The 71736-nt window shown below is 46.5% G+C and overlaps 1 protein-coding gene across 1 annotated transcript; it reads right to left on the reverse strand.

Annotated features, from left to right (window-relative positions):
* Nucleotides 1–14862: 14862 nt before the first annotated feature.
* On the reverse strand, nucleotides 14863–30344 carry LOC308352705 (aldo-keto reductase family 1 member B1). The gene is made up of 10 exons (XM_080819029.1): nucleotides 30029–30344; nucleotides 21798–21965; nucleotides 21055–21171; nucleotides 20270–20347; nucleotides 19868–19990; nucleotides 19288–19394; nucleotides 18895–18976; nucleotides 18267–18350; nucleotides 17316–17398; nucleotides 14863–15276 (listed from the first exon to the last, which is right to left on the reverse strand). Exons 1-10 carry the CDS (start codon nucleotides 30092–30094, stop codon nucleotides 15234–15236), a joined length of 951 nt encoding a protein of 316 aa, XP_080675155.1. The 5' UTR covers nucleotides 30095–30344; the 3' UTR covers nucleotides 14863–15233.
* Nucleotides 30345–71736: the final 41392 nt, after the last annotated feature.

Here is a 71736-nt window from a genome sequence, read left to right on the forward strand (position 1 = left end):
CAGAATAATAAGGAGCGCGGCGTCTGGGGATATCAATCAATTGGAGACTTAGAAAATGATAATAATAATAATCATGACTAGGTATTCTGTCTATTTTCTGGGCTCATTGACTCTTCACCATCACCTGTAAGGTTTATTATTATTTGCATTCTGCAGGTGAACACATGTCAGTCTCAGGAGGCGATGTGACCTGCCCACGTCCTGGTTACTCAGCAGGTGGGTGCCTGGGACTTGACTTTCAGACCCGCGCCCCTAATCACTGCCCCATGCCGTGTCTCATAGCAGAGCCGGGGGCTTGTGGTCAGAGAAGAGGTGAATGCCTGGGGACAGTTACTTAAAATTTTGGAGTCTCAGAGGAATGCTTCTGTTGCTCTATGGGAACCGTCCAGATTTCCCCTTCCTCTCCGGGGAATTTTTTTCACATCACTGGAGCTAGTCACCGAGATTAAAGCAGCGGCTCGCCTGTGCAGTGCTGGAGAGACCCAGACCCATGTTCTGCATTTGTTGCTGGACTCCATTCCCAACATGAACATTCCTAACGTTACAAGGGCTCAGAGGCTGTGGAGCCCATAGCCCCGGGCGCAGGTGTGGCTGTGTGACTCCGCTCAGCCTCCCCACTTATAAGATGGGAATAATCATAGTACACTCCTATGACTGCAAACAGCACCTGATCCAATGGAAGTGATTCATTAGTGATATTATTATTATCTAACAGAGGTATTTCTTCGAAGCCAGTGAACAGGTATCCCCCACTTTTCAAAAGTCCTCATTACACCACTTTCCTTTTATAAAAGACCTGCGTTAGTACCTGTTTTTAACGGGAAAAAAAAAGCCAAAGAGGATTTTCGCTTTTACGAAAAAAGGCTAAGAGCAGCAACAGTGTTCAGTGAGCCTTTATAGAGGTAGGGTGAACCCCGCACAGTGTGGGGGGCTCCCTGAGCCCCTCCCAGGGAAGGATACCCAGCCTCTGGGCATCAAGCTGTGAATTCTTTGAGCACCTGCTTTGTCTCAGTTGATTTTGTCCATCCGCTAGCAAGGTGTGTCCTCAAGTACCAAAAAAAGCTTGGCAGAGGTTATTTTTGGGGTCTGGGAATGCTCAAGAAAATTTCCATGTAAATTGATGATAATCTTTCCTTTGATTTACACACTTTCAGCTTAGGAAGGTTTTCATAGGAAGGACCAGTCTACTTTTGGATAGCAGGGGAAGCCCATGCTTTATCTTAGTTATACTTCATTTTCACTGGACTTTAGGAGGTAATCTAGTTTTATTGGCAGCATAATTATAGGGTCTTTATGTTGATGTTTGTAAGTTACATTTAATTACCTGGCATTTTCCTGTCTTAATCTTCCGGCTGCAGGGTACATGCTGTTTGGGTCGGGTGAGGCTTACACTTGCTGTCCCAGTGTAATTACTAATAGTGCCTCCTTTCGATTCAAAAACCTCCTGGTTTGGAAGAGAAACCATGTGGTCATCATTTTTGGAGAACTGCAAACACTCCTATCCCTGGTCCCTGCAGCTTGTATGACCTGGGTCCAGAAGACCAAAGCCTGCCCTGGAATCAAGGGCAGTGGCTCTCATTTTTCATGCCAAGACCCCTTCGACTGGCTGCAGAATCTTCTGAACCCCTTTTAAGCATAATCTTTTTTTGTTTTGCTTGGTTTTTTGGTTTTGGGTTTTTTTTAAAAATTTAAATCCAATTAGTTAACATATACTGTATTATTAGTTTTAGAAGTAGAATTCAGTGATTTGTCAGTTGCATATAACACCCAGTGCTCATTACATCACGTGCCCTTCTTAATGCCCCTCACCCAGTGGCCCCACCCCCCATCCCCCTCCCTGTCAGCAACCCTCAGTTTGTTCCCTATGATTAAGACTCTCTTATGGTTTGTCTCCCTCTCTGATTTTGTCTTGTTTTATTATTCCTCCCTTCCCCTATGATCCTCTATTTTCTTTCGTAAATTCCACATATGAGTGAGATCGTACGATAATTGTCTTTCTCTGATTGACTTCTTTCTTTTTTTTTTAATATTTTATTTATTTATTTGGGAGACAGAGATCAGGAGTAGGCAGAGAGGCAGGCAGAGAGAGAGGAGGAAGCAGGCTCCCTGCTGAGCAGAGAGCCCAATGCAGGGCTCGATCCCAGGACCCTGGGATCATGACCTGAGCCAAAGGCAGAGGCTTTAACCCACTGAGCCACCCAGGCACCCCGTGATTGACTTATTTCTAAGCATAGCTTTTTAATACATTAAAAATGTACAGGATTATGGAGGAATTCCATAATTTTCAGAGAATGCTGAAATATTTCAATATTTCAAAATATTGGAAAAAATGAATTTGTGATGTGATATACATATTTTTATCGGTGATTAACAGATCTGTGACTGGTTTGCTAGCTATTGTAAATTTTAAAGCAGTGATGAGCATAAGTGATATTTTGAGATCTCTGTAACAATGGCTACATGATACAGAACGCCTATGATTTCCATTAGTGACAGAGTCACAGTATTTCTACTTGGTTTCCGTATTCTGTTATAGAATACAATTCTTTCCCTGTCCAGGTTCACAGACCTCGTGATTCCATTCAGGCCTCTTGTGGACTCCACTTTCAAAACCCCTGCACCAGGGGGAATGTTTGCCCCACCCGGAAGGAGGCAAATTGCACAAAGATCAAAAGAAAAGAAGAGGACCGCAATGGTTGTAGGTTTGGTGATGGGCACACGAGGTGGAGGAGAAAGGGAATGTGAGAGGTTGCCAGGTTGCGGACAGTTGGAACAAAAAGGCCCCGTGGGTCTGTCACTGCCTCTGTCGACAGAGTAGGCTGAGTATAGCCCATCCAGGATGCAGCCTGCCAGAAACATGAATTTGCACGGTGGCTCCAAATGCGGACTCTGAATTCTGACACACCTGGGTCTCAACCGCAGCCCTGCCATTTGCCAGCATGGACTTTGTACAACCATATAACAGACTCAATTTCTCCTGTTTAGTGGGAGTAATAATTCCCATGGCACAAAACTGCTCCGAGGATTAAACAAGATGATGTGTGTACAAAGCTTGGCGCGGTGTCTGGTATGTTTTTATAAGCCCTCCACCGAGGGTTCTAGCAAGAGTCTTATTGCTGTCACGATGAAGACCCATTTCCCAGCAGTCAGCTAGGGCTCCGTGCAAGTCAGGAAAGCACTGGGGTTGACTCACATGTGGCCCGTAGGAGGCAGCAAACACCATACTACTGGCTGAGGAGGACCGGGCAGTGGTGTGTGTGGATGGAGAGACTGCCTTCTGCTCCCACAGGATGAACTCAATGAGCCAGGTTCCTTCTGCCACCTTTGCTTGGCCCCAGTGCTCAGAAGGCTGCCCAGTCCCCGTTGTAGACCACGAGGTGCCGTCAGGATGTTCTGAGGAGGCTGCAGGCCAGGGCCAGAGACCAGTTGTTTGTACACACCCCATCCTAGCCAAGCAGCGACTGGAGAGAGCCATATAATTGGGTCCTGGGAATGCTTCTGCGTACAATGGGGGCCTCCCAGTCTACCCTCACTTACTCCCTCTTTAAACTTATCTTGTTATATACCTGTTCACCTGCCCTCCAGGTAGTCCCAGGAACCAACAGTGTTTACACCGGCTGTGCCCAGCTGAGGAACATCCAACCTGGGACATCCTGTTCTGTCCTCTCTCCTTCCATGAAGAGGAACTAATTGTCTTGTGTTAGCCCGTACTGAATTCCCTCCAGAATAATCTGGAGGGCTTTTGAACTAGGGTGACCTGCGCACATGTAGAGAGAAATCATCCCGTTTTATAGGGGCAGAGAGTTAGCAAGTTGTTGGAGTCATGACCATAGTGCCCTATCCTTCATCAATCCTCTTCCAGAACATTCCAGAAATGAGATTAATTCAGTAGGATGGCAGGAACACTGCATGAGACAGGCAAGTCAAACAAGTATTCATTAAGCTGTTGTTGAGGGAAAGTGCTTCCCTCTGCCAAGTGACTGGTGAACCTAGGAATCATTCACGGATCTCCACCTTGAGGATGGAGTGATCTCCTTTTTGGTGGCCCTTAGCCATGGAACTGAGTGGAACTCAGTCTTCAAGAATGCTTACTGAAAGATACTAAATCTTGGGAGACGAGCAGATAGAGAGAGAGCCCCCAAGAGATCCCACTTGATCTCCATTAAACGATTTTAGTTTTTCTGCAACTTTTCTTTTAAGGGCCAGAACCTTCTTCACAAATGAAATCTTACACAATTTCAACACACAAAGCAGATGAAAAGGAATTTACTCTGGTTGAGGCAGGAAGAGGAAGGAAAGAGGAGACCTGTGCCAACCATCCTGACCGTGAGCCCTAACCCACAAATCCAAACTTCCTCAAAAATGCAGTTTGAAATCCTTGGATGACAAACCAGTGTAGTCTCGTGTTCAGATGAGGCCACGCACTGCGGGGCTGAGGTTTTCAAACTGATGTGTCCAGCCTAAGACGACACCAGCGTAAGGGGACCTGTAGGAAGAGAACAGTGGATAAAACATCCAAAGACGTTAAGTTCTGATCCTGGCTGTCCCACTAATTGGCTGGCTGGTCTTGACAGAGCCCCTTGGACTGTCCTACACGATGAAACTGAAACCGTATGACCTCAGAGAGCACTTCCAGAGCCAGTGCTCTTGTCCAAATTGGCTGATTTATGGTGACGGGGAGGGACGCCTACTCAATTCCCTCAGTGCCCAGGTCCAGGCTGGGAGCCTCACAGCAGGCTCAGGTGGAAATGTGCAGCAGGAATGTGTTCCTAGGGGCACCTGAGTGGCTCAGTCGGCTCTTGGTTAGGCATCTCCTTCGGCTCAGGTCATGATCTCAGGGTCCTGGGATGGAGCCCCACACTGGGCTCCCTGCTTGGCGGAGAGCCTGTTTCTCCCTCTGTCCTTCACCCTACTTGGGCTCTCTCTCTCTCAAATAAATAATCTTAAAAAAATAAAAAAGGAATGTGTTTATAACCATCCTCTCCTCTGCCTTCTCTCCCTGTCCTGGTCCTATGCTGGGTCCTTGTGGCCTCCCCACTACACTGGAACCTGCCCCCTACGGTCAGTGCCCCCTGCTCTGGTCCCTGTGATCCTGTGTTCCAGTTCCACGAAAACCTATCTGACTTCTATCCTGAGTCTTCAGGCTGACCCTTCCTTCCTGAGTACCAATTACCTAACATGTACATGAAAGGCACTGAGAATTCTCTTGCAAAACCTGCTGTCTCATGTCTGACCACCCCTCTCACTCCTAATGCCACTATTCCTGGTTTGCAAATCAGCGTACCTCGCTTATCACTACTGAACTACTGAACAACCATCTTACTACACAGCATAGCAAACCAGGAACAGTAGGAGAGAACAGAGGTCTTCAAAACACAATTCTGGAGGTGCCTGGGTGGCTCATTTGGTGAAGTGTCTGCCTTTGGTTCAGGTCATGATCCCAGGGTCCCGGAATCGAGTCCCAAGTCAGGCTCCCTGTTCGGTAGGAGTTCTGCTTCTCCCTGTCCCTCTGCTGCTGCTCCTGCTTGTGCTCTCTTTCAAATAAACAAACAAACAAACAAAATAAAATCTTTAAAAAAAAGAAAAGACAATTTTGTTTTAAACAAACAAGCAAGCAAACAACCCTTTTATTTTGCTCAATATCATGCAGTTGGGTGCTCAGAGTTTTCTGTGTCTAGAGTTAAGATAGTCATAAAGAGGTGCCTGACTAGCTCAGTTGGTAGAGTGCATGACTCTTGATATCTGGGTTATGAGTTCGAGCCCCATATTGGGTGTAGAGTTACTTAAATAAATAGAACTTAAAAAAAAAATAAAAGAAGTAGTCATACAAGTTAGTTTCAGTGTGATTGAGTAGGACAGTCCCAGAATGAGAAGAGAGAACCATGGACTAGCTGTGGGATATTTTGCATAGCAAAGAACTTTTCTCGATTTAAGTTCATCGAAGTTCATCATCTGTAAAATGAGAATTATGATACATGGGTCTCACGGAAGTGTTGCAAGGATCAAATAAGATCCTTCATTTTTTTCAGCATTTATGTTTTCTTATGAAATATATATACAAAAAATGTGTAAGATCTCTGTATCCCGTTTAAAGGACTAAAATAAAACAAACACACATATTCCCAGAACGCAGGGTAAGCAATAAGTAGTAACTTAGAAATGTTTTCATGTTCCTTTCTGATATCAAACCTCACCTGACCTCCACCTTTTTTTTTTTTTTTTTTTTTTTGGTGGTAACTTCAGTCAGTTCCGGGGTCTTTGTTTTTCCAGCTTTACAGCGATATCATGGACAGGTTGCATTGTATAAGTTTAAGCTGTACAGTGTGAAGATTTGTTGCAGGTATATATTGGGAAATGTTTTGTTTTGTTTTGTTTTTTAAAGATTTTATTTATAGATTTGACAGACAGAGATCACAAGTAGGCAGAGAGGCAGACAGAGAGAGAGGAGGAAGCAGGCTCCCTGCTGAGCTGAGAGCCCGACGCGGGACTCAATCCCAAGACCCTGAGATCATGACCCGAGCGGAAGGCAGAGGCTTAACCCACTGAGCCAAATGTTAACCACTATAAGGTTAGTTTACACATAATTACTATTTTGCTGTTGTTACAGTGAGAACATTAAAGCCCTATTCTCATTGCAACTTTCAAGAACACAATACAATATTGTTAACTAAAGTTGCCATGCTGTACATGAGATGCCCGGAACTTACTCATCTTATCACCGGAAGTTTGTGTAGCTTTGACCAACATCTCCCCATTTCCCTCTCCCTCTCCCCCACCACCCCCGGATTCTGACAACCACCACTCTGATCTCTCTTTCTATGAGTTCGATGTTCTTAGTTGCACACTTAGGTGAGATTATATAGAATTTGTTTTCCTCTGACTTATCTCACTTAGCATAATGCCTCAAGGTCCATCCAAATTGTTGCAAGTGGCAAGATTTTCTTCTTTCTCATGGCTGAATAATTCCATTATGTATATATCACATCTTCTTTATCCATTTATGCATTAATGGACACCGACATTGTTCCATGTCTCGGCTATCATGAATAACACTGCAATGATGTAGGCATCTCTTCAAGACAGTGATTTCGTCTCCTTTAGAGAGATACCCAAAAGTAGGATGGCTAGACCATGCCATAGTTCTGTTTTTAATTTTTTGAGGAATGTTTATACTGTTTTCCATAATGGCTGCACCAATTTACATTCTCACCAACAGCCCATGCAGATTTCCCTTTCTCTATACCCTCACCAACACATTCTCTCTTGTCTTGTCTATAATAACCATTCCAATAGGTATAAGGTGCTATCTCATTGTGATTTTTTAAAATTAATTAATTTATTTATTTCAGGGAGAGACAGAGTGTGTGAGCAGAGGGGCAGGGGAGAGAAAGACTCCTTGAGCCAGGCTTCCCGCTGAGCATGGAGACCTATGCGAGGCTTGATCCCACAATCCTGAGATCATGACCTGAGGAAAACCAAGAATGGGACACTTAACTGACTGTGCCCCTGTAGTAGTAGACTCTTACTGTATGTATTTCTCTGTGACTGACTTTTCTTGCCTCGATATTCTGTTGTTGAGATTTGTTCATGTGAAAGTGAACAGTGGTAGATCATATACCAGAAGGATACATCATAGTAGGTCTATGAGATGGCTGTGGAGATGCTTTTACCGAGTTTAAAGACATTTTCTTCTATTGTGAGTCTGACCAAAGATTTTACCATAAAATTATTTTAAAGTATCAAACATTTTTTATTTGAATACTACATATACCTTTAATTCATTAATATGGTAGATGACGTTAATGATTTTCTAATATAAAATCAACATGGCATTCCTGTGATAAAATTGCATTGATCATTTATACATTATTGGATGTGATTAAGTCTATGTTGTTTAGGATTTTTACCTATTTGTTCTTCAGTGAGATTAGCCTGTAATTTCCCTTTCTTGAACTGTGCTAGTAATTTGAGTATCAGATTTGTGCTGGCTGCATAAAACGATTTTGGAAGTATTCCCTCTTGTTCTGCTTTCTGGAACTGGTTATGTCAGATTGACATTGTACCTAGAATGTTATGATACCCAACAACACCTCTATAAAACCATCTTTATCTTGTATTTGTGGAAATATCTGTAATAGTTATTCTACTTCAGCATTAGTTTTTAAGACTTCCTAAATTATAAGACTTCTAAGCATGCTTTAGCTGCGTCCCCGAGTTTTGATATGTCTCATTTTTACCATTCCACAGGTGTTTTCTACTTTATATTAAGCGGCAGCCTAACAGAACCAGAATACAGACCCTGGAGCCAGATTGCCGCACGCAGACCCTGTGCTGCCATTTTCCATTTGTCTGATTTGAGCGCATTGTTCATCCTGTATGAGTCCCTGGTTTCTTCGTCTGCAAATGAAATGATAACAGGACCAGCCTCAAAGGGTTGATTGGAGGATTAAAAAATATATCAAACTCATAAAATACTACACGGGACATAATTCATTAGTAAATGCCATATGGAGTGTTTACTATTATTTTTTCTTCTTTAACACTTGAGTTGATTGTGTGTCTGTTTTCAAATTTCCATGTGTGACTATGGGCATGGACAGTTCCTAGTTCATGCTTTTTTGTTAATGTTTTATATTTTTATTAAATTGTGGTCAGACAGTGTGATCCATAGGATATCAATTTGTTGAAATTCATTGAGGCCAGCACTCTGTCCCAGCACATTACTGATTTTCATAAATGTCCCACATGTGCTTGGAAATATGTGCCCTCCAAGAGCAAGGTTAGCAATCATGTCATTCAAATCTGTACCCTTACTAGTTATGGTGTTTGCTTGATCTAAGAGAGATGGGAGCATTTTTAAAGCAAGTGAATAACCTAGGCTTGTTATATTTTATTTAGAAAAGCAGCTCTTTCTGAGCATTCTATAAAGTTTTTTAATGGACATTTTATTTTTGAATAGTTTTACAGAAAATTCCACAGATAGTACAGACTTTCCATATACTTCACACCTTGTTGCCCATTATTAACAGATTACATTAATATGGTACATTTGGCAGAATTAGTGACCCGATATTAATAAATTTTTCTTAGCTAAAGTCTGATTTCCTTAGTTTTTACCTAAATGTCTTTATTCCTGTCCCAGGATCCCACACAATTTGTCGTCATGTCTCCTTAGGCTCCTCTTGGTTGTGATAGCTTCTTAGACTTTTCTAAGGTTTTTCAAGGTTTTGACGATCTTGACAGTTTTGAGTGGTATTGGTATTGGTCAGATATTTTGTAAAATGTCCCTCAAATACAATTTGTTTCATGTTTTCTCCTGATTAGACTGGGGTTATAGGGTTGCGGGAAGAAGATTGTGGAGGTAAAGGGCCGTTCTCATCACACCATGTCGAGATCACATATTATGAATATGACCTACAGCTGATGTTAACCTGATGTTAACTTTGATTCCCTGGTGATCAGGCTATACACGTGTGTGAGTTTCCGCAATTTTTATTTAAATGGAATGTCATGATGTAATGCAATAGACTCAATCCAGACACCTGGATTCCAGGTCCATTTCTGTCACTAAATTGCTCTGTGAGTTTTGGCTGCTCACTTGACCTCTTTGACTGTCAGGGTTTGTGGTTGTAAAACCATTCCTTGGCTGGGCATGACGATTGGAACATACATTCTTTTGAAATATTGTTTGCACATTTGTAATTACTTCTGAAATGCTTCCTAAATATATGTAGTTCTAGGTTTGCAAATTGTGGTGGCCAGCCTCCAAGGTGTACCCAGTGGATAGGGCTGATCTTTCTGTGGAAATGATGGTGTGTGACTTCTGAGGTTAGATAATGAAAGACATTATGGCTTCCACTTTGTAATTGCTTGGATCACCCATCAGGGAGAGTCAGCCACCGTGTCACGAGCTCTCCAGCAGTCTTGTGGAAAGGTACACGAGGGGAGAGCATTGGGGCCTCCTGCCAATAGCAGGTACTGTCTTGCTTGTGAGGGGATGCATCACCTTGGAATCAGATCCTCTAGGTCCAGTCAAGCCTACAGATGATGCAATCCCAACCGCCATATTTGCTGCTCCCTCAAGAAAGGCCCCCATCCACAACGAGTTAAGCCACTCTGGAATTCTTGAATTCTAACAACTGTGTGAAAGAAATCTTTATAGCTCTTAAAAATAAACAACAAAGGTTGGATCCCAAGGCTTTGCAACGGTGTTCAGGCCCTCATGGTTAGGGGGTTGTGAGGGTGTCAACTGGCTTGGTTCCCAGACTCCTCCCCGACTTAAACCACAGCAGACTGGCCATCTGGTTTAAATATTGAGGATCCATATGGGATTCTTTCAAAGAGAGAAGTCTGCAGCCAAAAATAAATCAGATTAGATGACCTCCAACACTCGATGATTTCATCTATCCATATAAAAAAATACTTCTTACAAACACATACACAGCATTTTCTTTTCTTTCTTTCTTTTTTTTTTTTTTTGCGGGGCTGGAGGAGGGGAGAGGGCCCCATGCCCAACACAAGCCAGATTCGGGGCTCGATCTCACAGTCCTGAGATCATGACCTGAGCCAAAATCAAGAGTCAAATGCTTAACTGATTGAGCCACACAGGCGCCCGTCAGCATTCTTTTCAGGGTCTGCTCTTCTTGAAGGACGTACTGTCCCTGAGATTAGAAACAAGGGCCCACAGTGTACTGCCCCCCTGAGAAGTGTATCAAGGGTTGCCCTTTCTGTGTGTGATGTGGCCAGAGTGAAGGCCATGGAGAAAGTGCTGCGCTCTGGGCAGAGCTCCATCGCCCAGCACCAGCTGCAGGCTGTAAAGGAAAGGGCGGATTTGCCCCTGTTGCCAATGTTCTGTTGGAAGAATAAGGGCAAGCAGGTACTGAGTGGTGTGGGCAAAGCCCAGGATAATGGGTTTTACATTCCATATACCTCACTCAATCCCCATGACCACTAGGAGGTAGGCATCTTGTAGGTTGGGGAAATCAAGGCCAGAAAGCTAACCGGTTTGCCAGAGTCGCAGATTAGGAGGAAGAGAGCTGGGGCGCCTGGGTGGTTCAGTGGATTAAAGCCTCTGCCTTCGGTTTAGGTCGTGATCCCAGTGTTCTGGGATCGAGCCCTGCATCGCGCTCTCTGCTCGGCGGTGAGCCTGCCCCCCCGCCCCCCGCCTCTCTGCCTACTTGTGATCTCGGTCTGTCAAATAAATAAATAAAATCTTTAAAAAAAAAAAAAAAAAAAAAGGAGGAAGAGAGCTGCAAGGAAGTCTGGGTCCGTCTGCATCTGTAGAACCCTTTGCATCTTTCATGGATTCCAGGCCACGGTTTCAGCCCCTCTTTGGGTCGGAAATGCACTGATTTTACACAAGGAGTTTGTCATAATTCGTCGATCTAAGAAAAGCTGGTCATTCGGGGCGCCTGGGTGGCTCAGTGGGTTAAAGCCTCTGCCTTCGGCTCAGGTCATGATCCCAGGGTCCTGGGATCGAGCCCCGTATCGGGCTCCCTGCTCCGTGGAGAGCCTGCTTTCTCCTCTCTCTCTGCCTGCCTCTCTGCCTATTTGTGATCTCGGTCAAATAAATAAATAAAATCTTTAAAAAAAAAAAAAAAAGCTCGTCATTCATTTGGTTACTCGTTCACACAGAGCCCACTCTGCGCCCTGACCCGTTGCAGGCCCTGTGGACAGAAAGGGAAGGAAAGCAGAGATTTCTGCTCCCTCTGGCCCAGCTTGAGCGTTGGGTCGAAGAGGACATGAGAAGCCATCATCTGCTTCCCCCTCTTGTAGCCAAACTCCATAGAGGGAAGGGGAGAGGGAAGGCGAGTTTCCTTTAGGATCCTGAAGACCTAGGTGTTCTTGGAACACAGCTAGAAAATGCCTTCAAGGGACAGAAAGACGAGGTGGGTCCCAGGGAGCCATGAACCCCCAAAGGTAGTCCCTGTTGCCCCCCGAGGTAGCCTTCCAGGGTTGGACCCAGCACGGACGATGCTGCTTCTGGCTGGCCACCTCCCGGGGTCCCTCCGGGGAGCACCCCGGACATTGCACAAAGCAGCTCGTTCGACAACTGTACCGATGCAAAGCAGGACAGTGTTGAGAAACTGTGCTCTGTGAAACTGGCCCTTGAGAAACTGCCCTGTTTGAAATCAAGTGTGCATTGTTCAGAGAGATTTTCAAGTGCAGGTCTTAATCGCCTATGATTCAGTTAAATTTAGTTCCGTCCTTCAGTGGATCTCATTATCTTCTTAACAATTCTACTCCTTGGCTGGAACTTCGTTTTGGTAAAAGTCTAACTACTTTGTGAATATGTTTGGAGGCCCTGGCGAAGGTCCTCAGAGATGGGACCGGCACTGTTGTTCTAGAACTCCCACAGCCTTGGCCCCCTGGAGAGTCACTTCATTGGTGACAAGTCCACCCGAGTGCTAAGGCGGGATTGGAAACCTGCCCCTCCTACCCCACCACCCCCCAGGAATGAGCAAAACTGTCGGGGGTTTTAGTTGCACGATGGGAAGGGAGAAGAGGGCTCCGCACTGGGAAGGCAGCACCCCTCTCTAGGACCCCCACCCCGAGTCTGTCTGCTCCGCAGCACCTATGCTCCTTCACACCACATTCCAGCACCAGCAAGCCGGGACACTCGCCTGCATCGGGTCACTGACGGCCCCCCACACCCCTTTTGAATCTTCAAAAGGCAGAAGGAGTTCTTTAATCAAGAAGCTTTCATTCTCCTCCCCATCCCCCCACCTCCCCCCAGCCAAGACTCCTTCTCCTTCTCAGGGACATGTTCTTAGATAGGAACCAAGTCTCTGCTACGAAGTAGGGACCAAGGCCAGAACAGGGCCTTTTTTTTAACTTGTTTGTGCTTCTTGCTGACCTTCAAATTATCTTTTTTTTTTTTTTTAAGATTTGATTTATTATTATTTTTTTTTTTTTTTTTTTTTTTTAAGGTTTTGTTTATTTATTTGACAGAGATCACAAGTAGGCAGAGAGGCAGGCGGGGGAGGGGGTAGGAGGCAAGCTCCCCACTGAGCAGAGAGCCCGATGCGGGGCTCGATCCCAGGACCCTGGGATCATGACCTGAGCCGAAGGCAGGGGCTTAACCCACTGAGCCACCCAGGCGCCCCTTGATTTATTATTTGACAGACAGAGATCACAAGCAGGCAGAGAGGCAGGCGGGGGTGGGGCGGGGGGAGAAGCAGCAGGCTCCTTGCTGAGCAGAGAACCCGATGTGGGGCTCGACCCCAGGACCCTGAGATCATGACCTGAGCGGAAGGCAAAGGCTTAACCCACTGACTTTCAAATTATCTTATTTTGATCGTGTTCTTAAAGCAGGGATCCAGCACACTGGCATCAGGTACGAACGCTTACTAGTGATCACCCAGAAGTTTTTCCAAAGCCTGTTAAAACCAGCTCTGGGGTAACTGGAGAAATAGGGTGGGTATGAGGTCAGAGATAATTTGACTCAATTTACAGGAAAACGACAGTGTGCTCTTGTTGAGAGGGTGACTGCGGAGGTCTGCAGCTTGACCCGGGGTAAGGTGGGACCTGCTGACCTCACAGGGCTGGACCGCTGTGAGGAACAGGTGCCTGGAAGAGGGGCAGCCTGTGGGTGGCAGGGAGCGGGTGGGGCTCTGAGTCCCCCATCTGGCCCAAACCCTGCCATGCAGGGGCCTGGCTCTCTCCTGCATCCCTGGGGGAGGCCCAGCAACCACTGTTGTTGCCCAATTCCCTAAAGCCCTGGGGGTACGTTTCACTGGTGGGTCACCTGCACAGCAGTGAACGTCACCTGTAGGAGCTACCGTCATCCAGTAAGAAGTCAGCAACCAAGCCATTAACTCCATGAAACCCGAAGTCAACTCTTACCTAGCTCATGCCTTTCCCAGCCTTTGTCTATTTAATTCCAGGAAAGGAAATGTAATAAAAAAATAAGCGACAGCATTCGTAAACGTTAAAAACAGATCTTTACGGGGCGCCTGGGTGGCTCAGTGGGTTAAAGCCTCTGCCTTCGGCTCAGGTCATGATCCCAGGGTCCTGGGATTGAGCCCCGCATCGGGCTCTCTGCTCAGCGGGGAGCCTGCTTCCTCCCTTCCCTCTCTCTGCCTACTTGTGATCTGTCAAATAAATAAATAAAATCTTTTAAAAAAACAAACAAACAGATCTTTACTTGCGTAATTCCTCCTTCACGGTCTTGTGAAGATACGGCGAGAAGGGGACCGCCTACAACCCAGGGAGAAGGTTCTCACCAGAACCAGACCCGGCTGGCCCCCTGATCGGACTTCCAGCCTCCAGAACTGGGAGGGACAAATGTCTGTTTGGCCCACTCAGTCTACAGCATCTGTTTCGGTGGCCAGAGCGCACCAGACGCCATTCGCTGATGCTTCCCTTCTTCCCTCTCATCTAGATCATGAGCTCCATGAAAGCGGTTCTTTAAGAGCGCTGCTTAGAAGACACAGGACTTTGGGCTTCGCACGCAGGAGGAAAAACAAAGTAACTTGTGAAGTGACAAATGGATTCCCGTCCCCTCTCAGCCCTAAAGCGGTGGCTCTCAGCCTTGGCTGCGCAGTAGGAACCCCTGGGGAGCCTGCAAACTCTCGGGGGCCTGGTGACACCCGGGGCCATCAGACGGGTCCCCAGGGATCCAGGCATCACTAGCATTGAAGGCTCCCCGGGTGACTGAAATGTGCACCCAGGTAAGACCAACCTCCCTAAAGCTAAAGGAGCAAGGTACTGGGGCGAGGGTCCCCGACCAGAGGGACGGCTGTCACGCACGCCTTTGTGTTGCTCAGCGGAGTAGCTGCTTTACAGTTACAGAGCGGATGAAGGCTGAGCGAGATGGAGGGTGGTGCACTGTCTCGATAAATCAAAATAAAACAAACAGCAACAAGTTCACAAAAGAACTTTTTATTTGAGGCAGGAAGTCTGGATGAAAGGGTTACAACAGTTCCCAGCAGCTGAAATCCAGTTGTTAGTGGCACTATTTCAACTTCGTAGATTCAACTTAGTCAAGAAAGAGTACTAAGGTCCTACTTTCCCAGCTGGACAGGAAGAAGGGCAAAGAGAACTGGAAGAAGTTTCTAATCTACTGATACTGCTCTTCAGACCCGACACCAAGCGGGCCAAGCCCTCACTGGCCTGGCCGGAGGTCACTGACCCACCAGGAAAGGCAGAGGCCACACTACACTACATACAGGGAAAGTGACCCAGGGAACACAGCGGCAGGTCACCTGGAGGGGGAAGAGGCACCAGGAGCTTCAAAACTCTGTGTTGAAGGGATAGTCCTTGTGGGAGGCACAGCTGTCAGGAGAAAAGGAGGAACATGTTAGCTTTACAAGGGAAGGGATTTCAACCATAAGAGGTGACCGAAAGCAATGGTGAGGGTCTCATTACAGGGAGAAATACAGGCCTCAGAAACGAGCCTGTGTCCAGACCGCAGGTCATGGGTCTGTGCTGGGGGCCCCGGAGCCACCCTCCAGGCTCCTCTACCATGGGCTGTCATCAGTTGGCACCTGTGTGACGGACCCCACCCTCCCTGTGCCTGAGGCAAGCGGGGCACCAAGACACGCTTCCTGCTTCCTGGTCACTCAGGCTGGCAGGACCAGAGTATCCCATAGTCTGGAACAGTAAGAGGGTGACCAGAGAGGAGTCAGGAGTGTGCATGTGACAGAGCCAGTGCTTGAGGACACAGAAGCTGCCTGGGGTCGGTGGGGGCTGAAGGGAGCCCCACAGAGCAGTGCAGAGTGGGACACGGGAGACAGAGGGGAGGAGAGAGGCCGGGTGAGTATGTATGAACATGGCCAACGGCTCGTGCTGAAACAAGTTCTGGCACTCACGATGCAAAGGCTGGCTGGGCATAGTGTGAAAGGCCCAGGGAGAACCCAGCACAGGGCCCAGAACGCTCAAAGATTTGGAGTCATTCAAAACATCCCCATAGTCTGCCCCTTTTTTGGCCTCCCATCAAGCCTGAGTAACAGGACCCTGCCCTCAGCAACAGAGGCTCACTAGAGCAATAACTGCCAAAAAGAGGCAATGGACGTGTATGTCTAGTGAGAAAGCGGCCTAGGGGAGCTGGGAATGTGGGAGCCAGCCTCTCCCTCCCTACGCCAGCCCCAACCCGTCCCCATTAAGCATCAGCAGCCCCCAGATTCATCCGACAGCTATTTCTGGAGTGGCACTGGAAAGTGGAGGGAGTATAAGGGAAAAGGGACGTCGGAAAACCACTGTGGTCTGTCAGCCCCGAGAGCTCCAATATGCTGTGTCAGCAGCGGGAAGGGCAGTGGGAAGTGAATGAATGATACTGAGACTCTCACAGGAGAACAGACATCACCTGGTGAATGATTCACTTCTCTCCCTTACCCACTTGGTTCAAAAGGGATCTTATCTTAGTGCCTAAAGGTTAAGCATTAACACAACCAGGGACATAGGAAATGGCCTGGTGTGCCAGTGCCCGTGATATGCCGTTAGTGGCCTGTGATGTCTGTGATGGCCACGTGCTCACAGGCACTGTCACACCCAAGGGCAGGAGAGAGTCTTGCCCAGGACGCAGAGCCCGTGGACAGGTGCAGGGGGGGGGGGGCCACCAGCGCTGCCAACGGCACTGAAAGAGAGCAGAGGCATGAGAGAGGAGGCTGGCACACCCGACCCCACCTCAGGGCAAGTCCAAGTCTTGCTCAGAGGACTAACTGCTGGGAAATGGGGAAGAAAGAGAGGCCATACACATAGTGAGGAAGGAAGCTCTTGGCCCCCACTGTAAAACGGAGGTTTCTTCTTAAAACGCAGAGAGAATGAGTTTTAAACTTTGGTTACTGTACTGTAGGAGAAGCGGGGGTAGGGGGTGGGGGAGAGAGACACAACAACCTTCCTTGTCACCTCCCTCAATTTCCACACTACAAATCGCAGGGAATACAAGAAGCCAGCGAATTCGCAGCTGGAAGGGAGGGGTCGAGAGGTTTCCTCAGCCTCAAGCACCACTGTCTTCCTACTGAACCCCTCTGATTATGTCAGTATGAGGTAAGAGTCCCGTGCAAATTCTCCCAGGAAGGTGGGCCAGGAGCCCCATGGATCACCTGGTTTCAGACGAACTGCTAAGATTTGAAAATTAATGCTAAAATGTGTAGTTGCTGCAGGTTAGGCCAACAGTGTCACTGGGGTGGGAGGGGAGATCTAGAACCGATCAGTTGGCATTTTCCCCTCGGCTGTGCGCAGTTCAGCTGACATGGGTTCAAGCGCTTCCCACTGTGCACCGGGAGGAACCACTGCTAACTGACGCGGACCTCATGGCCTCCGGGAGCTTCCCTCGTGCTGCGGCCTTAGCTCCCCTCCCCGCGCACACTCACCTCACCAAGGCGCACACGCGCCAGTTCCGGTTGTAGCTGAGCAAGGTGGTCATATCCACGCTGCTCAGTTCAAAGTCAAAGACCTCAAAAGAAAAAAAAAAAATCCAGTAAATTCTTCAAATAAAGGTCAAACCCAGAATACAAAGTATCCAAACAGCTCCAGGCACGCCGCTGAGGAGAGGCCGCTGAGGAGAGGCTGCCCTGAGTGGGGAGGGCGGGAAGACAAGGGTCGGAGAAACGGAAGTGCAGTTTCTTCACAGAAGGCCCACGGGCCGCCGGGATACTGCCCGGAACAAGACGGGCCCTCCCCTCCGGAGCCTCCGAGTAAAATGGGACTTTTTAGTCCATTTTGTGACTCTCAACATCACAGAAGTGCTGAGCATCACTGTGACGAGCACAGGTAGGAAGAAAATGACGGACCACAGGCGTCTCCGCCTGTTTACACTGAAGCGAAGGAAAGAGGTCACGCAACAACTCCCACACAAGGACCGATCGGTAGCACACGACCCTCAGAGGGACCAGAGAAAGTGAGAATGAAGTCCGGCTGGAGGCTGAAGGGTGCTGTCAGAGGCGGTACCTGAGATGGGCCTAAGCAGCCCCTCACAGCTACACAGAGGACAAGAAAGGTCCGTCGGGAGGGGAACCATTCCCAGGAGGACCGCAGGCTGCCGGGGAAGAACTCAGCCGTCGGGGAGGCCAGCAGCCGGTGAGCCCGGGAGGGGCGGCGCACGTGGGGACGGGGAAGGCCCTTCACGTCAGAATGTCCAGAAAGCAAGCCTGCTGGACACTTGCTGGTGACCTCTGTGGGCAAATGCACTCACTTGCTGTCTCCACCGGCTCTGCGAGGTGACAGGATGGTGAGGGTCCCACACGGGACAGTCCAGGCATGAGAGGAGAGACCCTCTGTCCTGCTCCACTGAAAAAACCCTGGCCGAGCAGCCAGGACCTTACCTGAAAGTTCTCAGCAATGCGTTCGGGTGTCACGGACTTGGGGATCACCACCAAATTCCTCTGAATGGGGAACCGGATCAGAACCTGTGAACAGAGGGGCCAAGTGTGTACGTGCACCAATAACCTAAACTATCATGTCACTCAGTCTCATCTACATCCACTCCCCAGAGTCGGAAATTCCAGAATGTCACATGTAAGGAAACGGAGGCTCAGAGAGGTCAGGGTCACCCCGAGTCATGCCACGTGCTGCTGTGTCTCCCAGGTGTCCTGGTCACAAAGCCATCCTACCACTTGGGAGAAATAGAACATTTCCCAGGCGGCTGGTACTGAGCGCTCTCCTGTGAGCAGGGAGAGGAGCTTCCCACATCCGTCAGCAAATGCGGGCCCCGGGGCGGCCTGTGGAGGTAGGAGGCCGGCATCCCTGTCCCCACGGCACCCCCGTCCCCACCACGTGGGCATCTTCTGGCATCCTAGTCTGTGCGCCGTCTACCACCCGCTCCAGGACCTCAAGCCGCACTTCCAGGGAGGGCTTGGCTGGGCTTGGTCACCTCTCCCTCCCCGCTCAAGGGGACCACTACGAATGCAGGGAGTTCGGGGAACAGTCACGGGTGCGTGGAGAGGACAGTACCTGCGCTGTGGTTTTATTGTGCTTGGCCGCGATAGCTTTGATCCTGGGATCCTCCAACAGGGAAGGGTCCTCAGGCTTGGCCCTGGAGACAGAAAGATGGCCTGTGTGAGCACCCAGCCTCACTTCCACTCAAGGACAGCCCGTGGCTCTAACTCCCATTGGCCTTTGAGGGCAGCCCACCCGTCTCCTCCTGATTTGAAGCTCAAGCACAAACTCCCAATCCTTGGGAAAAAGAACGGCCATCTTGCTACTAGAAAGGACAACCAGGAAACCCAATGAGAGGCTCCTGGGTAGGTCTGAAAAGTGGCGCCAGAAGCATTTTCCTTAATGCTAAATTTTTCTTTCTAGTCATCTCCAACCTTCACCGATGGACACGATCCAGTTGAACCTCACCAAGGCCTGTCAGGAGAGCCGAGGGGACTGTAGGCCGTCACCACAATGCCCTTGGACTGGCAGTACTGGATTAACTTCTCCTGAGTGAGGTACGGGTGGCACTCGATCTGCAGATGCAAACAGAGGGCTGGGGGTAGCATGCAGGCACGGTTGTGGGGATGTACAGGAAGCCCCCTCTCCCCAACAGAAAATGATGTATAGCCAACATCTGAGCTCCCAGATAAGCTGGAACAACAGTCCCTGTTTCCCAGCAAGTGTCTTCGATATGAATAACAATAATGTTGTTATCATGGACTGTGGCCATGGGCCCTAAGGGTTTGTTCTGGCTTTGGCCAATTTATCAACTGTGATGGGCTGCATGCTGATAATCCTGGAGAGCCTGAGTCATCACTAGCCAGGCTCACACCCTGTCTCTCCAGCAAGTGTGGCTTGCAGATGGGTCATCATCATTCTCAGTCCCAAATTGGGACCTGCCTCCTGGCTGCTCCCTGTCCCTGGGGGACACAGACTGGAAGTGACTGCCTGGTTCAGAGAGTAACTGAACAGCCTCCCCCACACACCTTCCCCTGCCCATGTTTACCTGGTTAACAGCCGGCTTGTATTTTAAGCCAGGTTTGTTTAAGATCTTCTCAACTTGGAGATGATTGAAATTGGAGACTCCAATAGCTTTCACCAGCCCTTCCTCCACCAGCTCTTCCATGGCCTGCCAACGGAAGAGGGGCTGCTTGCTTCTGACATGTGCCCCAGAGGACAGGAATGAGAAAAGCATCTCTGACTCCAATCAGCTTAACGGGTCCTGCCCTTACTAACCCGCAACGGCAAACTAGAGCTCGGAAAAAGCGCAGCTGGCTTTAAGAAGACAGGAAGTGCAAAAATGGTGACCGAACACCAAAATGCAGGGGAAGACACAGCACAGCAGGTCACTCACAGGAGAAAGAGATACCAGCCAGGAGGGAGAAGACCGAGTCAGCAACTGCCTTACCTCCCACGTGTCCACGAAATTGGTGTCGCTGGGAATCACATTGCCTTCCCCATCCAGTGGGAAATATTCCTTCCCGTGCTGTTGTTACAAGAGCACATGGTCAACAACAGCCCTTCGCAGACCTGGATCTTTAAAAGTGAAGTTCTAAAAAAAAAATGACTCTTAACTACCATAGCTAAGCTTTCAGAAGATCATCAAGGGCAAACCCACGGGCCAGTGTGAAAAGGAAACGGGCAGACAACTCCCGGAGCCCCCAGACCCTGTTCCTTTCAAATGGGTTACAGCTGACTGTCCGATGGAACCAGCACAATACAACAGGGCTAGAGGACAAAAACCACATGCCTTCAATCCGGCTGACAAAGCAGAAAATGGACCCTGTGGCCAGAAAGAACTCATAACGCGAGTGTGTTTGGTGCAGAGACTCGGGCTTCCTCGGGATGGGGCCTCTGTGCGTAACACTGGACTGTACCCACACAGGGAGGCAGAGGGTGACAGCCAAGGAGATCTTCGGGCCACGGACAGAATGTCCCATGACCCACGTGCGCGGCCACAGTTTGAAACGGTACCACCAGCAAATGACAAAGCGCAGCGCTCCTCCTACTCTGTAACGTTCAGTCGAGTCACCCACGGTTCAGATTCAGCAGGCGTGGGGGGCTGGGGACTGACAGCTCCGGGGGACAGTGCCCAGGCCAGTAAGGACTCACACAGAGCGTGTGCCCACCTGTACCCTAAAGCGGGAGAGCCTAACACAGCCCGGGCTGCACGGAGCGACAGCGGCCGCCTACCTTGAAGCCCGTCGGCCAGTGGATAAGGTAGAGGTCCAGGTAGTCCAGCTTCAGGTCGCTGAGCGTCTTCTGGCAGGCCCCCTTCACCATGCTCTTCTCGTGGAACGTGCACCACAGCTGAGGCCGGCGAGAGAGCACGTCTCAGCTGGCAGCCAGACGGCTCCAAGACACCACCCACCCCCCTCTCACTGGGATGCTGTAAACAGGGGTGAGAGTTTCCACTGCACACCGTGGACTCGAATTTTCCAAAGGAAGGCAGGATCATCAGGTCAGGGAAACCTGTCAGAGGGACCAAACTGAAGGCCTAATGAGAATGGACAGGTCGGGAAGGCCCGGGCCCTAAACATGAGCTCCCATGGCCATTTTCCTACAGGACTGGTGTCTGTGGCGTCAGCCTCACCCTCCCACCCAGGGTTCCTCTGGGCACCGGCAGCCTCCAGATGAAAGACGGCAGCCATCAGTGGAGATCCAGCCTCCAGACGGAAACCAAGTTCTGTCCTCAAAGAAAACTCCCTGGAAAGGGAGGACCAACCCACAACCTAAGCCTCGCCGACAAGGGGCTCTAACCAATGGCTCTATACGGAATGACCATCCAAGAGACAGTGGACTGGTGAGCTCTGGAACCCTCTATGGCCTGTAGTCAACTCATTTCCCAGAGGATGGTCTTGGCTCCTGCACCCACGCTGGCCTCAGACAAACAGGAGAGAGAGGCCTGTGGCCCAGGCTCCCGTGCAGGGCGGCACCTTGCTGACGATGAAGAGGTCCTCACGCTTCACCACCTGCTCCTTGAGCTTCTCCTGAATGGCCAGCCCCACCTCATTCTCGTTCTGGTACACATGAGCGCAGTCGATGTGGCGGTAGCCGAGGTCAATCGCGATCTTCACAGCCTCGGTCACTTTGCCTGGAGCGGACTGAACGGAAAAGGACCGGAAGGCACGGAGTTCAAACCAACAACGAAGTAACCCAGGAAGAAAGAAGGGCAGCGTGAGCCTCCCGCTGAAGCTCCTGCCCCTTTCCCACGGCTGCCTATGGCCAGCGGCTTCCCCAGAGCTTCCATCGGCTCGGGGGGGGGGGGGGGGACCCAGGTGAAAGGCCACACGACTTCACCTGAGCATCCTCAGACCACTTTGCCGCAGCCCACCCTAAAAACATGTGCCAGAGCTGTCTCCCTGGCTTCTCTACATCTATAGATTTACAAACCACCGTATAAAAACAAAACAAACAAAAAACACCCTATCTGAATCTTTTAGGTTCCCAAGACAATAAGGCATGCCATTTCCTTCAAATAGCTCAGAGCATTTCAGTAACTGCTGCAAATATTTACCCAATGCCCATTTGGTTTCTGAGCTGTCACTGAACGCCCATGCTTTACTCTCTCCTTTAGGGTGTAGAGTTGGACACTGGCAATCACTCGTTTTTCAGCAGTTTTGGGAGATGATCGTCAAGTCAAGAACCTTATGGATACAGACTCAAAGGCAGGTGCTTTCTTTGCAACCATGTGAGAACCTGCTCTAAGAGGCAGGGGTGGGAGACGGCCCCTCTGAGATGCCAGCAGACAGAAGGGAGTTGGGAGGAGAGGGGAAACGGGAATCAATAATGTGTGGGCAGAGCTGCAAAGAGACTGATGACCTGTGCGAGCACAAGCCACGCGACCACCTCCATGACCTGGACGGGGCAGAGCCGGGCTGTCGGGGAGAAGGCGACCCCCCCACAGCCTTCAAGCTCCGCCAGCACCCAGACTGACCGCGTGGACATTTACTCCATCTCCTCACTGATCCTACTCAGACCAGAGAGGCGAAAAATACACACATGTGCAACAGACTGTGGAATGAATACAGAGCATTCCTCCAAAGAGCTGGGGGAGAAGGGAATGAAACGGAAAACTCCCCAGGGCTATGAGCAGCTGCAGACATTGGCTGTTCGGACATCAGCTGTTGTTAACAGGCCCGGTGGGGGGTGGGGAAGGTAGGGGGGTAGTAGATTATTCCAGTGGGAACAAGTGTATGGCCAGAGCCTGTTGGCACACTGAGCTTGTTCACCCCCAAGGAGGGAGTAGGGGGCAGGTTGCTAAGCTCAGGTGTAAGAGAGGGTACATCTCCAGATGACTGACCTCCTTTTTCCCTAGAGGACCGAAGAAGCTACGAGAGCAGCCTTCCCCCCAATCCAGATTCAAGGGATGGGGCAGGGGGCGGCACACTCCCCAGGCCCAGCCTGGCCACACGTTGCATCTGTCACAGCAAATGGTGCAAAGGCAGTGGCATGACCCAAACCAGGCCCGTGAGACTCAGTCTCTGGAACTACCCAGACAAGCTCCCATTCTGCTGGGGTCATGGTGCTGGGGGAATGGAGCCAGGAGCTACTTGAAGAGAGCGGGGCTGAGAGACAGGAGGGTCGAGAGAGAGACTGCTCCTAGCGACATCATACAGCCTCGATGCTGGTACGCCCCAGGGCGTCCTGTGGGCCCATGAATCCCCACCTCAAACATACTTCTTATTCTGCCCAACGTGGAGTTGGTTATTCAGCTCCCTGGAGCCAGAAAGTGTAAACTAGCATAATCAAGGTTGCCAAAAGAGCGGCACAAAACTGAAAAAAAGTTCATGCTATGTTTTCAGAGAAGCCACGGGCAGAGATGACCAAGAGATCAGCTCAGGACACATGTGCTGGGACACCGGCCACGCTGCTTTCCAAGGGTAAAGAAAAGCACATGCAAGGACTTTTGGGCATTTTATAAACTCAATGTGCAGGAGTTGTAGCAATTTGTGACAAGACTCCTGAGAATGGGAGCTGTGTGCCAGCCTCCCCTTTTGGGGCACATTTTTTGCAGCCACGGGGAAGGCCACAAGGGGCCACGTGCTTTGCCACAGGGGGACTGATGGCCGTCCCCTGGGCTGACCCTGGAACAGACGTCCTGGTTACCAGAAGGTTTGTGCCAGGGCAGATCATGTCACCAAATGGAAAGAAACGAGTGGGGTATTTGGCCCACACAGGCTCAAACTGAAAATACGGACCCATTTTTACCAGTCTTCAGTACATTAATATACATTAATACAGTGACTCTATCACAAGTGACTCTATCACTTTCCCTCTATAGTGAGGGAAAGTAAGGCACAGAGAGGGGAGGCAATGGGCCCATAATCACACAGTCAGTCAAAGATGTCCGGACTCAAACCTCGGCAGAAGGACCTTAGAGCCATGCTCTGCCTAGAGGTCTGACCCCCCATGTGGGCCCTAAGAGGCACAAGACACTGGTCAGTGAAAGGTAAGTGTCCTGGGCTTGGAAAGATCATTCTCTGGAATGAAAATGTACCAGAGTCCGCAAATTATACTACTAATCATCTCAACCCGACCCTTCCCAGAAAGAGACTAAACAAACTTCTCTTACCACTAACGAATCAGCCAATTTAAGTTACGGTGAAAAAATCACACAATAAACTTGGCACTGCTAGTACATGATTATACCGTCTCTCCATTTCAGGTCTGCATTTATGAATGCAAACACAGGGGAGTGGTCCAAACTGAAACTTTGAAAAGAAAATAAATCATGAAGGTATATTTCCATACATTTCACAGGAAATCTGCAGAAAACCATTACAGGAAACATTCAAATTACAGATGACCCAATTGTACAAATCCTACAGACTAAATCATGTTTTGACTCGATTATGCCAATAATCTGCCCTGTGACTTGGGCAAACCCATGCATGCCCAACTCTCTTGGACCTTTGAGCTCCAGAGAGCATTGGCTCAGACAGCAACCTGACAACAGTCTGCGGTGACGGCATCAATGGACGGCAGTGAGAACTCTCGGCCCCCGGGACCCCCACCATCTCCACAAGACAGGCCTCCCTATCTCCTCTAACACTCGCAGCCAGCTAATACCAACTCAGATCATATTAGTGGCCCCCCCTCTATACACACACACTTTTAAAACCTAATCATCTTCCCCTTTACATGTAGCTCTTACCTGTTACTTTAAAATAATAACCCTCCCTCTCTTCCCTCTGCAAGGCTCAACCAGGTTATAAAATGGCGTCAATGGTAAAAAACAAAAAATATTTCAGAACTGAATCCCTTGTAGAATTAATCATGGGGATTTCTGGAAAGAGGGGACTGTGTTCTTTCTGATGTATTTTTTAAGAAATATTTTCTCTAGTTAGCAGGTATTATGTTGCAATGAAGGTGGGGGTGGGGGGATGGGACCAAAGGAAATTTTACCTTGGGGAAAAAAAATTCCTGGGCAAGATGTATGAGAACAGTGTGCCAATGATAATCCTAGATTAAGGAGTAGGAAACCATAACTTCTGATGTGAACTTAGATTCAATAAAGAAACACAGTCATCAACCTCTAAAGCCCTTAAAAGTACCATGATCACAGAAAAGCTGTCCCCACAAACATTATTTAAACTTTTCCGATTAAATCAGCTTTTCTTTAGAGAAACTTAACCCTCGTGTAAGAGAAACTCATTTTTCATTATTAAGTTTATTTACATACAAGTGGTCTTACAATATAATTTTCTATTTTTAGTGTGTGTGTTAAGTATACTTCATTTCAACCAGAAGCAAGTGTAACAGGCATTAGTGACTTCTTAAAATGTATTCCAACTTCTGATTAATTCACTTAGAATCTTTTGAAAGAGTTGGCAAACTTTTTCTGTAAGATGCCAGACAGGAAATACTTGAGGCTTTGTGGGCTCAACGGTGGGTCGCACCTGCCCCACTCTGCCGCTGCAGCCAGAGCAGTCATAAATAACGAGTACACGTGAGATGTGTTCTAATAAAACTTTATTTACAGAAATGGTCTGTGGCTTCTAGTTTACCAGCTCTTCCCATGCCAGAAGAGCATACAAAGAAATGGGGATTAGGCAAGAGGCCCAGCCTTGACGTCCTAATTCTCATTCACAAATAAAATTTCTGGTGTCTAATTCAGCATCATGGTAACAAAAAGTTAGGTATTCTGACAGTGAACATGGGTATTTTGGTGACCAAAAGCGTTTAATGCCTGTTCTAAGTTAACCAGTGGACAACACAGTCTCAATCAACTTCAGGGAAATCTGAGCAAACTGGCTTCCTCACTCTGTAGGGCACCCAATGCTCCTACTCAGCACAAAATGGGAGACTGGGGATCTGGTGATTTGTATAAACAAGGCTTAAAGTCTGCTGTACTCCTAAGGCTCCAACTGACCAAGCATGGGGGACAATCCAGAGAATAATCCATGCTACCTCTCGTGTCCAATCTACGGTCAACAGAAAGTGCGTTTTCAATGTTTGGGGCAGATAAACCAACCTCATGATCAGTCCGTCCACCTCATTTTACAGCTCCCAGCTCCGTACAAATGATAAGGAGTTGACCACTCTTTCAGTTGCGTTATCACACGAAGACAGTTAATCTGGCTACTATTTGGCATCAAAGCTCATAATCAGGCTTGGCAACAAACACACACCAACTAATAAAACCTGAATCAATCTGTGCTGAATTCTAAGACACTCCTATCTCCGCTTGGTTGAGATGGCAATGGACCGGGACTGGCCCTGCTTGGGGAAGACTTACTTAAATATGTTTGATCTTGAAGAGGGACCAGGTTGAGGCCCGCTGGGAAAGGAGGCAGGTGAACAGTAAAACCAAGTTACTGTCTCAGCTCCAGTGCCAGCACCTCTCCCCAAACCTGGGATCTTGGGGCCATTACAAGCCTGTGACAGATAACCTTTCTCAGCACATTATTTTCTACCTCGTGTGTTCTTAAAGGGGGAGCTATCACCCCTAAAGAGGCAAAAACTGGTTCAGAGGGCACAAAAAAACCCAAATAAATCTTAGCTTACACAACGGTTTGTGGCCCTCTGAAGGGCTTCAGGACATGAACAGACATACAGTCTATTTCGGATGTTAATTTTTTACACGGGGAGCAATTAGGGAAAAATGTCTCAATGGATCCTGGTGGCGCAGGGATGGAGAAAATGGGAAAGAGGTTAAGAAACGCGGGTGCACGCCACTCAGTTTGCAGCACCTGGGTGCGTTACAATGATCAAGCTACCAACAATTTTTCAGCAAGGTCAGAACATTTACTAGCAAGAGGGTATCAGAAGAAATCTCTGTTTTAACGGCTTCCTGGCAAAATGTTGGTGGGTTTACTTCCTGTCTAACGGGGAAGGCCAGCTTGCCGGGGAGAAACACTCCGTAAGCCACATGGGGTTGGAGGCAGAGATGTTCTCCCAACTGCCTGAAAGCCTCCCCTCCAAAGACAGAAGGGCAGATTTGAGGACCTCTGATGCAACAGCAGACCGGAGACCACTAGAGCCCCTCGAAGGGTCTGGATGGTACAACACAGATGCCGTGACAGGCAAGATCCAGGAGAACAAGCAACTGTACCCACTTGCAGAACCTCCCTGACTTCTCACAAAGATAAGCAAATGTTTCTTAGGTCACCCCTTCTTTTGTCTAGCATCTGACGGGGAAAGGGGGAATAGCTATGATCTATACTATCTGTTATACTTAAAAAAAAAAAGAAAAGAAAAGGATTCCCCTCTAAGCCCATACTTGTGCTACTTGTTACGCTGTTACCTCCCCATCACACCTCAACACAATTCTGTACAAACCTTATCTCCTCACCTCCGCCACCATCCAAAGTTATCTTACTCCTTTCTATTAATTCAACACCTATCTACGTATTTCTTTGGGTGCCTACTATTTACCAGGCATTGTGAGAAATGCTGGAAATACTTGTGAATGAGACGGATGCTACCCCTCGCCCTCAAAGAATGTAGTCTGCCAGAATGAATGACCTAAGTATAGATTTTATAATGTTACCTTAAATGAATACATGGCTTTTCAGGTCATTAAGTGTGCAGGTGCAGGATTTAAAACTCTATTTAGGGGGTGTCTGGGTAGCTCAGTTGGTTAAGCGTCCAACTCTTGATTTTGGCTCAGGTCGTGATTTCAGGGTACTGAGAACAGGGTTTGCACTTGGCGGGGAGCCTGCTTAAGATTCTCTCTCCCTCTCCCCCCTTACCATCCCATTTGCATGTGTGCCCTCTCAGTAAAAAAGAAAACAATAGGGGCACCTGGGTGGGTTAGTGGGTTAAGCTCTCTGCCTTTGGCTCAGGTCATGATCTTGGGGTCCTGGGATCGAACCCTGCATTGGGCTCTCTGCTCAGCAGGGAGCCTGCTTTCTCCTCTCTCTCTGCCTGCCTTTCTGCCTACTTGTGATCCCCCCACCTCTGTCAAATAAACAAATAAGTAAAATCTTTTTAAAAAAATAAAAATATAGGGATGCCTGGGTGGCTCAGTCAGTTAAGCGTCGGGTTCTTTGTTTCAGTTCAGATCACCATCTCAGGGTCTTGGGATGGAACCCTACATTGGGCTCTGAGCTCAAGAGGGAATCTGCTTGAGGATTCTCTCCCTCTTTCTCTGCCCCTGCTTGCATGCTCTCTAAATAAATAAATCTTTTAAAAAGTTAAATTATAAGAATTTTAAACCTTTTTAAGAACTTTTATTCCTTACTTACCCTAGAACAGTAATTGTCAAAATGATGAGCGAAGGTCAGGAACCAAATTTTTGAAAACACACAACAGAATAAAATACTGGAATTCATCCCACCTAGTAAAGTAGTGTTTTGTGGCTCTTTTGTTCCAGTTATATGCTTACATCTGTGCGTGCCTGCATCATTATACAAACTACAATAATTTACTATTGCCAAGAAAGTGTCTTTTCATATCCATTCCAAGATAATAACCCTCAACAGCTGAAATTTAACTCGGTATCACGGTCATAATTCAATTACACCATAGAGCCATCTCTGGACTTCTTGAAGGACACACAAATTACACACACTCTGATTACTGTGGCCAAGAAACACTTTGTGTGAAGCAATTCTATGACCCTTTTCTTATTTCCTATATTTACTTATCTTCAACTGCAGCTTTTAAGGTAGAGGTAAGCCCCACCCTCTGTTCTAGATCAAACCATTTAACGGTGCCCTCAATCCTGTCTCCGGTTTCCTTATCAGTGTGTGAATACCCAATGCCCAGGCCCACATTCAAAGTCCCTGGGAAAACCTGGGTCAGAGCTGGAGAATGTTAATATACAATGCCCCAAAACTAACTTATAAGGAGCTTTTAAAAACACCGGGTTTTGTCCCAGCGCCTATAATGCCACCCTTCTGTGCTCCCTACTTTCCAGGTCATCAGGCTAGCCTTTTTATTCCGAGCCATTTCTTGGGGACGCTGTAGAAAGATTTCAGTGGTGTTAAGGTTTCCTCAGACAGTTTTAATACTGAGGCCGGGGCACAGTTTTCTCTGGGCGGTCACCATCGGTGACCAGATTCTCTGCGAAGGTCTGCCGCGCATACGACAACCGCCCCCCAAACCCCTTCAACCCCGAGAGGCAAGCTCGGCTACAAGGGGTCATTGTCACGCGTTTGGGGACACGGAGACAGAGCCAACTCGCGGCAGCTAATTTAATTATCTGCAGTCTCCGACTTAATCTGAGTGCTTATTCCTGAGAGAGCAGAAACGGAAACCATGAAAAATAAAACTATTTAAAAGAGAGACAAAGACCCAGGTGCCACAGGTGCGGTTCAGACGCAAAACGACGGCGATCGGCGGCGCCCCACACCCCTTTCGGCCCCATCAGCGTCCGGCCCCTCCCGGTTCCCGCCTCCGGGGCCCGAGCGGCGGGGCTCAGGAAACCCCCCTCTGTGGTTTTCCAGCCGGGACCGCATTCCAACTGCGGCCTGGGGATCCCAGCCACCCAGCGTCTACAGCAGCGGTCCCCCACCCGAGCCCCCGGGACGCCAGGCCGGTGCCCGCCCCCCCCCCCGGGGACCACCCCGTCCCGCCAGGGCCCGGCCAGCCCAAGTATGGCTCCTTGGGAGGCCGGGAGTCCTCGGCGGGGGCCGCTCTGGGTCACGGCGGGTCCCCACCGCCCCAGGCCGCGCTGAGCCCGAGAAGAGCCGTGGGGCGCGCCCCCCAGGGCATTTACCTTCCAGGTGCCCAGCCCCACGACGGGCATCTTGGCGCCGGTGTTGAGCACGAGGTGGCTGGCCATGTCGACAGAGTTCCGCAGACCCCCTCCCGAAGACCATGCCGCCGGGCCCCGGCGCAGGCCTTTAAATAGCCCTAGAGGCCGGCAGAAAGGGCGGGTCCGATTGACGCGCGGCTGCGCAAAGGCGGCTCCTGATTGGCGGGCCCGCGCCGAGGCGGGGGCGCCGCAGCCCGAGGGCCCCGCGAGGATGCGCCTTCCGCTGGGTCCCGGAGGGACCGGATTTCTGCCGCGCCACTGGCTCGCCCACGCCCCATCCGCGGCGGAGGTAGAGACCTCGCCAAGCAGTGGGGGGGCACGTGGAAACCGGAATGCTTCAGCGAAAGTACCAGACATCCTATAAATAAGTAGACTAGGAAGGAGTTCGGGTTTCATTTTTATTTATTTTTTTTTTTCCAAAAGGGACCCCGAAGGATACATTTGTCTGTGATCCAGCCCCAGTCACTCTCCTGGAGAATAGGACCAATGCCCCATCCTTGATCTGGAGGAATCCCACCGACTCCAAGTACAGGTTAGCAGCGCACTTTTCTTTTAGAAAGGTGCCTATCAGACAAATGGCTTGAAGTATTGTTGCAGAACACCTACTGGAGGCTGGAGCTTACAGCCTGTATGTAGCCGCTTTAGGGCTATCTTGGCAACCCACCCTAGGTGCGAGTTTTGTCTGTACCATTGAGTGGGGTTGAACAAGCCTTCCTCCAAAAGCCAGCATCTCTTGAGGTTAGGAATCCCGGATGAGCTTGGTCCAGAACCCACGGAAGACATTCGGTCTTCAGAAAATTTTTAAGACTATCAAAGCAAGTTTCAATAATGTAACTTAGCAAAACTGTCTAGAAGCGTGAATAGGCAGAAACCCAGAGAAGAAAAGTTAACTTTAATATTGGAGTTTCAAGTATTTCAAATGAGGATGTGCTAAATAATAAACTGATCACCCTTAATTATCAGGGAAGAAGACATTATTTTCCAAGACACCCAAAAGAAAGTTGCTGGAAGAGCTTTGAAGACAGTTTTGGTTTCTTTTCAACAACTTCTCTCCCTGATCTCTGTCCTGCCCCAAACCTGCTTTCTTTTCTCCATCGCCCTCTGATCTTTCCTAATCATGCAAGATTGGGAATTACATCTGCAGGGCAATGACTCAGGAACCAGGCCTCACTGAACTCCTTTCTGGTGATTTTCCACTTGGTGACTTCTAAAATGTGCCCCTGAGGAAAAATTTATACACAACCGACAAGCCCAGATACTTTTCCATTTGACTTTTATAAAAACCTGTTAATTGGCAGATTCTGATGCTACTTACCCTCAAACAATAGAATTTTAATTAGCACCTTCAGCTGGGAACTTGGTAATAAAACAGGGGTAGCCTGACACTCTTCGTTCTTAAGATTTCTGTCGATAGAATATATCCAAAGGTTGCTGTCCAAAGGGCTATCCCTTGGGGAAATGGTAACACCTTAAATGACAGGTTGGTATACACAGAGGGGTCCTCTGTTAGGGACGTGCACACAGTATGAAGATCTGGCTGTTTCTCTGATGATTGAGGATAGAGCTGAGTGCATGAAGGTATAGCTACAGCTGTGACTTGCGAGTAGTCTGTGTGGGTTATGCAAATGTGAAAGTCATACCTGGGGACCTTTGATAGCAACAAGAGTAGGATCACGGACACATACTGAGACAGCATGTCAACTTTGGAAAAATGCCATTGTGCATCTATCAGAATTGTGCTTCAAAACACCTTCCGTGGAATCCTTCCACGAAAGATTCTAGCACTTCATATCAAGAGCAGTAAGAATATTCATCTTCTGAACCAGTAATGCCATCACAAGAACCAGTAATCTCCTCCTGAAGAAATCCCATCAAAAGCAGCGCGTTTGCGCACACGCACACGCACGCGCACATGCACACGCACACGCACACGCACACACGGCCTCACCCTAATACCAGATGATAAGGGAAGTGAGTATCATTCAGATACCGCCTGGATGTGAGCACCTCCTTAAACTTGACCCGTGTGTGTGTGTGTGTGTGTGTGTGTGTGTGTGTGTGAGAGAGAGAGAGAGAGAGAGAGAGAGAGAAACAGTTCTAACCACATAAAGTAAAACTGTAAGTGTCCAGCTATGGCAATAGACACGATATAGCCATTGGAAATGAAGCCGGTGAATACAGAAAAGTGTACCTGAAATATTACAAAGGTGAACGTAGAGAACAAAATTGCAAATATGGCCTCATTATAAGCCTGAAGAAAACATGTGACATAGAGATAAAGTTAGGAAGAAGCCAAAGGAAATGGGAATGCTGTTTGTCGGACTGTCATTAATTAATTAAATACGTTTTGCAACTACAAGACATTTTCCAACTAACTCTCTGATTCCCATAGGATACAACTTAAACTCCTAAGCCTGGCATTCAAGGTCCTGTGAAATCTGGTATAACTGTGAATATATGAAAAACCACGAAATCATATACTTCAATGGGGTGAATATGATAGCATGTGAATTATATCTCCATAAAACTGTTATAAACAAATATATAAGGTTACGGGCGGTGTGTCCACCACAGGCCTGTGGGGTGAGGGGGCGTCAGTAGGCTCTGCTTCACAGAGTCACTCAAGGTCCCAGGCTACAGGTTCTACCACATTTCTGTGGTTTCCCTGCTGTCCCAATCCAAATCTTCAGGCTCTGCCTCAGGAGAGCCAAAGAGCACCGGAGAGGCTCAAAGCAGAGGAGAACAGAATGTGATAGAATACAGTAAGCACTGGAAGTCTCTTCCACAATGACAAACAGCTATTGGGCCTTTATTATATATCAGGCACTGTCTTAGGCACTTTACATACATTATAGGAAGGTCTTGCTAGTCTATAAGCATTTTATGCATCACATCACTTTATTTTCATAGTCACTCTTTGCAGTGGGTACTATTATTTTTTTAAAAAAGATTTTACTTTATTTATTTGACAGACAGAGATCACAAGTAGGCAGAGAGGCCGGCAGAGAGAGAGAGGGGGGAAGCAGGCTCCCCACTGAGCAGAGAACCCAATGTGGGGCTCGATTCCAGGACCCTGGGATCATGACCTGAGCCGAAGGCAGAGGCTTTAACCCACTGAGCCACCCAGGTGCCCCAGTGGGTACTATTATTAATTTGTTTTACATAGGAAACCGAGGCATTGAGAAGAGAGGTAAATTGCCAAGGTCTCATGGCAAAAAAATGGCATAGTCAAGATTTAAACCCGAAGAGTTGGAGTATAGCACCCAAACTCTACATGTATATAAATAGGGAAACAAACAAAATACTGACAAAGTAATTCTCATCCTTATGATGTGTAGCATACTCTGCTATTACACATTCTGTGTTTGTTTGTTTTAAGATTTTATTTATTCTTTTTTTTTTTAGATTTTATTTATTTATTTGACAGTCAGAAATCACAAGTAGGCAGAGAAGCAGGCAGAGAGAGAGAGAGAGGAGGAAGCAGGCTCCCTGCTGAGCAGAGAGCCCGACATGAGGCTCGATCCCAAGACCCTGGGATCATGACCCGAGCCGAAGGCAGAGGCTTTAACCCGCTGAGCCACCCAGGCGCCCCTTATTTATTCATTTGACAGAGAGCGCACAAGCAGGGGGTGCGGGGGCAGAGGGAGAGGGAGATAGCAGGCTCCCTGCTAAGCAAGCCCGATGCAGGGCTCTATCCCAGGACCCTGGGATCATGACCTGAGTTGAAGACGCTTAATCGATTGAGCCACCCAGGTGCCCCATATCCTGGATTACTTTAGTGCTGCTTTCAATCATGATTCACTCCTGGTTGCACCATACATGATTTCATGACCCGCTAGTAGATTGTGGCTCGCGGTTTAGAAAACCTCTGCCCTCCACCTGCTCTGTGGTCTTGCCACTACTCCTTATCTCAAGTGGCAGGAAATTATGCCAACCACGTACAAGGCACATGTCAGCTCCAGGAGAAATCCACAGCATGAGCCTTTCTACCATGCCCGCAAAGCTGCCTTTCTTCTCACCTCTGCCCCCTCCGCCAAGCAGTCCTAACTGTAGGATAAGAACTGAGACCAGTGCCTTGGTAGGTAGAAGCCGGGAGAGGCAATGAGCCAAAAGAGAAAGTGTGGAAGCCGTAAGAAAAGGACAGAGGTCTCAGCCCCTGCTGGGGAGGGGGGTTGGCCTTAAAACCTCAGGGACTGGTCAACTGAGGAGCTGGTTCCAGGGTGTCAATATTTATTCATGTTTGTTTGCGAGCTGAAGTTTAGATGGCAAACATCATTGGGAGAATTGTCAATATTAACCTTCCCCATGGATACTGGAGAATGACAGCAACAACAACAACAACAACAAAAAGAGGAAGAAGGGGAGGAAGTGGAAGAAGGAGAAGAAGAAAAGAAAGAAAAACACTTTTCACTTTTAGCACAGCTGTTTAATACATTCTTGCCAGTAACAACCTCCACTATTTTCTGGGTGCCTTCCATGCTTAGGCACTTGAAACATGTTGCTTGACTTTATCCTTACAAACTCCTAGAAAAGATGTGACCTTGTATCTTTCCCATTTTTCAGACTGAAGAAACCGAGGTTTGGTAATATTCATTCGCCCAAGCCCAAGAGGTTAGAGTAAGTAGCCACTCTTTAAACGTTTCATATTTTGTTCATGATGGATTCTTCTTGCATTAATTTAGATTTTTAAAATCCTGTACTAAGATAGAATTTTGTGTTTTTTGTTTCTTTTTCTTTTAGAGAGAACAGGAGCTGGGGAGGGGATGTCAGGAGGGGTAGAGAGAATCCCAAGCAGGCTCCACGCAGGGCTGGATCTCACGACCCAGAGATCACGACCGGAGCTGAAATCAAGAGTCAGATGTTTAACCGACTGAGCCACCCAGTGGCTGAGAACCTCTTGGACCTGTGGCTTCTCCTTCCCAAGTGAGGGGGACTTAGGGTACTAGGTGGCAAGAGGAGACACGTGCATATACATCATTGTGAGGCAATAGACCTCGCAGTGAAAATAAATTAAGTGTCCTGTACTCCAGTCTAGGAATAGGTTACTGGTGAGATGGAAGGCTCTCCTTATTGATCGGGGGTCCTGGATTGGGTGGCAGTAGGGGTGGGTGGATGGCAGTGAAACTATGGACTTGCTAATGCAGGGTCTGGTATTACCAAGCAGCTCCCACAGCCGCTGGGCATTCCCATCAGCATGGACTTGTATGAAGCCACAGATAACTTCTCGGTTGCCAACTCCTGTTTCATTCATGTTGGCCCGATCCAGAGCTTTGCTGGGAGAATCTACTGGAAGAAAAGATCTCTATGTACAGACAAAGTGTGTGGGTTATTATCAAATTTGGCACCTGTATTCATTCAACAAATTCATTCATTTATCCAACAAATACTTACGGAGTAGTCTATCCTCCATGTACTATTTGAAGGCCTGGGATTACAGCGATAAAGAGAACAAAGTCTCTGACCACATAAAGCTTCCTTTCTAGAGGGAGAGATAGCTAGTGAACATATCTAAAAACAAGCCGATGTAATTTCTGGCCTGATAACGATAAGGGGTATGAACAAAGGAGAAGAGGACAAAGATGAGTACAGGGTCGGAGAGGGAGCGTGAGCCCGGTGCATACCCAGAGAGACACATTCCAGTAGGCAAGAAGAGTCCTGTAGGGACCTTGAGGGTGGAATGAGTTGGGTGGTGTGAATGGGACCTGGGGGTGGGGTGCGTGCAGGGGGAGTGGTGGAAGAAGCAGGGACATCTGCATGGGCAAAGCAGAGAGAGTGAGCAGGAGGTTCCTAGGAAATGGATTTGGAGCTGAAGTGGGAGAGGTAGGCATAGATCACATCTAGGACCTTAAAGGGCCATCATGTAACAATTTGGTTTTATTCTGAACGTGATGAGAAGCCTTTGGAAGATTTTTAAGAGTGGAATGTCGTGATCTGATGCACGCTTTAGAAGATACAAGATGCATCTCCAAACCTAAGCAGTAGTCAGGGCTTATACTTTAATGGGACCCTTGATGTGTCTGCTGGCAACCTCATTATGGTCGTTGCGAGATGCAATAATTTGTCCTTTCCTTTACTTGGTTGGAATGCCCCAGAATGCCCCAACCACCAGACACCCCCAAATTTTACTGGTGGGGTATGCAATCTTGAGTTATGGTAGAGTTCATCTCCCACCCTCTGGGAGGCATGTTTCTTTCCAAAGTCTCCAATGTGTTAGCCCTTTCTTGCTCAGACAGTCCAATTAACATAATGTCATTGATGTAGTGGATCAATGTGGGCTATCCAGAAAGCCCAGATATTTTTTACTATGACAAAGGACGAGACTGTTAACTTAGCCCTGGGCACAACTGTAAACACATACTCTTTTTTGTTCTGTCTGAAGGCATATTGTCTCTGATCCTCTTTACTGATGAGAACAGAAAACACTGCCAGCAAAACGTAAATGCAAGGAGTGATTATTGGGATAGACCACGGAATCTAAGCTAGAGAAAGAGGAAATTGAGGCTGAGAAGCCGGTGACTGTCTAGGAAGGTGGTGATAAGATGGTGAAATGAGAGGAGGTTAGCGAATTAGGGGTCTTTATGGTGTCAAAGAAGTGATGAAGTATGAATGTTAGAGGAAATAAGTTGGGGTAAGAGGTACCAGGCAGGATGCTAGAATTTGAGACTTAATGGTAGTAGAGGTATTGGTAATGGCAGAAAAGAGAAGAAAAGTTCATAACAAGCAAGAGAGTTGATAAACAGATATCGGAGGCACCAAGAATTAGAAGGATGTTGTAAGTCACCACGAATGATTACAGAGGGGATAGGGGCACATCGTAATATGTCTGACAATGGAGGGAGAATGACCTGAATTCCGTGGAAGGGACAGTGGGGCATATAATGAGATGCTGTGCATTTCTGAGTATCTGGATCTTTTTTTTAAAAATATTTTATTTATTTGTCAGAGAGTGAGAGTGAGTGAGCACAAGCAAGGGAGTGGCAGGCAGAGGGAGAAACAGGCTCCGCAGGGAGCCTGATGCGGGACTCCATCCCAGGACCCCGGGATCATGACCTGAGCTGAAGGCAGATACTTAACGGAATGAGCCACCCAGGTGTCTCTGAGTATCTAGATCTTGAGAGAAGAAATGAACTGAGAGCCGCAGTATACAAGGAAGATATTTACCTCACTTTTAGGTTGGGGGGTGGGGCGGGGCATGAAGATTGACAAGGAAACAAACCAGCTGCCTCTTAAGAGAGCTGGGTGGGGGGTGCTGTCCTTCACCAAGTGTTGGTGAAAGGAACATTTAAAGAGGTTTGTTGGCAGGGTCTGTGGATAAATGTGTAACAACATTTCTGTGTTTTGGGGGGGTTCCCATTTGCAGTGCTGGTCAGTTTCTGTGCCATAAATACTCCTCCTCCCCCAAACCTATTTTAAGCTGCCCAACCTGGGGTAGGGGGCAAGATCAGAATGCTTCAAGTGAGGGAATGTCCTCAGGCTCAACATTGAAGGCAGCACCAAGGAACACTCAGGTATCAAGACAAATGAGAATTTAATACGATATTTTAAAAAGGAATAAATTCATTAAATGAATGGAGATGCTGATGCTACATAGTGGTAACAATATGAAAAGAGTTAAAACAGGGTAACTGAGTGGGGAGTGCTTGGGAGTGAGGGAAGGGCTCCTTTGGTCTCTGAGGAGGCTCCACATTTCCTTAGCGATTTCAAGGACTCTGCGAAAATCTTGAAAGAGGTCTTGTTTGCTGCTGCAGGCCTCATCAGTTTCATCAGAATCTGGGCTCTGAATCACCACTGGAATCACAAGATTTTTGCAAGAAATGGGAGCACACTCCAACTCACTGCCTTTGCAGAGGCCTTCTGGAACCACATGATCAATCTTCAGGCAGTTTTTTTTTTCTTTTGTTAAGAAGAAAGGAAAGCCCATTGTCAAAACAATTTGCCAAGCTTGAACATTTATGAGAATGAAGGAGTCATTAATTATTGTATGTGTTTTTCAATATTAGTTCTATGAAGGAAATACCTTTTCAATGCAATAAAAATCCATAAATGCACAATCTAGAGGGTGTTTTTATGTGTATTTTTCCAGGAAGGAGTCCAGAGCTTTCTTTCAGATCCTCATATGGATTCCTGAGCTCCCAAAAGTTAGGATGATCAGACAGCAGCCTCCAGAAAATGTAAGTGATAAAAATACACACTATAAATCCACAGACTGCAAATGGTTAAGTGACCGTCCAAACTGAATAGTTAAGACTGTCAACAGATCTTTAATACTGCTTGGGGGAACATGTGTTTTGAGACTATATCATCACTTCTAATTGTTCATGCAGAAAAATCCCTAGCAAGTTTTATAGGAAGTAAAATTATAGTTGAAAAAATGTTCTAATTCCATGCTAACCAAGCAAAAGGAATTGAGTTTTCTAAGAGAACATTTCTTGGTAAACCTAGTGGCTAGTAAAGGGCTATACCAGCTTTCTTTCCTTTTTTTTTCTTTTTAAGATTATTTATTTATTTATTTGACAGACAGAGATCACAAGTAGGCAGAGAGAAAGGCAGAGACAGAGAGAAGAGAAAGCAGGCTCCCCGCTGAGCAGAGTGCCCAATGTGGGGCTCGATCCCAAGACCCTGAGATCATGACCTGAGCCGAAGGCAGAGACTTTAAACCGCTGAGCCACCCAGGTGCCCCATATACCAGCTTTCTTTATCTCTTCTTTCTTTCTGCTGCCTGGAATGTGCATATAATGGCAGGAGCTCAAGCAGCCTGCTAGAACTGTGAGACAACCCATGTAAAGCTACAGGATAAATAGAACCTGGATTCTTTAAATGGTGCCACTGCCATATCAGACCTGGATTGCCTTCTTCCTTTTCATGATAGATAGATAGATAGATAGATAGATAGATAGATAGATAGATAGAAAGAAAGAAAACTTCCATCTTACCGATACTACTGCTTGCCACAAACTGCGCACATGACCTCACTTACACATCATAATCACCCAACGAGGCGGTATGTACTGTTACACCGGTTTAATAGATGAGGAAGCCAAGATCTGAGAGGCTGAGTTGGGGGCAGGTTGAGTTGCGGTAGGTTGAGTTAGACAGTCTGGCTCTAGAACCAGTGTTCTTCCTCCATAAGTATTAATTTAGGGGCACCTGGGTGGCTCAGTGGGTTAAAGCCTCTGCCTTCGGCTCAGGTCATGATCTCAGGGTCCTGGGATGGAGCCCCTCATCGGGCTCTCTGCTCAGCAGGGAGCTTGCTTCCCCTTCTCTCTGCCCACTTGGGATCTCTCTCTCTCTGTCAAATAAATAAATAAAATCTTAAAAAAAAAAAAAAAGAAGTATTAATTTAAATAATCCCCGCCAGAAACTTTGAAGATAGTTACTGTTATTCCCCAAACCCTCCCCCCCAAATTTGTAAAAGAGGAAATCGAGTCATGTACCACATGAAAAGTGCCACACATCACAGTCTGGGTGGGGGTTCCCTGTCTGGCATCCTGTGATATGGCCTTTCTCAGAGGCAGAGATGAACTCCTTGCCTTTAAGGACCATTATCTGGTAAAGGTTTATGAGCTGCTTTTGTTCCACGAACGGATAATCTATCATTTGTGTAAACCCAGTTAAGCACCTCGGTTTAAATCTGACATTGAAAGAAGCATCAACCTCATAGCGTTGCCAAAGTCAAGACTATATATGGACATTAATTTTAGAGGCAAAGACAAAAGCTAATATTTGCAAAAGCTCTCTTCAGTGTCCATTACAACAAATGTCAGAGAGGTAGCTTTGGTAACAAAGCTTAGAAATATATCTACCCTTGGGGCGCCTGGTGGCTCAGTGGGTTAAAGCCGCTGCCTGCTGCCTTCGGCTCGGGTCATGATCCCGGCGTCCTGGGATTGAGCCCCGCATCGGGCTCTCTGCTTGGCAGGGAGCCTGCTTCCTCCCTTCTCTCTCTGCCTACTTGTGATCTGTCTGTCAAATGGATAAATAAAATCTTTAAAAAAAATTAAAATAAAAAAATATATATATCTACCCAAGTCATAAATGGATTTAATGCCCTCACACACAAGAGTTAGATTTCTCTATTTTAAGAGTACCAGAGCTTGCTTGACAAAAAAAGAAAAAAGAAATGAAAAAAAAAGAAAACAACAACAACAAAAAACCCCACATTAATATGATGTTCAGAAAAATGCCATCATGTATGTTCCTAGCATGAAAATCTCTGGGCAACCGAAAGTCAAAATAATGGTCAACACATATTGATGAGGGAGCAGGAGGCTGGCTGAGGACAAAGCAAAAGCTGGCACCTTGCACCCCTTCTCCATCCGCTCCCCTCGGTGATGTGTGTGGCATTCCTCAGGTACCCCTGACTGCCAAAACAAATAGTTAACTCACAATCCTGCAAGACAGGAGTCTCCCTTGATTTACAAATGTCCTAGAGATCTATGAACAAAGAAGTTACATTATCAATAGCACAATTTCCAGAGGCAAATGACTCAGTTCCTCAAGCCTTAATGTTACCCTCCCCTCCATAAACAAAACTGAAGGAGGCTGGGGTAGAAGGAAGTTAAGTTTCTTCTATACCTAAATCTCACTAACAAAGATGCTTGATAGCAGGATTATGACATTCCACCAGGAATCTCCCAACCATCTTGATGTTAATGGCTTGCCAAAAGACAACATTGATCAAGCCTCTGCTATCCCTGCGCCTTGGAGGCCTCCTTTAGCATATGAAAGCTCCGTTGAAACCTCCCTTTCTCTCACCTTCCCCCAACCGCAGGGTACATAACCTGCCATCCCTCACAACCCGGGGCAGCAGCTCTTCCTGCCCACGGGTCCTGTCCCCGTGCTTTAATAAACCACCATTTTGCACCAAAGATGTCTCAAGAATTCTTTCTTGGTCATCGGCTCCGGACCGCAGCCCACCGAACCTCACCCAGGTTCTAGAACTTCATCAATATTAGTCATGTTCTTTTGGAGTTTGAGAGTGACTGTTCTCCTTTCCCTCAGTTGAAAACACGCTGAGTAAGAGCCACAAAAATTAGGCTCAAAGGGTTGAGCCTCTGCCTCTGGCTCAGGTCATGGTCTTGATGAAGTTCTAGAACCTAGGTGAGGTTCGGCGGGCTGAGGTCCGCAGCCGATGACCACGAAAGAATTCTTGAGACATCTTTGGTGCAAAATGGTGGTTTATTAAAGCACGGGGACAGGACCCATGGGCAGGAAGAGCTGCTGCCCTGGGTTGTGAGGATGGCAGGTTATGTACCCTGAGGTTGGGGGAAGGTGAGGGAAAAGGGAGGTTTCAACGGAGCTTTCACATGCTAAAGAGGGCCTACAAGATGCAGGGATACCGGAGGTCTTCCTGCTTGATCAATGTTGTCTTTTGGCAAGCCATTAACATCAAGATGGTTGGGAGATTCCTGGTGGGATGTCACAATCCTGCTCTCAAGCATCTTTGTTAGTGAGATTTAGGTATAGAAGAAACTTTACTTACATTTCCTTCTACCCCAGCCCCCTTCAGATTTGTTTATGGAGGGGAGGGTGACATTAAAGCTTGAGGAACTGAGTTATTTGCCTCTGGAAATTGTGCTCTTGATAATGTAACTTCTTTGTTTGCAGATCTCTAGGACATTTGTAAACCAAGGGAGACTCCTGTCCTGCAGGATTGTGATCTCAGCAATTAACTATTTGTTTCTGGCAGTCAGGGGTGCCTGAGGAATGTCACATATATTACTGAGGGGAGGGGAGCGGGTGGAGAGGGGGTGCAAGGTGCCAGCTTTTGCTTTGTCCTCAGCCAGCCTCCTGCTCCCTCATCAGTCTTGGGGTCCTGGGATTGAGCCCCGCATCGGGCTCTCTGCTCAATGGGGAGCCTGCTCCCCCCACCCGCTGCCTGCCTCTCTGCCTACTTGTGATCTCTGTCTGTCAAATAAATAAATAAAATCTTTTTTAAAAATTAGGCATATGGAAATCAAAATATCAGCTTTGTTTCCAACAAGGCTGAATTGGAAAATATGGTTTAAACTTGCCCCCTAGGACCAGATGTGCCCAGCAGCATCAGGCAAAGCTGGACCCCTGGGTCTTCCTCTCAGAGGCAGGACACTTACCTGGTGGAAAATGCATGTAACCCAAAGACAGGGAGAGTATGAGCAAATCCAGAAAAGGCTATGCCAATCATGCACAATTCAAATTCAGGAAAAGACCAGAAGTCACCAAATAAGTCATTCTACTATCCTTAAAGAAGAGTAAGTGAGGGGTGGGTGAAAGGGAATGAGTGTTATCCTCTGAGGAGTTCCCAGGAGCAGAATGTCCTGGAAAATACAAAAATAGAGCAAAGAGGTCCCGCCAAGTGACTTGTGGGAAAGACAAGTGCTAAGCGTTTTGTACAGCAAGGTGATGGGTAATGAAGAACCCAGATAGACAACCCCGCCCCCCCCCCCTCCCGCTGCCTGGGTATTCCCAGTGCATGCCAAGCAGTCACTAACAGCCAGCTTGGAAGAGGGAGCCCATCTCATTAAAGGAGTGTCACATATAATTCACTCTTCAGTCAGAAGTGGATCCTCCCCCACCCCCGCGCCCGCAGCCAATTTATGTCCAGGTTTTATTACTTCACCTTGTAGGTGGGCATTATCTTACAGGTGAGTTTTTATGGCTCAGAGGGGTTAGGCGGCTTGCCCAAGACCAGCGAGAGCCAAAAGGAGGATGGAGAATAAGTACCTTTAGAAAGCCCCTTCACTTTTCCCCTTGTTTCACTGCTGAAGAGAAGATCATCGCCTAAGAACATGAACCAGGTTGAGGGGGATGACGGTCCCTAAATGACACCATAAGATTTCCTGGTAGGAGGAGTTAGAAGGTCTGTAAATAGAGAAGGGCCCTGGTGACGGAGTTATGGGTATAGGGTGACTTTAGTATTTCTTTTCCTGGCTCCTCTAACTGTCTGGAGCAGAAATCTTCTGTTTCTTCTTTCTATGAGATCTTCAGAAAATTCATAACTATGCAATACACTTGAGTATCACCTAGCAGAGATAATACGAATCTGTCAGTTATAAGTCTTAAATTTTTTTGAGATACAAGTTGGAGGCTTTGTGTTTAAGTTATAGAAGTTATATGTTTCTTTCTTTCTTTCTTTCTTTTTTCATTTTTAAAAGATTTTATTTGAGATAGCACACACAAGAAGCGGGGAGGGAGAAGAGTCAGGATGCAGGACTCCATCCCAGGACCCAAGATCATGACCAAAGGCAGATTCTTAATTGACTGACCCACCCAGGTGCCCCCACAATTACAGGTTCTTGATGGGCCAAGAAGGACTGAGGAGAAGCACTGTCTAGCTAGAAGAGACAAAGAGAGGGCTCTCAGCGGAAAATGAACATGAACGTCACTTGGTAGGACATGAGAGTGAGCAGTTCCTTAATTTCTTCATTTATTTAAAAATAAACATTAGGATAACACTGAAGTAACTAATGGCTGATTAATTTCATCAAGAGTTATGCTTTTAGGGTGCCTGGGTGGCTCAGTGGGTTAAAGCCTCTGCCTTCGGCTCAGGTCTTGATCCCAGGGTCCTGGGATCAAGCCTCACGGCAAGCTCTCTGCTCAGCAGGGAGCCTGCTTCCTCATCTCTCTGCCTGCTTCTCTGCCTGCTTGTGATTTCTGTCTGTCAAATGAATAAATGAAATCTTAAAAAAAAAAAAAAAAAAAAGAAAAAAGAGTTATGCTTTTACAGAGAGAAGTTCTAGTTCTACTAGAGACTGTTCATACACTGTCCCCCCTTTAATCCTAACAAGATTTTGCAAAGGTAAGCTGTAATCTCTCGCTCTCTATTTCATGTTTTGATTTTTGGCACATGAAGATCCTTGGGCTCAAAAAGATTAACTAACCTAAGTACACGGGTCCAAAACCAATGCTCCTTTCAACATACAATAATCTCTTCCAGCAACCCATATGCTTAAACTATGTAGTTACAAAGAGCAGTTCCCACACATTGTCTTCTTAAGTCTTTCCCAGATCCCTTGAATAAGTCTTTGTTATGATCACTTTGTAGGTGAGAAAGCCAAAGCTTTAAAAGTTACTTCTTAGAGCCAATAAAGAGCAGAGCTGATATTCAAATGCTGATATTCAAAGGTCTTCTGACACCCAACCTCAAACCTTGTCCAGCACACTGCCCCAGTGAAATCCGAGACACATTCCTCTTCACCCACAGGAAGCCTTTGGATTTGAATCATGACTTTACAGACACAGCAAAGCTGGCTGGCTGCCTAATGCCAGATCTGGAATTCATGTGCTCAGACTTAAAAAAAAAAAAAAATCTACCAAGTAATTACCATTATCTTTTTTTTTTTAAGATTTATTTATTTATTTGGGGGGGGGTAGGGAGGGACAGAGGGAGATGGAAAGAGAGAATCCCAAGCCAAGTCCCCTCTGAGCACGGAGCTCTGCTCGGGGCTTGATCTCACCACCCTGAGATCATGACTTGAGCCGAAACGAAGAGTTGGATGCTTAACCAGCTGAGCCACCCAGGCACCCTTCAGCATCATTATCTTTGAAGAATCCTTTAGGTACAATTATGGATGGCAGCTTTAGAGTGCATTATTAAAGATAACTTTACTGACGTAACAGAACCTTTGGTATCCATCCCTGCATTAGGGTTCTCCAGACAACGGAACCAATACACACAAAATATAAATATAGGTCGATATATAAGAGAATGTAATATATAGAGTATAGATGCATAATGATATACTATAAATATTACAGTCTTTCTCTCTCTTTCTCTTGAGATACAAGGAATTGGCTCATGTGGTTATGGACTGCACAGAATTGGCAGTTAGCAGTCCGCAAGATGGAGACCCAGTAGAGCCAATGACATAAGTTCTGCTTAGAGAGCAGAGAAAGACTGATGTCTCAGCTCCAGTAGTCAGGTAGGCAAAACTCCCTCTTACTCAGCCTTTTTTAAAAATTCTTTTTCAGGTCTTTAATTGATTGGATGAGTTTCCCCCCACCCCCCAGGAAGGGCAATCAACTTTACTTAGTCTAGTGATACAAAAGCAATCACCCTTATTGACAGACAAAAATAATGTTTGATCAAATGTCTAGGCACCCCCTGGCCCAGACAAGTGAACGCCTGAGATTAACCATCACAATCCCTAACAAATGACATTGATGAGCTTACCGGAATCTTCCATCACATATACTTCATTGGGCTTAGGAAAGGGAAGATCACTGGACAGTTATTATATTTGTAATATCTAGAAGTTAGTACCAGTTCTGTAACTTCTCTTTCTCTCCCACTCTCGCTAGTTGGTTTCTTCACACATTTCCTGTACTAAGCTCTTTCATAATTGCACTATCAGCACTTGTCCTTCTAAAAATAAATCTCACCAACAATGAAAGTTAGCACGGTTTGGAAAGTGCAGAGGGCTGGGACCCAGAAGATTGGGGTTTGGGTTCCACTAGCTAACCGAAGATGGAACCATTAAAAAAATTATAAAATGTAGCTTTTTAAAATATAAAAACGGGGGCGCCTGGGTGGCTCAGTGGGTTAAAGCCTCTGCCTTCAGCTCAGGTCATGATCCCAGGATCCTGGAATCAAGCCCCGCATCCAGCTCTCTGCTCAGCAGGGAGCCTGCTTCCTCTCTCTCTCTTTTTGCCTCTCTGCCTACTTGTGATCTCTGTCTGTCAAATAAATAAATGAAATCTTTTAAAAAATAATAAATAAAATAAAATATAAAAGTGTCCGTTTCATGTCTCTGAATCTAATAATGGTGGTCGGAGTGAGTGCGTGATGCCTGTCATCTCGTGGAGCTCTCATAAAGCCGTTGTAAAATAGGTTTCTCATTACCTATGTCTTACTGGTGAAAAAATGAAGGTTCAGAGTAAGGCCACAAGCCTTTGTGTGGCCAAACTGAGAATCTACAGGTCTTTCTGTTTCCGTAGCCAACAGTCGCATTTATGACATGACTGAGCCCTTTAGCAGACGTCATCTCTTCTATTTATCATCTGCAAGGAGAAATTCAGGATTTTCTTTTTTCTACTAGTTATTATCAAAGGAGAAAAACCTTGAAAATTGACAGAATGCATGAGTAGTGGAATAAAGATTAAAGGAGATCAAGGCAACAATTAAAAAGATAAAATGAAAGCATTAGATCTGGATACATGCAATAATTAAAATAGAGTATTATGACTGAAAGTAAAAATTATGAATATGAATGTGTGATACAAAAAAAAAGTGTGATACCTTTTGTACTCAAGATTCATTTAGTTATATTTTGTTTCTTAGTAAAAAGAAATAGGTCTTGACCAACTATGACAGTGTGTGAATTGTTATAGACAACACAGACAAACAATGGATTCCTTTCTAGATCATTGTTTAGCTTCTTGCCTTACCCACATTGCAGGCTTCCCTATCTATGTAGGAAATGGGGCCAAGGACAAATCCTCCCCTTCTCATTTCTTTGAAGAAAGAATCTTGGAACGCACTGGGGATAACATAAGATGGAGACCCTCAGCCTCAGTAGGGAAGGACCTCTATTCTTCCCGGGATTCAAGGCTTAGATGATCCCAATGAAGGCCCACCTGTCCCTCGTAGGTCTAGTGGTCGTTCTTCCTGCAGGTTGGGAGGGCAATGGGGAGCCTTCTCCCCAGTCTCATGTCTGCCATAGCCAAGACAAAACACTGTAAAAGTGTCCTCCTCCCTTTGTTCCCACTGTAAAAGTGTTCTCCCTTGGTTCCCCTAGACCCTCTTTCAGGGCTGTCCAATATGGCAGCCACTATGGTGGGTGATATTTGGTATATGTATCAACTAAGGGACTTGAGGGCTGTGGTTGTCATAAGCACTAGAAATAAGAGCACAGAAAGGCAGGCAGGGGTTCTCAAAGATGATGAGAGAAATGAGAGACATGACCAAAAAAACCACTTTTTTCCCCCCACAATAACAAACATTCTGATCAGCCTATGAAGTCTTCTTGTCTAATGTTTCCTCCCAACCCTAGTCAGCTATCTGGAAGGAAAGGGAAGAGAGCCATTCATGGGTCTCAGATCACATAACACGGAATCTTCACTCCTTCCTTGAATTAATTCCCAACATCCAGGATTGATTTTCTATAGGTAGTTATACTTTAGGTGAAAAAAAAAAGGGTCATATTTTAAAATATATATTTTAAATAAGATTCTATTTGCCTCCTGCCTGAAACCAGAAGCAAGAGAAAAACAACTTTGACAGGGAGTAGTTCTGCTGTTTCTTGAGTGTCCTTATTTTACTCCCATTTTTCTCATGTGTCTGCTCACCCTGTAATGCAATAAGGAAACCACCACAGAGGTTAAAAGTACAGTAAAGCCATAGAAGTGTGCAAAGTGTCAGGCTTAAATAAAACTAGATCAAACCAAACCAAGTCAAATTAATACAGTTCAGCCGAGGTGTGTTGTACCATGCCCCAGCCGGTGAGACCCTACGGAGCTCACAGCCTGGCATAGAGCAGACAGAGAACTAACTTTGAGATGGTGTGGCACAGGCAATAGAAAGGCAGAGGTGAGGGTATCTGAGTGGCTCAGTTGGTTAAGGGGCTGCCTTCAGCTCAGATGATGATCCTGTAGTCCCAGGATCGAGTCCCGCATCGGGCTCTCTGCTCAGCGGGGAGTCTGCTTCTCCCTCTGACCCTCTCCCCTTTCACCTCTCTCTCCTTCATTCTCTCTCTCAAATAAATAAATAAAATCTTAAAAAAAAGAAAGAAAGAAAGAAAGAGGTGAGCAGATGGGAAAGTTTACACGGAAGGGGTCCTATTTATACCTGGCCTTGAAGTTGGGCAACATCATGAAGAGTGTTGGGGGAGGGTGTTCTAAGAAGTGGTTACGAAAAGTAGGAAGGCATCTCAGCATGAATAAAGATGGGGGGTTGGGAAATGGCAGGTATCTTGGCACAGATGGTCAGGGAGGCACTGGGGAAAGAGAAGGGATGGAGAAGGTGGTGGAAAGGTAGACTGGTCCAGGCTGCGTAGGTTTTGAGTGTTTAGCAAAGGAGCTCTAACTTCATCCTGCGGACTGCTGTGGGAATTATCTCTGGAAATCAGAGTGTGTACTTGGTTAAGCAGTGGTCAAGATAGTATCAGCAATGTTGCTTTGAGAAACAACCATGGAATTTGTACTAAGTAAACGGATGGTTCTGTTTGCTCAGCACTGATTGTTGGGAGTAGACATACCATTGGTTATTACAGATGTCATTCTTTTGTTTGAATGTTGGGGTAATTTCTTTGTTCACTTCTCTCAGTGTTTTCTTAGTAGCTAGCAATAATTTCTAAAATTCTTGCCTAACTGAACTATGCCGGGGAATTGAAAAGAAAGGATATTTTTGTTCCAGCTTGGGCTGGAATTGTAAACTGTACCCAGGGAAATCTGGCACGGTGGTGACAAAGGCCTAAATCATTAGAGCTCCAATAGGAAGGAAGTACCTGGGGGACGGAATCAGGCTGCTTGGTCGACTTCTCCTCCCCACCTGAAGGTTTTCCATGCATTCACCAATAAATATTTATAAGTATATTTATTTTTATGTTTTATAGTATTTTTATATGATATATGTTCAAAATAAACAACTTACAAAACTATTTATATACAAGGCATCCTTTTCTCTACAAAAATTGTGTTCTTTTAACGAGAAGCATACTAAGAATGATCTATACCACATAACTTACATTCATATGAGTTTATTTTCTTCATTAACATATGCCTCAAGGGAGATTTTTGCCCAGGAAGATAAAAATGGTGGATAACTGTATTGTTCATTTCAGCAACATCCTAAAAGGCCCGCCGACTCTCATACAAAGCAGCAAATGGCAGTTACCCCCAGAGTCTTTGAAAACGATCCTCAAAATCTTAACCTTGTGGGAACCACCAAACCTAGTCTCTTCTGTCATCATTTTCCCCCCCAATTCTAAACCGGTGCCAATCACCACCCCTTCCTCCTTCGAAAGACCAGACTCAACATCTCAAGAACTATCCCAACTTTGCCTTGTCTCCCCTCTGAGATGCTAACAAGACTCCATAAAGGCAGCCCTCCCCAATAAGCCTAGTCTTACCGGCAGGTTGTTTGGTGTGATTTGGGGGACCCAACATCCCAAAGACCTCTTCTCTTAAATTGGCAGACCTGAAAAGGTTTGAGTTAGAAAACTTCATGTGGAAAAAATTTTAAAGAATTGCATTACTGAAGGGCAGCCTTACCTAAGAATTAGCTCACTATAGTAGGAAAAAATCAGATGACTAGGTAAGAAAAGCACAGGGGAGATATAGAGAAACTAGCAAATCAGGCAATTGTTAGCAACTCATGAGAAAAAGCCAAATGAGTTTAAGGAGTTGGATCTTTTCGGAAAATGATGAGACAGATTCATTTTTAAGTAAGCAAATACTGTAATTATTATCCAGTTACTAAGAATAAACTGTGGATTAAGCCATAAACTTGGTTTGTTTCAAGAAAAATCAAAATACCCCAGCAGGGGGCACCTGGGTGACTCAGTGGGTTAAAGCCTCTGCCTTGGGCTCAGGTCATGATCCCAGGGTCCTGGAATCGAGCCCCACATCCGGCTCTATGCTCAGCAGGGAGCCTGCTTCCCTTCCTCTCTGTCTCTGCCTGCCTCTCTGCCTACTTGTGATCTCTGTCTGTCAAATAAATAAATTAAATATTTTAAAAAGAAAAAAAAAAGAAAAGAAATACCCCAGCAGTATGAAAATGTAGGGAAATGTATTTTGCTTGGATTTTGCCTTTTATCATATGGTAGCACCAAAACAAATTTAAACAGGTCAGTTTAATAATTTCAGTGTCAGTAAGGTTTTATTGCTTACAAATTAACCCAACATTTTGATTTCAATCTGCCTGAGGTTTAACACAAAATATATAAGGACATGTTTGCAAATTTATAAAAATAGAAATTTGAATATGCAGAAACAAATGTGTTCTCATAAATATGATCCAAAGATTTTTAGTGTTGTGAAAACATGTAAGCTTAGATTTAGTTTAAAAAATTCAGTGCAAGTTGGAGTTTCTTCCTCTTCAGCTATAAACATGTTTGAGCGTAATTATAATAAAGCTTATGCAGAACTGAGAGAACAGTGAAAATTACTTGTAAATTAAACATTGCTTTTGGATTTCTGAATCAAGTAATTACTTTTTGAGCAACTTCAAATTTACATTATACATCTCATACATCTATCAACGTTGACATGACCCAGTTAGGAAATGTTTTCAAGACAGTTTCTTTGCAGGCAAATCATTTAAATTCATACCAGCCGATGATATGATGCTGTCAAGAATGTTGAACTTCTACTAGTTGAAGAATTTTGTTACATCTTGATATGGGAAAAAAATAATGGACAGTCTTTTTGGATTTTGATGAATTCATACGTGGATGCTTTCTTCCAAAGTAGAATCCTCCCACTGGAAGGGGAGAGCCTGAGTTATTCATGTAGTATTGTTTGTTCGATAAATTGGGTTGATGTTATCAGACCATATAGAGTTAAAGTATGACTGGAATATGCAAGATGTTTTTAGGGGGCTCGGGACCAAAACAATGTTCATAATAATCCTGAGACAGCATTTTCTTTTTTCACTCTTATTCTCTCACAAGCGAAGCGTGGAGTTTCCAAGAGGTTACACCACACACAATATTGCAGCAGAGCAAATGCAAAGGAAGACACGAGAATTCAGCGTCTTCTATGAAACTCTCCATTAAAGAGTTTTGTTAAAGTGTGAAAAAAAATGCCACTCTTCCCACTAAATTTTTGTTTTGGGAAAAAAGGTCATATTTTTGCAAAAAAATATGTTTTTTGTATGCGGTGGGGGTTTTCTTGTTATCTTTCAGTGAATGAACACATGACTATTTTTTAAATTTCATGGTTTTTATTTCTAGTACAGTAAATATTGGTTCATGTAGTCCCCATTAAACTAAAGCTCTTTGGGGTCCTCAATAATTTTTAAGAGTGTAAAGGGATCCTGAACCACTGCCATAAAGTTTTACTACTGTTCCCCAGCCAGGGAGAAATCATTTGCAGCATCCATAATAGTGGTTCATGCAACCCAGGACAAAATAATTCTGTTCTTGATGAGGTCAGAGATTTGGAAGGCAGTTTGACAATCTGTTGGACAATCTCAGTGATCATAATGCCTTTACTTTGGGCTTCATAGACCTCCTAGAGACATTCTTGTTGGTCTTTTGCTTGCAGTCATAAAAGCTTCATGCAGCAGTTCTTCAAATTCAGAAGACAGTACCATATCTTGCCTAGTTTATTTTCCAAGCACATCATCCCTCGTTCTTTTGAGGATTCTCTGTCTGACCTGGTTTCTAATCTTCTCATTAGTGTAATTCAGTTTTCCATGGACTCAGCACAACAAGAGAAGAGAATTTCTCTGGAAAGGGTCTAATCAGAGCCAAGTGCAATGAGGCCATCAACTTCCTCGATTTTGTCATTCTATTTTTCGCACTATTACGTCTTACAGAATTGCTGGTGGAAATCCTTATTTCTTTTTATTCTGAGTTTCTCCAAGAATTAGTGTTCATGCTGTAAGGACCTATTTTATGTTTATATTCTGTCAAGAGGCTTTCATTGAGGTCAAACAAAACCTTGTTTAGCCCATGAACTGTCCTTGCTCCCCTTCCCCCAGGGGATTCACTTAAAGGCGGTCCCGGAAACCAGCTCCAGGTAACAATGCCCAGATACAAAGGTGGGTCAGGCCAGGTGGAGACATCCGATCAGTAGGGGGTTGCATACTGTCTCCCTAGCTACCAAGGAGTATGGGCCCCCGCCCTTTGGGAACCCTTTTGGCGCCAATCCTAATCAAGGTGTAATAGGCTGATTCAAATGTCTACTAGGGTAAATTATAATTCAATTGGTCACCTAGCATCACTGTGGAGTTTCCTGTGTGTGTTACAATCTCATTGGTCATCTGTGCGTGGCCAGGCCCAACCGCATGGCCCTTACCCTTAAAAGCTAGACTGTGAAACAGACAAGGGTCGCCCTCTCTTGTAAGAGGTGCGGCCCCGAACGTTCGGTTAGATTCTTGATGCTTGGCGCGAAATAAAGCTTTGCTTGACCTTCGCTTTGTATCAGTCTCGCTCCTTTAATCACGGACCCGTTATTGGGGCATAACACATGCAATAGATTCTTTTTTTTTTTTTTTAAAGATTTTATTTATTTATTTGACAGACAGAAATCACAAGTAGGCGAGAGGCAGGCAGAGAGAGAGGAGGAAGCAGTCTCCCCGCTGAGCAGAGAGCCCGATGCGTGACTCGATCCCAGGACCCTGAGATCATGACCCGAGCCGAAGACAGAGGCTCAACCCACTGAGCCACCCAGGCACCCCCATGCAATAGATTCTTTAAAGCCTAATCCCCATTCAAACCTCATTGTGTTGGGTTTGGTTCCAAATTTTAGCCTATCACAGTTTTTTAAATCTTCTCTTACATCAGAAGTGGCAACACTTTATTCCATTATTATCTCCTCCCATTCTTGGAGTAAGGCATTGGAGTATGAAATTTCAAAGCAAGCGAACAAGCAACAATTTGGTGTTATGTTAAAAACAGAGACATTTAAGGGGCGCCTGGGTGGCTCAGTCAGTTAAGCAGCCAACTCTTGATTTTGGCTCAGGTCATGATCTCAGGGTCGTGAGATCAAGCCCCGCCATGAGATGGAGCCCCACAGTGGGTTCTGTGCTGAGTGTGGAGTCCACTTAAGAGAATCCCTCTCCCTCTGCCCCTCCCTATCTCTCTCTCCCTCTCTAAAATAAAATAAAATAAAATAAGGACATTTAATAATGATGGTAATGGCAACCCTACTGGTTCAGGGCTTGTGGAAAGGGTAAAAGCTGGAGTGGGAAGCAGTCTCATGTCTTTTCAGGATTACCTGAAATAATCCTACTGTCTTTTAGGTAAATTGTCTGAAATATCTGTACCATGAGAAAGTCTCTTACTGGCTTTTATCTCCAAAGGAAATATTAAACAAATTATCTTAATCCACCTTCCCTCCTGATCTAATTTCAAGCACTGAAGGTACTGTGTATTTATAGCTATCCTGGCCTTCAGATAAATTTATCTCACAGGAAATCTTAAGTTAACTTTCAGGTCTCTTGGCTTTGTGGTATCACAGGTGACATTGTTCGGTGCCTCACCTGCCAAAGGCAAAGGGTCCAAGCTCTTCAGAGTGTCTCGCAAGCGCGCGGTAGGAGAGCATGGCCATGTGTGTCCCATTCGGGTCATTTTAACACCTCAAATTTTTATGCGGAAAATCCACAATCAATGTGAAAAACTTAGCTACCAAACTGACCAAAGATGGGCAAGATCTATACAATGAAAATTATAAAACACTGCTGAAGAAATAAATTAAATTAACCAGTGACTTCTTTAATTCACTGGTTAGAAGTCTCGATATTGTTAAGATGCCATTTCTCCCCAGTGTGATGTCTAGGTTCAATGGAGTCCTACTCAAAATCCCATCAGATTTTTTAACAAACTGGTAGACTTTGACAAACTGAGTCTAATATTCACATGGAGAAATCTAGAATGGCCCAACAGCTTGGAAATCTAATAAACTTGGAGGATTAACACTGATTTTTTAAAAGATTTTAATTTTTTTAAGTGATCTCTACACCCATTGTGGGGCTCAACTCACAACTCTGAGATCAAGAGTCCCACACTCTATCCACTGAGTCAGCCAGGTGCCCTAACACCAACTGATTTTAAGATTTATTATGAAACTATAGTAATTAAGACAGGGTGGTATGGTTTCACAAGCTGAGAAAAGAGAACATCTTCCTGATTGCATGTCAGGGAAGGGTTTCTTAGAGAAGATACAAAAGCACTAAATGAAAAGACTGGTATGTTTGATCACATTAGAATTAAGAACGTCTTTTCATATAAACATATTATAAAGAGCACACAAACCCAGGCTTCCAGAGTGTTAGAGGATATTTGCAAAACATACAAAGAACTATTATCCAGAATATAGAAAGGCCTCCTACTAATCATGAGGAAAACAACCACCACATAGAGAAAATGGGCTAGGGCTGGAACAGATAGTTAAGAAAGCTAGAGATCCCAGTGACCAGTAAACATAATAAAAAATACTCAACCCCTTTATAATCCGTGAAATCCCAATTAAAATCACAACCAGATACAATCACAAACCTTCCAGATTAGCAAAAACGAAAGAACCTGGTGGTATTTAATGTTGGTGAACAACATAAGTTTTCAGAGACAGCTGGAGAAAGCATATTGGTGCAGTCACTTTGGAGAATGACTTGTTATTATCCAGGTAAGTTGAAAACATGTTATATTTGCACCCCAGCAATTTCTGTCCTAGAGGACCTCTTACTCACATATATGCAGTCCAGTGTCTACGTATGCAAAGATGTTCATAGCAGCATTGGACTGTTCATAGCAGCATTGGTAACAGCAGAAACCTAGAAACTCAAATGCATATCCCAAATACATTGGAAAAATACATTGCAGTGTACTTACACATGGAATACTCAGTCAAAGTGAATATAAAGAAATCACCGTTACAAGAACATGAATGAAACGAAGCTCATCTTTCATGATCACAGGAAGCAAACCAGAAAATGATACATATTTCTTAATATATAAATATATTGTTAATGCCACTTTTCAAAGCACCCCCTATGGGCACTTTGCTGCTTTTGCTGACCTCATTGATGTCCTCCGGAAGCTTGCCCTCTTGTAACGTTCCCAATGCCATCTGTCTTCAAGGAGCCAGAGGGAAGCCGGGTTCCATGTTGAAGTGCACAGAACTTCTCTGCCTACTTTATCTTGTACTTGTCACTTGGGCCCTGAAGCATCAGTGTATGAGCCCTGAATCTTACAAAGTCTCTCACCAAACACCTTCAATTTTTACTTCTAACCTCTTCTTCCAAAGGGGCTCAAACCTACCCGCCATGTTCAAGATGGCAGGAGCAAGTGAGCGTGGGGGGGACAGTGGGGAAATGCCACGCTCTCTTGGTTGCCTGTGGAAAACAAATACCCTGGAGCACCTGGGTGGCTCAGTCGGTTAAGCATCTCTCTCCGGCTCAGGTCGTGATCCTGGAGTCCTGGGATCCAGTCCCACATAGGCTCCCTGCTCAGTGGGGCATCTGCTTCTCCCTTCCCTCTGCCTTTCCCCCCTACTTGTGCTCTCTCCACTCTCTCGCTCAAATAAATAAATAAAAATTTTAAAAAGTAGAAAAACAAAAACAAAAAAAAAAGCAAATTCTGCCTTCTTCTTTAACTCCAAATAAAAAAATAAAATATCTATAATAATTACCAAGACCCTAGCTCAGTTGCACTAATACAATTTTCATGGTATATTATGGAGATAGAGTGATTTTTTTACTCCAACTCTTAATTTAGTTTTGTTTATCTAATTTCTGTGCTTTATTAAAGACAGCTAAAGATAGAGGCTAGAATTACAGAATTACGCCGCATTGAATGTTTGCTTACTTTTCTGAGGGAGAGAAAATGAACTGCTTCTTCATTCTGCAATAAACATGGGATTTTTTTAAAAAATATTTTATTTATTTATTTGACAGACAGAGACCACAAGTAGGCAGAGAGGCAGGCAGAGAGAGAGGAGGAAGCAGGCTCCCCGATGAGCAGAGAGCCCGATTCGGGGCTCGATCCCAGGACCCTGGGATCATGACCTGAGCTGAAGGCAGAGGCTTTAACCCACTGAGCCACCCAGGCGCCCCAACATGGGATTGTTTTGAAATCTCGACTCTAGGTTTTCCGCTCACCCCTGTCAGTTTTCTGATGCTGCTCCCAGACTGGGCCTAGCCTGACCTGAGGAGCAGGTGCAGTGAGCTGCAGAGGCAGCTGGGAGGACAGAGGACGTCATTTCGCCTTCCCTGCCCCCTTATCACTCACAGCTGCTGTGGGTTCAAGCTTTGAAACTTTATTCTGCATCTTAAACAATCTCCAGTGAATGGAACAGGGTCATCTTTGGGGGACAGTGTCTCTGTAGGCCAGTCTGAGCCAGGCCCATCTGTCCCCCTCCCCACCGGCAGGGGGAGGTGGCAGTCCGCACTTTCAGGGGTGTCCTGAGGTTTCTATCAGAGAGTCAGGCTTAGCATCTGGCATTCTAGCAAGGAAGCCTCAGCCTCCCTTGTGCCTGGCTGCAGATTTATGGCGCGCCCAAGGGGGCTCTTCACACCCAGCGAACACTTAAATCCCCAGTAAAATGTACTGCTTTGACAAGTCTGGAGGCCATCAGGAGAGTCTGGCTCTAGGTCACCACCTAGCCCTAGGATCACTCTGTGGTTCCTTTAAAGAACTCTGGGTAACACCCACCTGGAGGTGGGCGGTGGTAGGGGACATGGAGCAGTTCTTATGCATCATGTGCTGTGTTTGACTTTGGCCATGGTGTGCTAATGCTGACCCACACGAGGAAGGCTATGAAAGTGATCAAGGGAGCCATGGAGACGCCATACTGAAGTTCAGACGCTGCCTGCGTCCTGAAGGAAGCACAGATTTTATTAAAAAGCCATGGTTGGGGGCTCCTGGTTGGCTCAGTCATTGAGCATCTGCCTTCGGCTCAGGTCATGATCCTGGGGTCCTGAGATCGAGCTCTGCATTGGGCTCCCTGCTCAGCGGGAAGCCTGCTTCTCCCTCTCCCACTCCCCTGCTTGTGTTCCCTCAAATAAATAAATAAAAATCTTAAAAAAAGAAAAAAAAAAAAGCCATGGTTGTAGACAGCTCGGGCACTTATGTTGTTGAAGATTCTGACTCAGTGGGCCCAGAGTAGGGCCTGGAGTGCTGCCTCTCCGACAGAATCCTAGTTCTGGCTGATGCCTCCACTCCCCCAACCATACTTTGAGAAGCAAAAGAGGAACAGAGCAGGAAGCCGTGAGGATTCAAAGACAACATTTTCCAGCTCCTGAACGTGGCCTTGGTCCAGCTGGAGTTGCAGATTGTGCTCTGAAGGTCTTTCTCCCCATGCCTGCCCCGGGAGGCTTGTTCACAGCTCCTGCCGCAGAGTGGGCGGGAAAGCCGCGTGCGTGGGCATGTGCTGCCCCCTGCTGGGCCTAGTCTGCCGTGCGCGGCCGGCGCCATCCGGGGGGCGACACGGAGTTTTTAGCCACACCTGAAACTGCTGGGCCAGGTGAGTCCCAAAAAGGCGTTCGGACCATTCCTTCCGCTTTCTGGTCTGTTCCATACCAGACCCGCGGCCGTGCACGGCAGCTCTCCGGATTGCGGGTTCGGCCTGAGAGGGCCCTCACGGTCATGGTGTCCTGGGTGGTGGGTGTGTCCGAGCGACTTGGGAGTTCTTTTCACAGGAGACAGGAAAGAACGATGTACGCGCAAACGGCATCCGGAGCCATCCTGAGAGTGACAACCCCCAGGCGGGCGGCATTTTCCAGAGCCCAGCGTGGTGAGCCACAGGCCGCCCTGACCGGGGGACAGAAGGCGCTGGAACCTCAGTGGTGGCATGTGCCGCCTCACGCGGGGTCCCCAGGTCGTGTTCTTCCCACAGGGAAGAGGGCAAAAATAATCTGCTCTTTTGATTAGTTCGGGTTTTTTATTGTATGTATTTATTTACCTCTTAAAGATTTATTGATTATCGCTTCTCGGCCTTTTGGCTAAGATCAAGTGAAGATTTATTGGTTTATTTACTTGAGAGAGGGAGAGCACAAGCAAGAGAGCACAAGGGGGGGGGGTGGGGGTTGTCTGTGGGAGAAGGAGAGAGAACCTCACCTAAGCAGACTCCTCGTTGAGCACAGAGCCCCCTGCGGGGCGCGATCTCACAACCCTGAGAGCCTGACCTGAGCGGAAATCAGTTAAGAACCAGCGGTTCTTGGGGCGCCTGGGTGGCTCAGTGGGTTAAAGCCTCTGCCTTCGGCTCAGGTCATGATCCCAGGGTCCTGGGATCGAGCCCCGCATCGGGCTCTCTGCTCAGCAGGGAGCCTGCTTCCTCCTCACTCTCTGCCTGCCTCTCTGCCTGCTTGTGATATCTGTCTGTCAAATAAATAAATAAATAAAACCTTTAAAAAAAAAAAAAAAAAGAACCAGCGGTTCTTAACTGACTACACTACTCAGGCAACTCAAGTTCTGGCTTTTTTTTTTTTTTTTTTAAGATTTTATTTATTTATTTGACAGACAGAGATCACAAGTAGGCAGAGAGGCAGGCAGAGAGAGAGGAGGAAGCAGGCTCCCTGCTGAGCAGAGAGCCCCAATGTGGGGCTGGATCCCAGGACTCTGGGATCATGACCTGAGCCGAAGGCAGAGGCCTTAACCCACTGAGCCACCCAGGTGCCCCAAGTTCTGGCTTTTTATAGAAAAAGTTTTCCTACCCCCGATTTAGTTCCTCAGCTGCGTGGTGAGACCACAAGCATCCTTTATAATTTTCTCTACATCCGTTTGTACATTGAGGTTTTTTTTTTAAAGATTTTATTCATTTATTTGAGAGAGAGAGAGAGAGAGGAAGACAGAGCACAAGATGGGGGAGGGGAAGAGGCAGAGGGAGAAGCAGGCTCCCAGCTGAGCAGGGACACCGATGCAGGACTCCATCCCCAACCCTGAGACCATGACCTGAGCCAAAGTCAGACGCTTAACCCGCTGAGCCACCCAGGTAGCCCTGGGTTTATTCTTTTGTAGGTATGAAATACGGTATAAATTTTAAAACTAAAATAAAATATCAAAGAGTGGTTTCTATTTCCATATAATATACGATTCTGAGAATGTCATAAGAGCCCTCTGGGCTATTAAAACACACCTTTTGAAAAAGGAGTTTTCTTTAGTATTGTTTCTCAGTGTGCTCTGTAGCTTGAGGATGATCTACAGACAAAGAAGGCTAAGAGCTGAAGGATAATGTTCCATGATCAAAAAGTCTTAGAACAACCACATATTATACCTCTACTTCAAGATTCATAATGCACATGCTTAGTGTATTAAAGACTCTGATAAGTCCTGTAGAAAAGAGACCTATTTAAATTCATTTAACCTAGAATTTTCGAACTTTTTTGAATGCATCCACTGGTTTTGTTTTTTTCTTTTTCATATAACAGCTATTCCACAGACCACACTTTCAGAAGTTCTCTCACACTATCTGATGGTAGTGGGTAAGAGGAAGAATGAGCCAAAGGGAAGCAAAAGGCCACAGCAATGGTCTTGGGTGATTCCATGCCGTTCTGAATTGAAGCAGAGGCTTGGAACAAAGGGTATGGATTGAAAGAGAAAACATATTAAAGGAAGAGTCAACAGTGCTAGAACTATATTTGGATATGAGGTAGGAAGCCAGGAGATAGAGCAGGATCGTTGTACATATGTTTGTATTGGAGTGACTGGGCATGGCTAAAATAGGAAAGATTGTGGGGATGTAGTCTGGGCCAGTTCATCAGCCAGGTAGACTAAGGCAGACCTGATGAGACTGTCTGCATGTGTTCCTGCCGTTCACAGAAAGGTGGGGAAGCAGATGACCTAGAATCATCATAGATCATTGGGAGCCTATTGAAGAATGAAGCAACCTTGATTCTCCTCATGCAGGAGAGAAGGCAAAACTCAACCTGTTCTTTTGATAAGCTCGTCATGAAACCTATCACCAAGCATACACTGCTTTGCTTCATGACTTTTTTTTTCCTTCTGTTTCATGACATTTTATAGATTGGTTTTTATCACGTAATGGAATGGCCAAGGAATTTCTCTTAAATATCCCATGTTTTATGCTGTGACTCAAGGTGAAGGCTGGTGCTTGTGCAAAATGTGTAATGAGGGTTTTGCATCTGCTAAGTTTTGTCCTTTGTGTTTGAGCAGAATGTTGAAAGCAAGGCAACATTCTTTGACTATTGGACTCCAGGGTAGCCTTGATAATGTCAAGTGAGTCAGGTCCCCTGAGCAAGGTCAAGGGATAAGATAAGGACAAAACTATGAGAGAGAGAAAAAATGAATATGGTGCTCTTGGGTCTGGGAGGTGAGCAGAGGGAGCTGACAATGCCCTTGGAAATTCCCTGACAGCCTTGCCTTGGGGGCCAGCCCCTCCTGCCCTCAGGATGACCACGACAGTAACGCAATGCAGACTGGTGTCGTGTGGGCAGTCTACTATCTCTTAACCCAGTCCAATCTCTCCTAAGTACCTGCTTCTGACTTAATGTCTTCTGCTCTTAGGAAGATTTTCCCTGAACCATTTCAGAAGAAGGCCTGCTTTTGAGATTCTTAACAAAACATCTTAGATTCATGCTTTCATTGGACCAGCGCACATCCCTAGGCTGTAACCTACGTCGTACAGTGTGCCTCCCGAGGTCTCACCAGTCTGAGGGTGCACGTGAGCACCAGCACCACCAACACAACCACCCCCTTGCTCCTATTCTGAGCTTCCCGGACCTGCTCAGCACACACAGCCTGCTTGTCTCCCTCCAGTGGGGCCCTCGGTCCCCTGTCCTGTCCAGGGAAGGGGAAGGGTCCAGCGGGAGTGCGCACACACCAGGCTCGCCTCCTGGCCTTGAAAATTATTAAAAGTGATGATTAAGCACCTCCTCTTTGGCAGTGAAAAGAGCAGCATCCGATTAAATGGAAGTGTCCTATGAAATTCGATGATCTGAAGGCTGGCAGGTAGGAGACCGGCGATTGCTGCAGAACACCCTCATGCCCACACACCTGTCCCTCTACGGTATCACAAGGTGGGAACTATTGGTAAAGGGGGCAAGGGGACTGGCATCTTCAAAGGAGGCAGTCTTTGTGCTAAGGGCTCTACTTTATTTTATTTCAGAAGAGACTTTCCTTAATGGAACACAGATACTCAGCAAAGAAAATGTTTGATTATTACCAAAAGTGTCGGGGGTGGGGTGAGGTGGGGGTACCACCTTTCTGAGACCCGTCCTCAACAGGTCTTGCTCTTGGGGGGCGACTTTAAGACCAACGTTCCTTGACCACTAGGGGGCAGAACAGAGTCGGTAGCGGTGTCCTATAGCCCTGCCTCCGCCCTGTCTCCCATCCAAGTCTTCTCCCGGAATCCTACCACTGCTGCCGAGGGGAGGCTCCTTCTGACCTTTGGCCACGTGGCCCCGGCTCTGGAGTTAACGCTGTTGGGATGGCAGGGTTTGGGAGGAATGTACCAAACCACCAGCATCTAGGTATGGAGTTGCCGCGCTCCTCCTAGGCTGATCTCTAATTCTTCATGCATCCAGCCGGCAAGAGGCCTGTTGCCAACTCCCTGTATAACACTGCAGTGCCCTCTGAGGGCTCTGGGAGCCCTGTCGTGGGGCCCGGCCACTCTTTCCAGCCCCTTCCCTCCCAACCACCGGACCATATATTTTTCTCTCCTTGAACCGTTAATACACGATCTAAGAATGGGATTCCTCTGATCATAGGTAAACTTCTTTTAAAAGGGTGTTAGATTCTGCATTTTAATGCCATAAAACCTTTACACCCATATCCATTAGTGTACTGACATATAATTTTTTACCCCTTGCAGTATTTTTTTTTTAAAGACTTCATTTATTCATTTATTTGACAGAGAGCGTGAGAGAGGGAACACAAGCGGGGGTGGGGGTGGGAGAGGGAGAAGCAGACCCCCGCTGAGCAAGGAGCTCAATCCGGGCTCTATCCCAGGACCCTGGAATCAGGGCCTGAGCTGAAGGCAGATGCTTAACCACTGAGCCACCCAGGTGCCCCTCCCCTTGCAGTTTTATTGAGATATAATTGGCATAAGCTTATGTGCACAGCATAATGACTTGACGTACATATATATTGTGAAATGATGACCGTAATGGGTTTAGTTAACATTTATAACCTCATACAGTTACAAAAGCAGTGTTTTGCTTTATGACAAGTGCTTTTAGGATAGACTGTCTTAGCAACTTGCAAAAAGATCATTGTTAATTACGGCATTGTTAACCGTACCATTGTTAACTCTAGTCATCCTGTTGTAAATTACATGCCCAGGACTTATTTATCTTATAGCTGAAAATGTGTAGCCTTTGACCCACCTTCCTCCAATTCCCCCTCCGCCCTTTCCCCTCTGCCTCTGGCAACACATCTGATCTTTTTTTTTTTTCTGAGCTTGGTTTGTTTGGGTTTTTTGGTCTTTTTTTAGATTCCATGAGTAGGTGAGAGCATACAGGATTTATCTTTCTCTGTCTGACATATTTTACTTCATGTGTTGCCCTCAAGTTCCGTCCATGTAGAACAGAGCCTGTGGCTTTCTTTTAGTGATCCGTCTTTGTGAGGTTTTGGTAATAGGGTCTCAATGAATTCTTGGGAGAAACTATGGAGTTTTTCTTCTCTTTATGGTGCTGGAAGCATGAAAACATAGGGGAATTAATTCATTTGTTCAAGGTTGGAAGTGAATTCACCTATAAAACCCTTTGGACTTGTCATTTTTTAGGGGCTGGGAGCAAAGGAGATACTGTTCTTGGACAAATTTCTCATTTTCTCCACAGTTATGTATACAGTGTACGGTTAGGCTTCCTATTCCTTTTTAAGTACATTTTAGCAATCTATACATACATACATGTCACAACTTAAGTTGGATTAGAATGGAATTGTGTCAAATAATTTCAAAAATTGTACAATTCTCCTCTGTATTTCTAGTTTTGTTTTGTTTTTTTTTTTTTGCTTATTTATTTCTGTGTAGGAGTATTTGTAGGAAGTATCACTTCCTTGTTGTTTCTTCATTAACCTAGTGAAAGGTATTGCTTTTTTTTAATTTTTAAAAAATATTTATTTTTTGAAAGGTATTGCTCTGTTACCCTTGTTTGTCTCTTAAAAACATATCAAATAGATTTAGATTTTTTTTTTACCGAATTTGATAGGCCTTGATCATGCACTGAATTAATCATACACATTCAGTAAATACTTATTAAGTATAATCCTCAAGGAACACCAGAGGATCATTTTGCCAGATTTAGTGACTCACAAGCATTAGCACAATTTCAGAAGGATTATAAACTCTCGGTAAGGGTTAGTCTGCGTAATAATAAATGGTGAATAAGACAGAGTCCTTGTCCATATAAACACACAGTTTACTTTGACTTTTAATAGGTGAGCTCAAAATATTTATATCTACTATAATAAAGATAAGTTTTACCAAATATCTGTTATCTAACCTTATTTTCCTTTTGTCATGCTTTCCGGACGTTTTCCAGATTGACAGTGCTTCCTTTCTTCCTGATGGCTTCAATGTTCTACAATCCATTCATTCACTGAATATTTGCTTAAAGAGCAAAGGGGGTCTCTGTGCAGTCGGCACTCTTGGACAGCTTTCACCTGCCGTTTATTTAATTAACTAAAGTGAGATTTTGCGTGCTTGTGGAGCTCCTTGGCTTAAGGCACATTCTCAGAACTGTTTGAATGAAGTTTGCCAAATACTGGGGTCAAATGGGATGTTGTGACTTTTACTTGGATACTCCCTCCTTCAGCTTTTATCCCAAATTTCTCCTCCGGGGAACTTTCCACTATCAGCCACCCTGGATATTAGCAGCTGCCTACAAAGAAGAACTAGGAGGCCAAGCTTGGGGGGAGAGGGGCAAGTAACTCCTCAGGTAAGTAATTCCCTCAGGACATGACAAATAATAGATACAAAGTAAGCAGGAAGACATTGCTATTGGTACTTTATTTTTTTTTTTAAGATTTTATTTATTTATTTGACAGACAGAGACCACAAGCAGGCAGAGAGGCAGGCAGAGAGAGAGAGGAGGAAGCAGGCTCCCTGCTGAGCAGAGAGCCCGATGTGGGGCTCGATCCTAGGACCCTGAGATCATGACCTGAGCTGAAGGCAGAGGCTTAACCCACTGAGCCACCCAGGCACCCCGCTTTAAAAAAAAAAAAAGTCTACTGACTTAAACTTTAAGGTAATATTTCAGGCTCTGGAGCCTACTCCGTTGAAGACGCAGACTTCAACGAACCTCCTTTATTCCTTCGTTCGTTCACTCATGAAGTATGTCTCGAGCACCTCCTGCGGGCCAGGTCCTGGCTCAGGCAGTGGGGTGATGGTGGTGAGCAAGACAGACAAGATTTCTTCCACGTGGTGTTTTCACATGGCCATGGGAGAAAGCAAGCCACCCGTGAACACACATTTACGCAGATTCTAATAAGCTGATGGGAGAAATCCACTGAATGTGGGGTAGAGAGTCTTTGGGGGAGTCTTCACGTGGGCTGTCAGGGAAGGAGGCCTGTCTGCTCAGGGGAGACATGTGAGGTAAGCCCTGAAGAGAGAAGTCAGCCCTCCGGAGAGCCACTACGTGATCTCAGGCTGAGGGAAAAGCAACAGCAAAGGCCCTGGGACCCAAAAGAGCTTGGAATCCTTGAGAAATAACAAGCAAGTGTGATACATGCTAAGCAAAGGGAGCGTGGCCCAAGACGAGGTCAAGGAAGCAGTCAGGGGGCAGAGAACAGAGGCCTTGGAGGCTCAGAAGTCTGTATTTTTCTGTCAGAGCAGTGGGAACTCATTGGATTTTTAAGCGGGGGGGGGGGGGCATGATCCATTCTCATTGGGAGACGGGTGGGAGCTGGAGAATGGTTTATAGCAGTGGTTTTCAGTCTCTAGCGTGTGTCAGAACCATGGGGAGGCCCGTGGAAACAGACTGCTGGGCCCCCCATCCAGTGTTTCTGAGTCAGCAGGCAGGTCTGGGGTGGGCCCCGAGAGTGTGCAATTCTAGCAAGCTCCTGGGTGCTCCGGTCTGAACTCGGTCCCTTCCAGATTCCGATGAGGAAGCCCTGACCTCCAGTGTGATGGTATTCGGGTCTGGGGCCTTCAGGAGGTACTTAGAGGTTTTGACGAGGTCCTGAGGGTGTGATCCTCATGGCAGGATTAGGGCAAGAGACACTCTTTTTCTCTGCCCTGTAAGGACACAGTGAGAAGTCAGTTGTCTGCACGCCAGGAAGCGAGCCTTCCCAGAATCTTGGACTTTGGCCTCCAGAGCTGTGAGAAATCATTTCCATGGTTTGAGCACCCTGGTCTGTGGTATTTTTTTTTAAGATTTTATTTATTTATTTGACAGACAGAGATCACAAGTAGGCAGAGAGGCAGGCAGAGAGAGAGGAAGGGAAGCAGGCTCACTGCCAAGCAGAGAGCCCGACATGGGGCTCGATCCCGAGACCCTGGGATCATGCCCTGAGCCTAAGGCAGAGGCTTTAACCCACTGAGCCACCCAGGCGCCCTGGTCTGTGGTATTTTTTATCGCCTCTCGAGCTAAGACAGCAGGTGGAGCTGTCCTGGGCAGGGTCTTACACTGGGGGAACCCACCGGTCTGGGGAGAAACCAAAGCAGGTCCATGGAGACCAGTGAGGAGCTATTTCAGAGGTCCGGGGGCGGGGTGGGCGTTGGGAACGGGCGAGGGGATGCAGCATCCGCGGAAAGGGGACGGAGAGTCTGTGAGCTGATCTGTAAAAAGCAATTACAGGCAGACAAACAAGAAAAGTCAATATATTTCCTAACTGAAGTTTACTCTGAAGTTTACAAAGAAATTCTCTCTGCCTTGTTTAAACATTTTTCTGTTTTCCTTTTAAGTACTTAAAAGTCACAAATTCAAAGGTGCGGATAAAGGGGTAAAACGGAGAACTGAGTTTTCTCGGACTTTGGTGACAGTTCTCACAGCAGCATCATGGCAGCATGGACATCCCTCCTTTTGTCGTGCTTTGTGTGACAGCTCATTAGGCATCCGTCCATGCACAAAAATGCCTCTGCGGGAGTTGCGGGATCCAGCCCGATGAGCCACTGCCCCCAAGAGGCCTCTGGCCCACCTGCACATCTGTAATAGACCTCAGTTCCAGCTGTTGGATCACCAGAGCTGGCGGACATGCTCTCTCTTGGCTGCGGCCGGGGAGAAACCTGGGGAATGCTGACGTGAGCAAATACCCACGGATGAAAGAGAATTTGTACGAGTCCAGCCTTCCCGAGGGGAGATTCCAGCACGCCTATGGAGCGAGAAGAAAAAAAAAAAGCGTAGACAGTGGAGAGGGAAAGAGGCATTTTGTCAGCACCGCCCCCTCCCCAAGATAGCACAGTGTGGGACTGAACTAGCTCCAGCTGTGCGAGAAGATGCTGGAGAAACCCGTTTCTTTCCAGCAGCACCCAGAGTATGGGTGAGGTCCTCCGTGGCTAGGGGGTAGCTGGAGATGGGGAAGGGGGCAGACAAAATACCAAAGGCCAGACTGCACTCGCGACTGCAGCAGGGAGCGCACCCGCAAGCTGCTGGGAGGAGAGTCCCCCCAGACTGCCTGGTGGGCCGGTCACCCCCACACATCCCCACTCGGCAGCTGGCTCCTTGTGCGGGCGTCCAAGTGCAGCGGCCAGGCAGAGTCCAGTAAAAGGAGTGCTTTCAGAGAAACAGACCAGGATCTGCAGGCGAGGACAAAACCACAGCCTTGAGCTATAGTCCACCTTCCGCAAAGGGAAAGAGAGGTTTCCAGGGGCCAGCTGGTGAGTTTAAGAAGCAGGGGAGACAAAAAAGCTTAAGAGTGGGAGGAGGGAGCCAGAGGTGTGGAGAGGTGAATCCATGTGACGTCAGAGAAAACCCCCACGGTAACAGTACATCTACCCTATCTGAAGGCAACTAGTAAAGATCTGAGGTGGTGTCTGCTAGTCAAATGCAAAAGCACCAATGCAAAACTGTAGGATCATGGAGAATCAATGACACACACATGAAGGTGATAATGATTCTCCAACAACCAAGCCCAAAGGCACAGAATCCTTTGATCTCCAGGATAAAGGATTTAAAATGAGCTATTTTGAGGAAGCTCCATGAGCTGCATGAAAACACAAAAAGATGATTCAATGGCAGCTGGAAAAAAAAAATATCGGAACAAAAAGAGAAATTTAACTAAGAAATATAAATCATAAAAAAACCAAACCAAAGTTCTGGAGCTGAAGAATTCAAAGAACGAAATAAACAACGCAGTAGAAACCCCCCGCTCCAGAGCAAATCGATGCAAGACAGAGCAAGTTATCTAGAGGACAGGAACTGTGCAATAACCCCATCAGAGGAGAACAAAGCAAAAAGAATGAAAAGGTGTGAAGAAAGCCTGCATGACCTAGGGGACCCGATGAAATGGACAAACGTTAGAGTAATTGGGTTTCCAGGAGAAAAGAGAGAAAGGGGGCAGAAAGTTTAAAGAAATAATAACTGAGAACTTCCCTTTTATACTATTATACAGGTAATCTGGGGCTTTGTAACTTAACCCAGATCTATTTGCAGAAACTTGACTGAACAGAAATGGGCCCTGCTCTTATTTAAGGGCTTACTTCTCCCCTGTTTCCATTAGCTAAGAGCTGGCACCGGAGAGCCATAAAGACGCTGAGGAGTGAGAAGCCCCATGACTTGTCAGCAGACTGGAGAAGGAAAGGAGGGTTCGGGGGTCGTGGCGGGGAATGGGACGCCCTCCCACCAGGGGGAGCAGACACACACTTTTCCGAGACAAGTGCAGAGGAAATCAAGTTGGTTTTTAGATAACCTGACACAGGTTACACTGTGCTGGGTGTGTAAAACATAAATGCAAGGTTTCAGAAGAGAAATGTGGTCAGAAGAAACCAAGAGCCACTCTTGCCGGGTGATTCTGCAATTGTGCTCCTTCGTATGTATCCAAATGAGCTGAAAATTTGTGTCTACGCAAAAACCTGAATGTGAATGTCGACACCAGCTTTACTTGCAATTGCCCAAACTGGGGAGCCACCGAAATGCCTTTCCATAGGCTAATGGAAAGGCAAAGTGTGGTTCATCCCTACAATGGATACTGCTCAGGGGGAGGAAAAAAAAGCTATTGAGTCATGAAAATACATGGAGGAAACCTAAATGCACATCCCTAAGTGCAAGAAGCCAATCTGTAAAGGCTATATTCTGTGTGATTCCTACTCTCCTCTGGAGGCGAAACTGTGGAGACAGGAAAGAGAGCAGCGGTTGCCAGGGGCTGGGGAGGAGAGGGAGGGATGATTAGCACAGCAGATTTTTAGGGCAGTGAAAACATGTATGATATTTTAATGGTTAACACGTCATCGCGTGTGTGCAACAGAAAAGGTACAACGCAGAGTGGAGCCTAATGCAAACTGTGCATGTGAGTTAATAATAATGCATCCATACTTTCTGTAAACCCCAAACTGTTCAGAAAATTAAAGCCTATTCATGGAAAGCGTGCCCTGAGATGACGGCTGAGGGAGTCCCACCTGGAAAAAGGCTCCATGCAGGGCCCATCGGAAGCCCAGCAGGTACGGGATACTTTTAGAGACCCACAAAGATGTTTTCATATCTTTCAAACTCAGAAGGAAAACATGAATATGTTAACAAATGTATCATCACAAATCTAGTCTTTATAGCAATGCCGTCATAAAATACACTTTTGAATATTTTATGGAAGAAGGAAGTGGCCGGGGCCAAAAAGGGCATAACTCTCGGCCCCTGCTGTGGGGGTGGAACCTAACAGCCAGTGAACTTGGGTGTGGACTGGCGCCCAAGCTGGGGTTCAGTTGGGAAGACCAAAGAGCTGCTATGTGAGGAAGAGATGGGCCCTGGGAGGTTCCAGAAGGATCTCAGGAAAGCCAGCTGCTGCTGGAGAAGAATGAACCCAAGTCAGAAACTGCATGAGCAGGAGGGGTTCTGAGGAGGTCCAGGGTCCAGATGCTGGGCTTGGAGGCAATGGTACCAGCAACACAGGGAACTGTGAGGTGGGGGCTGGATTCTTACAGGCAAGGACCAGGTGGGAGAGAAGAGTCCTGTTCTCAGGGTGTGGGGACCCCAGAGGGAGAGACTGGACAGTTTTGGGGTTTGTGTTTCCCAGAGAAGCAGTCAGGAAGGCTTTCAGGGCAGAAGGCTGGTGTACGCTCTTCACCCACTCCTGATAAGAAGCTTGGGTCCACGCCTCTCACGTCCTGTGAGTAACTGAACCTTACGCTGTGCTGTCAGCCCCAGTGATAAGCAACCCGACAACAGAGTGTTTTCTTGAGTGACAACATTTTATAAAAATATGTACATCCTCATATGTATCTTTGGATGAATATATGTTCACGTATCTGGGGGTGTTTTACATGGGAATGGAATTGGTGAGCCCAAGTGTTAAGAGTTTGTAAAAAAATTTTTTTTTAAAGATTTATTTATTTATTTGAGAGAGAGCCTGAGAGCACAAGGGCAGGGGTAGGGAGGCAGGGGGAGGCAGAGGGAGAATCTCAAGCAGATTCAAGCACGGAGCCTAATCCCAGGACCCTGAGATCATGACCTGAGCCGAAACCAAGAGTTGGACGCTCAACCGACCGAGCCACCCAGGCGCTCTGAGTTCGTAAACATTTTTAATTAAACAGTTCCCACTCTTGTAGCAAGCTTTCAAAGTTAGTAATGCTTGAGAGAAGTTGTTCTCACCTAGAAGTGCTCACTGAAGGCAAAAAACCATCCTTCCCTTTAGTGTCTGCATTTCGTCAGTTTCAAAAGATCTTGGATGGAGAAATACTACTGGGCGTAGGTTGACTTCATCTTTGCAATGTGGCCTAATGTAGTATTTCTTCAACTCTGGTATAAGGAATCACCTTGGGGGAGGGGCACCTGGGTGGCTCAGTCGTTGAGCATCTGCTCGGGGTTCCAGGATGGAGCCCTGTGTTGGGCTCCCTGCTCAGTGGGGAGCCTGCTTCTCCCTCTGTCTCTCTCCCCTCCCCAGCATGGTCTCTTTCTTTCTCTCGCTCTCTCCCCCCCAAAACCCCCCAAAACCAAAAACCAAAACAAAACCCCAAAAAACAAAAAACAAAATCACCTGGGTGGGCTGTGGTTGTTAACAGCGTAGATTCCCAAAGACCGCCCCCCCATTCTAGTTTAGTAGATGCAGAAATCTGCATTTTATTTTTATTTTTTTATTTTTTAGAAATCTGCATTTTAAACAAGGGAGCTGGGGTGGGTTGCAGTGCGTGGTAGACCATATTACGAAAGACATCTGTATGGGGCTTGGTCTACTCTCAAGTCTAGAGAAGGGTTTCTCAACCTTGGAGCACCTTAGGATCCCCGGGAGAAGCTTTTTACAAATGCCAGCACCTTACTTACCCTTGGACTCAGCAACTCCACTCCCATGTAAACACCCACCGGGAATGTGAATATAGATTCACCAAAAAACGCATATAAGAATGTAGAAAGCATCGCTGCTTCATAAGAGCCCCAGCCTGGAAAGACCCCTCGTGCTTGCTCATCAGGAGTTGGCTGCACATCTCGGGGCTTCTCGGACAGTGGAGCGCTCTACACCAACAGGAACAAACAAGCTACAGCCGCGTTCGGCAGCACAGGTGCCCCTTCCAAACCCACTCTGCAACGAAAGGGGCCAGACACAGAAGAACGCACAATGTTTGGTTTCATGAACCCTTTGTCATGAACCTCTCGTCTAGAGTGCTCAGTTTCTTGTTCCAGGTGTGGTTACATGGCCATGTTCGCTTTGTGAAATTCACCAGCCTATGCCTGGATTCTGAGCGCTTGCTTGCCTGGGTGTATGCTGTCATTCAACAAATTATCTATTTAAGCCTCAGTGTGGGCCACAGCAATGTGAACCTCTCGTGTGAATGTGGGTGTGGCCAGGGGAAGGTCCCAGGCAACAAGGGTCGGCAGTTCCCCACACGATGGTAATGGGAACATCTGCTCCATCAGAGCTCTTCCCCTTGTGTGACTATGGATCTTCTAGAGGGTCTAGCGCTCACCCTCGGGCTACTCTACTCCCCTCCACCCCTGTTTCCTGAGTTGCTTTCTTGATCCACAAATGTGGGACGACTGTACCCATTACATTTCTGAGTGTGAACTCAGAACATGCAGGCGTCCTAAGCCCTTTGCATAGGTCATTTCCGTTAACTCATCAAATGCTCACAACAGCCCTCAAACTGTTCTAGCATTGTTCCCCACCTCACGCTGCTGTGAGAATAAATGCGGGTGATACTTGAAGGCACTTAGCTCCGTGCTGGGGACCGGGCTTCTGGTTAGCTATCATTAGGAGTTCATTCTGGTGCCCTGATCCCTGCTTCCTAGCACTCTGGTTGGGGCAGCTGGAGGGAAGGTTGTGTGTGTGTGTTGGGGGGGGGGTCTTGTATCCTTCTAGCATTTTGTGGGGGTCTGAGGGCACACCAGAGAAGATTGCTTTCTAAACCAGGGTATAACAGCCACATGGTCTCCTTTGTGTTTTCTCTGCAGGTTGTCTCATTTGGAGGATCACCCATTCTACGCAGAATATTCAAGCTGAGTCTCCTGGTAAATTGACCACACAGATTCTCTCCCTTCACTTTATTGAAGTGTAACTCTCTCTGCCGGAGTCCGACTTTGGCCAAGCTCATCTGAAATCACAACAAGTCCAGCCTGCCCCCAGGCCAGGATCTAGGCAGCATAAGCTCAACCAGGAGCTGGGATCACAGGGAGATCTTAGATAAGCAAATTACAGGGTCCCTCACTCCCACGCCACCCCACTTATTTGATCCCAGCATAGGGGAATTCTCCTAACACTGAGGATCCAAAGATAAAAAGAATAGGGGCGCCTGGGTGGTTCAGTGGGTTAAAGCCTCTGCCTTCGGCTCAGGGCATGATCCCAGGGTCTTGGGATCGAGCCCCATGTCGGGCTCTCTGCTCGGCAGGGAGCCAGCTTCCTCCTCTCTCTCTCTGCCTGCTTCTCTGCCTACTTGTGATTTCTGACTGTCAAATAAATAAATAAAATCTTAAAAAAATAAAAATAAAAAATATGATAGTAACCAAAGTAGATTGAGAGTTTACTACGTGCCAACGCTATTTAAACTGCTTT

This window comes from Martes martes, assembly GCF_963455335.1.
Source record: "Martes martes genome assembly, chromosome: 11".
NCBI lineage: Eukaryota > Metazoa > Chordata > Mammalia > Carnivora > Mustelidae > Martes > Martes martes.

Bases quoted from the DNA above. Each gene is read 5' to 3' on its own strand.
- LOC308352705 (XM_080819029.1), bottom strand. From the start codon at position 30,094: ATGGCCAGCCACCTCGTGCTCAACACCGGCGCCAAGATGCCCGTCGTG. The intron at 19,395-19,867 runs GTAAACATGGGC...TTGCATCTGCAG, and splicing joins ACAAGCCGGCTGTTAACCAG to ATCGAGTGCCACCCGTACCT. The intron at 17,399-18,266 runs GTAAGGTCCTGG...TTTTCTTTTGAG, and splicing joins GCATTGCTGAGAACTTTCAG to GTCTTTGACTTTGAACTGAG.